The following is a 72089-nucleotide window of genomic DNA, read 5'->3' as shown; positions in this document are numbered from 1 at the left end:
AATCCACTTGCCATCTCCATGCCATGGTTATGTGATGGAACCATGCATGCGTAGACCACGCATCTAAACCTGGGCGAAGTACTACGCTACGCTCGCGTAGTTTGCAAAGTTTGCGCTACTTCTCACTAGGCGAATTGCACATAGCACAGTGTGCGGTCATTTTTTGCTTGCTCGCGGTCCACAACGTCAAGTTGGCGACCGTGAGCGAGCAAAATGACATCCCAGCGAGACTTTTTCCTCATTCGCGATAAGCAACATCAAGTTGACGATCGAGAGCGTGGAAAATAAACCTCCCAGCGAGATTCTCAACGTGGGGAGGTCAGGTTTCTCATTGCGAGTGGTAGCGTATGCTCGCGGCCGTTCATGATGAGAAACTACTAGTCCGCGTTGAGAAAGCTGCCGCTCGAGTAGAAAACTACTCAAGAGGCAGAAAACGACTGCTTGCACTGTGCAAGGTGCGGTTTGCACTGATTGCACAGTGCGGACATGCATCCGGCACTGTGCAATCAGTGCGAACAGCATTTTGCACAGTGCACTCTGCAGTTCGCATAGCTCGCATAGTGCGAAGAGCACTTCGCATAGCTACTACGCGTACTACACACAGGGTTACACGCATCCCGGTTCCACGCAGTCTCAACAACACAAGTCTTAACCACGAATATGCCTTTACCATGCATGCCTTTACAACCATTTATGCGTTGTTATGGCATGTATGCTAAACACATATATGTGGATAAGACTTGACACGTAAGTCTTATCCCCCCGACCCCTGCCCCCACTTAGAGTCTTAAAACTACCCCTTCCCTCCTGAAAACCAACCCTCTCCCCGATCCCTATAAACGTCTCTGCCTCCAGTCCTAAAAACTACCCCGCTCTCCCGTAAGCCCTATAAACTACCCAACCTCCCCCCGAAGCCCTAAGCCCTAAAAACTACCCCACGCTCCCCTCAGTCCTAAAAACTACCCTGAACCCCCTAGCCCTGAAAAAAACACAGTGCCCTCAAGCCCTAAAAGGTATTATGATCCCTTCCCCCGTCTTGAGCCCTAAAATGGGCCCTAAGCCCTTGCCCTGATATCCTAAACTACCCCCTTCCTCCTAAAAGACAACCCTCTACCCCAGTCCTGAAAACCACCCACCCAGCCCTGAAAACTACCCCAACTCCCCCAGCCCTGAAAACTACCCGAATCCCGCCAGCCCTGAAAACTACCCTGAACCCTCCAACCCTGAAAACTACCCCAAACCCACCCAGCCCTGACAACTACCCGACCCCCCCAAACCATATAAACTACTGCCCCAAAACCCAGCCCCACTTGCCTCCCCGCGTCGCATCCTCTCCCGATCGTTCCTCCTGTTCGGCTGCTTCCTGCTTCCGCCAGCCAGCAGCTAGACCACGCACTGCCTTAACCACGCATGTGGTGGTTAAGGCAAGCATGGTAGCCCTTTTGTCGTCACGTGGCTCAGGCAGCTGTGTTCTGACTGCTTCCCCCATGCCATCCATCCCTTCTGATTCCACACCTGCAACAAGGCCCAGTCATTGCTTGCTATCCTTAAAGTAATTAGACACAGAAAGCCGACTGCAGACCCCACATGAAGCATTACAAAGACCCATGTGACGGTCCACTTGCGAACGGCTTTTGTTGGCCACTGTGACGGTCCACTTGTGAACGGCTTCTGTGACGGTCCACTTGTGAACTGCTTTTGGTTGACCAGAAGGCTCCTTTTGGCTGACCTGGCCCACCCCACTCTAGAGCCAGGCCTGCTTCCGTAGGAACGGCTCTCATTGGTGGAGTACTTTCAGTGCTGGTCGGTCTGGGCAAAACTAGGACTGCAGGGAGTGTTCTCATTGGTGGAGTACTTTCACTGCTGGTCTTCTAGGGCATACTTAGGACTGCAGGGAGTGTTCTCATTGGTGGAGTACTTTCAGTGCTGGTCTTTTGAGACATCACTGGGATTGCAGGAAGAGTCCCTCCTTGGTACCGCTTTGTCTGCGTTTGCTACCTCCCATAACAACTGGAGCTTTTACTGATCTTCTTACACAGTCTGCTTTATAAGTCAGTGAGCACTATTTTCCTTAACCCCTTCGACGCTGATGACGAGCTGGGCTCGTCATGGCGTAGTCTCCTCGCACGCTGATGACGAGCCCAGCTCGTCACGTAAAGTGCGTTTTTTAAAAACCCAGCGTGCGAGCGGAATTCCGCTAGCGCGCATGCGGTTAATGCTCTTCCCCTATTCCACCCATGACATTGCAGCACGCCGCACGCTTTATTTTAAAGTAATGTATTTATTCAAATTACAGCGCGTCCGCTTTAACTATAGAGGTTGCGCTAATTTACCTATTTAATATACGGCGTGGTCCGCTTTCACTTTAGCGGCTGCACTTACTTAATTAATTAATATTTGGAGCTGTCCGCTTTCACTTTAGTGGCTGCCGTTATTTAATTATTTATTTACCAGCGGGCCGCTTTCACTGTGGCGGCCCCGCTACAGAGGCTTTTGAAAATAGATATTGTTTTCACTTTTGGTGAAAGCACCGTAGGCACTTTCACTTTGTTGGGCACACCTCTTTGTTTAGACGCTGCTCACTGTAGGGACGCTGCCACCAGTACAGTGCTCTTGTATTTGTGAGAGTTTGATCTTTTGGCATTAAAAATAACAATGACTTTTATACACGTGTAGCCTTTGAAGACACATAAATAAAAGGCACTGCCATTTACAATGCCAAAACCTTAAACGCTCGCAAATGCACGACCTACTGCATTGAAAATGCTTGTCTTTTATCTTTTGGAAACAATATGTAAGAAAGCTTGATTGTAATTTTCTTTCAAGATCAAATCAATATTATTTTGAACCATTGTCGCGTGGGCCCCTAAAAGGAGTAGGGCGGTGCCTACGTGGTAACCCTGCCCTGCGTGAAGGCCCCAACCTCCATTGGCCGCAGATAGTAGAAAAATAGTCCCTGCTTCTTCTCAAAGCCTGGGGGTTGGTGTTGGGGGTGGGGAGAAGCAGCGTTTCTCTCTGTCAGGGAGATCAATATGGTGCCAGGACACGAAATGGCAAAAAAAGATGTATCACCCGCCAAGTGCCTCTGTACAGATGGAACAGCGTTTGATGACAAGAACCCTGGGTTCTTTTTACTGCAGTGATGAACCGTACCAGGGACCACTTCATCTTCATTTCGCCTGCGCTCGGCCTGTCGCGCACACCGCGACATATTTATTACAGGTTTTTTTTGTTCCTCGCGCATCTTTTTTATAGCTTACCATTCACCGTAATGTAGCAGGGCCTTTGCTTTGACTTGTTGTGGGATTGGTGTGTTCGTTATTTTCTTGTTTTCTGAGAATCGTTGAACGGATGTCTTGTCTCTCTCCGGTTTTGATGTGTTCCCTGGCTTCCATTTGTCCATGGTACAATACAGTGGCCTGTAGTCATGGCTACTGGAATTATGGGGCGGGGAGGACCAAATTATGAGGCAAGAACAATTTAATTATGTGCCAAAAAAAGGCACAATATGAGGCACAATGCAGCACATTTTGTGATATTATTACTTCATTATTTTGTCATTTTTCATGTTAACACCACCTTGGTAAAGGTTTTATCTCATTTGGACCAGCATAACACTCAAATACGCCAATAAGCAACTGAAAGGTGATCAGTCAATCATTACGAAGGGCCTTCAACTGCAAGGTGACACGTATCTTGTGTTTAGTAGCTTTTGATCGGATTGAGCAAGAAACATTTTTTTGTTAAAATCAGCAAATTATGCAGCACATGATGGATTTTATGGCAAATGCATAGTTCCTGTTTTCCCTCTGTTGGTAATCCTGGTCTTCTCCAGCAACGTGAATATTGGTCAGTAGCCACTTGTCCAGTACAGAGACCACGGCGGCCTTGCTGCTTCCCTGCTCTAAATGTAAATATATGACATCTGATTGAGTGCCAACAGATCAATCAATCGGATTTGTATATGAGGGTCTAGAGACGTAGGAGAAAGATCTGTCAGTTCTCCTATTGGTTGAACATCTAGGTCTTGAGGTCTTTCCTGAACTGCTGGAGCGATGGAGATGCTCTGAGGTGCAGGAGGAGGTTGTTCCAGGTCTTAGATTCCAGGTGGCATATAGCACCCACCAACCTTGAAGAGATCTCTAGGAGCTTTTTTAGAACCAACCATGGCCGGCAAAAGACTCCGGGCATGTTCGAGAAGTTCTATGCAGTGCAGTGCTAAATCAGTAATTACAAAATGAAGCACTGGCCACAATTTTACATAGGAACCCACCCCCAGTGCTTCCAAATGCCAGTGTTGCTGAACCCTATGGCTCCCTAGTCCTGATTCCTCCTCATGCCTCTTTCTTCCACCAACCTGCACTTTTTGTATCTTTAGCCTACGCTTGCGGGTTATTTTACATCCTTGCTACCTGCTTCCTGTTGCCACTGCTTTCCCCTCATTCTCTTTCTCCTTCCTTCTTCCTTTTTGGCTTTCTCGTTCTTGCGCTGAGGCCACAGACCGGAAAACTCAGTGGTGGTGCCCACCACCTGCAGCACCGGCACAAAATAAGCACTGTAACATACACAGCTCTGGAATAAATAAACAATCACAAAATGATGTTCTAGAACCTATCAGTGGTCAAAACATATATTAGAGAATTGATGAAATGAGGAAAGGAGACACAACTAAGGTTATGAATGATGTATAAAAGGTAAACACATTAGAGAAACTATATATATTTACAGTGCAACATAGTTATACTTGCTTTAGAATCTCTTAGTCATTCATTCATCAATTTTAGTCCACTTGTTCAGCTCCTTTATTGTATTTATTCATGATTTGGCATTTTCCTAGTAATTCTCTCCAGGGAGCGTACCTGGACTATTGCAATATCCCTGATTCGATTTGAAGCCTTTGTTGATCTTAAAAGCACCTTTGACCAGTAACATTAAACATAGCCAGCTAAGCTATTTTACAGTAGCCAACATTTAAAATTGTTGAGCCAAAAAGGAGGCACCTGCAAAGGTAACTTCAAAAGCATGGTGAAAATCACTAGATTGCCGAAGGCACCATGAGACCAATCATCTCTTTTTTGAAACACTCCAGTAATTGGTATTGCATTTATATAGCGCTTACTACCTCTGACGAGGCGTCAAAGTGCTTTTTCGGCGAGTAGCACGCTACTCTTGAACCCAGTACTTCGGCTCTCAGCGTGAGTGATACGGCGATCATCCCAATAACTCCATTCATCAGAGTTTCAGATGCCACTAAAACTGGGACTCAGAAATTGGTGGATTACTGGTGGGAATTATTAACATTTTTTTGCTCATTTGTTGCCACAGTTTCATTTGGAGATTTTGGCCCCTCTCAGAAAGTAAAACTAAAGAGATCTGCGGTGTTCCCATTGATCACATCATACCAAAGGCGATGTAAATCTCAGTTACTGAAAAGGATGCGTGATTATGACCATTGACGACGAATAATCCAGGCCTCATCCTCTGACTCGTTGAGTGATATTTTACGCCAATTAAGAACTGTGGATCCTAGGAATTGAGCGAGGAACAATGACTAAAAGAAATTAACTGGATAGGACATTTTGGGAGTGAGCGGGGCAGGGAGGGGCTGGGCCCCAGGTGTCCCTAGGTACTGGCATGACTTGCAAAAAAAAAACAATGGATTTTTACCCATATTGGTGACTGGGGGTAAATGTTTGATTTGCTCAGCATTTTTTTCATCATCTGTTCTTTTTGCATTTGTTTGCCCTAAGTTGGCAGGGTATGCCCTGAGTCCCTTGCTCACTTTGCAACTGGATTCAAGCTAGCCTGGCTAATAAGGGGTGATACCCCAAAACCGTTCCCAGGATGTTTGTTTCTGGTCCAGGGAGGACCTGGTCTGGCGGTTTGGGCTGGACTGCTCCCATGAGAAGCCTGGTAAAGACTGATTTGCATATGGCTGGATCTGAACTGGAATGGTGTGGCGTACAAAAAAAACCAATGGATTTAACCCAGATCTGTGACTTGGGGTGAATGTATGATGTGTTCAGCATTTCATCCATCATCAGTTCTTTTTTTCCTCAGGTACTGCGTCTGACTCAGTTAGTTCTTTTGCTGAGGTCTCCATTGTGTATGCAGCGCATTGCTCAGCAGCTACCAATGGCTGATGTTTCCATAAATACTCCTGTGTCATACCAATGGTGGAAGACTAGGAGGGCAACATAGCAAAACTTCTCCTTGTGTAATATGCAACATTTTCTGAAACATTATATGTGCTCCCAATAATAAATTTCACCTGTTGTCTGACTGAAAATTTTGCATGAGGACACAACTCATTTACAAAAACAAAAGGAGACTGGTCGAGCATGAAATGCAACGAGGCTGTGGCACACATCATATTAACTGTTTCAGCAAGACATTTGCGATAAAAAGGGGGGGGGGTGGTAGCCGGGAATGTAATACAAATTATGTGAAGTACACAAAACCTAGAAACCAGGAATTATGCAAGATTTTGGTCACAAAAGAAACTCACTCAACAAATATTCATAACATGAGACAGTATGCATGGAGGGGACTGGCTGGATCATTACGGATACGTTGTGGAGTTTGTTTTCCCAAATCTGTCTTTACTGCTAACTTATTTCTGCAAACACATATCAAATGGAGTCTTGCCCTGTTGAGAAAAAAACATAGATGGCCAGAGCTTCCTGATGGATATGAACAGCTGATTCAGGGGGGGTGACTAGTTCAAATCCCTCACACAGTTGCACACTATAGGACAATTCATTGGTAACTCCTAAAGACGGTAACCCTGGGCAGTGAATTCTGTCCTGTTTCCTGATATTTCTGAGTTGTCTGCACTCCGTGCTCCACGGAGCTCGTGAAGTCCAGAAAAGTCCGCTCCACATAGTGGAGTGTAAGTGAGTGTAAGTATTTTGGAAGAGTTTATGACTGTTAAAAATATATACTAAGGTACTACAAAACTTAAAGTAGTATACTAGGTGTACTACTAGTGAGTGATACTATTTTTAATATATATCATGTTAGTGGCTGTGTGACTGTATGTATCTGTTGGACAGGCCACGTGACGGGCCGCTCTCCCCCGGCTCGACCAAGCCCGAGCCAGTCATACAAGCACCACACCCCACCATTGCACGTCCTACGTCCCCTCAGGGACACCTGCCCCCGAGCATGATAACCTCGTGGGTCCGATCCACGGCCGACCCACGCGCCCAGCCCGGGCCGCCATCTTGGACACTTCGCCACGAGGCCGCCTGGCCCCCGATCGACCTCAACCCTGGGCCTAGCCCGGCCTCAGACATTCCGGCACCACCCTCCCCCCAGGAGGTGAGCGAGCTACTTGGCCAGTCAATGGGAGAAAGAGGTGTCGATGGTTCTCCCCCGGCCAGTGCCGCTCGCCCATCGCCTCCCCGGGCGCTGGCTCCACCCCCCTGCTGGGTGTCTGGACTCCCTCATCCCGGACCTCCCGACCTCCAAGTGCGAGGGTCCGGACATCAAAGCACGCCAGCCCTATAACTGGGGCAGCTCCAGAACAGGAAGGCAGTTGTATCTTGGAGTCGAGAGACGAGAGAAGAACTCATCCTGGACGGACTACTGGCGCTGCCGTAGCTCTGTCCTGTGCACCATCGTCCTGCCTGTTGGCGCTGCCACAGCCGTCGTAACCTTCATTCTTCACCGTCGTCCGGATCTGCTGGCGAGGCCGCGGACCGTTGTAACTGTCATCTGCATCGGGACCTGCTTGGCTTCTCCACGGCCCGTCGACCATCCTTCATCCATCTCGGGACCTGCTTGGCTTCTCCACGGCCCGTCGACCATCCTTCATCCATCTCGGGACTTGCTTGGCTCCTCCACGGCCCGATCAGCAACCACGCCGAGCTCGAGGATTGAGAGCTATTGAACTCATTGGTAACTAAGACTGTCCCGCTACCCTTTTCCTCAACCAGAGATCAGAACCGAGGGGACCCCTGAGTCCAGACCTCCTTGTATTATATCAACGTAACCTAAGAAGTGCATATAAAGTCTCGTTAACCTTCAATCTTGTGTGGTGTCCGTCTGTGGGGGGGAAGTTACTTATCTGTACAGTCGTTGGAGACGGCTCTCCCTGGAGACCTCTCCCCGTAATCTCGGCCGACCCTCCCGGTCCGTCTAACATTGGTGGCCAGCGGCGCGATCCGAATCACCGCATAACGTACAGAGAGTAGCTCACCCCACAACGAACAACAATGTCGACTAAAGAGAGCGGATCAACTGAGAAGTTCCAAATGGAAAAGCTAGAGGAATACAGCCATCGTGAACTAAAGCAGTTCTGCATCGAACTAGGTATCGCTACCACCGGACTAAGTACCAAGGACGATTTTAAGCATGCCCTAGAATCTTGGGCAGAGACCGGGGATGTCGAAGCCCCGGAGCAAAGCACCGCGAAAAAGACCAACACGGCCCCTGAAGAGCAAAGAACGGGTCTCTCGCAAGACGAGATCCAAGAAAGAGAAAAAGCCCGACTACACGAACTTGAAATGGCCCGACTCAAGATGGACATAGAACTCAAATTGGCCGAGCAAAAAATAAACTTAGAGCACCTTCGCCTCCGAGAAGAAAGAGAGGAGAAACAGAGGCAAAGGGAGCTCGAGGAAAAAAGACTAACGTACGAGCACGAGCGGAACCTAGCCGAGATCAACCTGCGCAAACAGAATAAAGAATTAGGGGTGCCCGACAGACCGTCCACCCCCGGGACCACGGACAAAAAAGTGCACATCCCCAAGGATGTGGTCCGAGAATATTTTCGAGAAGACGACATCCAGCAATGGTTTAAAGCATATGAAATCGCGATGACTGCGCACCGGATCGATAAAGCCGACTGGGGAGCCGGCCTATGGGGCAAATTCCTCAATGAGGGCCGCGATACTCTGTTACAGCTCCCAGACCACCAGATGACCTCCTACGACCATATGAAAGCGGCCCTCCTCACTCGCTATGGCCTCACGCCCGAGATGTACCGTCAGAGGTTCCGAGACTGCACACGCATTCCAGGTACAACTTGGGTGGACTATGTAACGTACTTTAGCCGAGCCTTCGAAGGCTGGATCAGAGGGAACAACGTCACGACCTACGAGCAGTTGTTCAATCTGATGGTATGGGAGCATCTGTCCAACAACTGCTTCATTGAACTACGCCAACACCTCCTCGACAGCAAGTTAACCGATCCCCGGCAGCTCGCAGCCGAAGCTGACCGGTGGGAGATCACCCGAGTGGTCCGGAATGGGTCCTACGAGCAGAACAGGAACAACAATGGTCACCACCGATCCAGAGGAGGAGGAGGGGGCCAAGGACGAGGAAGAGACAACACTCCGGCCGCCCCCACTACCAGCACCACCCCCCCGGCCAACCGGGGCAGCACCCCGGCGCGACCGGGATACAGAGCCAATGTTACATGTCACCGATGCCAACGAGTCGGCCACTATGCAAATGACCCAAGCTGCCCGCAGTATCAGAGCCCAAGACCCCGCCAGGTGACCGCCGCGGCACTAGGGGAAGAACAGATCTCCGAGGAACAAGAAACAAACGAGCAAGAGTATCAAGGGTGGGAGCCAGCCGCCATGACTCTCGCGTGCTTAGGGGGAAGAGACATGATCCCGCGGGTCCCCCTACCCGCTAACACCCAGAAGTACGGCCAATGGGTGAGCATCAATGGACAACGGGCCGAAGCCCTTCGAGACACCGGGGCCAGTGTGACAGCCGTCCGCTGTCATCTGGTGACCCCAGAGCAATATCTACCGAACATTCTCTGCCCTGTACGATCAGCCGACAACTCGGAGAGTCTGTGTCGGATGGCCTGCGTCCCCTTTGAATGGGGAGGGGTCTCCGGCATGTTGAAAGTAACGGTCCGAGACGACGCCCCCGTGGACTGCCTCCTCGGAAATGACCTGGAAAGCTCCCCGTGGGCAGCCGTGGAGCGAAAAGAACACTTGGGGATGTTGGGCGTCCCAGACTGGGCGTGCGTCACCACCCGGTCTATGGCCGCCCGTGCCAACCATCACCCGGAAGAACCAGAATGGCCGGCGCCTCCGCCGCCGGTCGCCCCCGCCGAGACCCCCGACCAGTGCATCCCCCTCGAACCTGCTCAACCTTCCGACCTTGCTAATCTCGACCAGTGGGCTCAAGAAGGGGGGCCCACACAAGAACAATTTCGTCAGGAGCAGAAGACCTGTCCCTCCCTTGAGGGACTCCGACAACAAGCGCTCGCCCAAAGCGCAGGGGATACCTCCGGAGCTCATTGGGTCTACTGGGACAATGACCTACTGTACAGCGAGCAACGAATCGCCGAGCTGGGGGCCAACCGAGTACTAGTGGTGCCACTCCGCTTTAGAGACTTCCTGCTAAATCTGGCCCACGATGTTCCCCTGGCAGGGCACCTGGGACAAGATAAAACCTACAGCCGCCTAGTGACCCACTTCTTCTGGCCAAAAATGAGAAACGATGTGCACCAGCATTGCCGATCTTGCCCCACGTGCCAAGCCAGTGGGAAGAGCGGCCGCAAATTAAAGGCCCCCCTGCAACCCTTTCCCGTAGTCACAACCCCATTTGAGAGGGTCGGAATAGACATTGTGGGACCCCTAGACCCACGTACAAGACAAGGCCATCGCTTCATCCTAGTACTAGTGGACCACGCCACCCGCTACCCTGAGGCTATTCCTCTCCGGACCGTCACAGCCCCAGTGGTCGGCAGGGCCCTGATGGGGATCTTCTCCCGTGTGGGGTTCCCCCGAGAAGTCGTCAGTGACAGAGGCACGAACTTTATTTCCAAATACATGAAGTCCCTCTGGCAACAGTGTGGGGTCACCTACCGCTTCACGACCCCCTATCACCCCCAAGGAAACGGACTTGTTGAACGGTTCAATCGCACACTAAAAGGGATGATCGGGGGATTGGAAGAACCCCTCCGTCGCCAGTGGGACGTGCTGCTGCCGTGCCTCCTCTTCGCCTACCGGGAGGTCCCACAGAAGTCCCTAGGCTTCAGCCCATTCGAGCTGCTCTATGGGCACCCAGTACGGGGGCCACTCAGCCTGATCAAAGAAGGCTGGGAGTTGCCTCCGGCCAAGAGTCCTCCAGATGTCTTCCGGTACCTCCTCACCCTCCGCAACCAGTCCCAGCGGTTCAGAGACCTAGCGAAAACCAACCTAGAGGCCAGTCAAGAGGACATGAAGAGATGGTATGACCAGAACGCCTCATCTATTGAATTCGAGCCGGGGCAACAGGTCTGGGTAATGTCCCCCACAGAACCGTGCGCTCTCCAAGACAAATGGACGGGACCCTTCAAGGTAATCGAGCGCAAGGGACCCGCCACCTATCTGATCGATATGGAGTCCGCCCGGAATCCGCTCCGAGTCCTCCACACCAACAGACTGAAACCCCACTTTGCACGAACAGAACTCAGCCTCTTGATGGCCACAGACAACGGGGTTGAGGACGACTCCGAGCCTCTCCCTGACCTCTTGCGGACCCAGGAGCAAGACGGCTCCGTGGATGGGGTCCGACTCTCGGAGACCCTCACCCAGGAACAACGCCAAGAGTGCCAAGCCCTCCTATCACGATTTGCCAGCCTGTTCTCCCTCACCCCAGGTGTCACTTCCTGGTGTGTGCACGATGTGGACACCGGAGACAGCCCTCCTATCCGCCACCGGGCCTACCGCGTACCTGATCGGGTACGGGCCTGCATCCAGGCGGAAGTAACTAAGATGCTCACGCTCGGGGTCATCGAGCCCTCCGACAGTCCATGGGCCAGCCCGGTCGTACTGGTCCCCAAAGCAGCCGCCCCCGGAACCACACCCGAACTCCGGTTCTGTGTCGACTACCGGGGCCTGAATGAAGTCACCAGAACGGACGCACACCCCATCCCCCGGGCAGATGAACTGGTCGACCGAATGGGCGCTGCCCGTTACCTCAGCATCTTCGATCTAACGGCAGGCTATTGGCAGATCGGCCTCACACCCCGAGCACAAGAACGTTCTGCCTTCTCCACCCCCGATGGCCACTATCACTTCACGGTCATGCCCTTCGGCATGAAAAATGCCCCAGCGACTTTCCAACGGCTCGTCAATCAGGTCCTGGCGGGGCTCGAAGAGTTCAGCGCCGCCTACCTGGACGACATCGCTGTGTACAGCCACCACTGGACCGAGCACCTCCACCACCTCCAGGCAGTGTTGCAAGCCCTTCAGCGAGCTGGCCTCACGATCAAGGCCAGCAAATGTCAAATTGGACAAGGGTCAGTGACCTACCTCGGACACCAAGTGGGAAGCGGTCTAGTGGCCCCTCTTCAACTGAAAATTGCCGCCATCCAGAACTGGCAACCCCCTAACACTCAAACTGAGGTGCGAGCCTTCCTGGGCCTCACGGGCTACTACCGAAGGTTCGTGAAAGACTATGGTACCATCGTGGGGCCTCTCACCGAACTCACGTCGAAAAACCAGCCCAAGAAGGTGAACTGGACCCCAGAGTGTCAAGCGGCCTTCGAACAGCTAAAGGCCGCCATGTGTTCCGCTCCTGTACTCCAGGCCCCAGACTACAGCCGGGAGTTCGTCGTCCAGACGGACGCCTCCGACCAGGGCATTGGGGCGGTCCTGTCCCAGGTGAACACCGAAGGCCTTGATCAACCGGTGGCCTTCATCAGCCGGAGACTCCTACCACGGGAGCAACGCTGGAGCACCATAGAGAGGGAAGCCTTCGCTGTGGTATGGGCCCTCAAGAAGCTCCGACCCTACCTTTTTGGCACCCACTTCCGGGTGCAGACTGACCACCGACCCCTGCAGTGGTTGATGCATATGCGGGGGGAAAACCCAAAACTGCTACGCTGGTCCATCTCCTTGCAAGGTATGGACTTTACCGTTGAACACCGGCCTGGGTCTGACCACGCCAACGCGGATGGCCTGTCCCGGTTTTTCCGCCTCGACGAAGAGAGTCCCCAAGAGGATGGGTAACTCTCCCCGCCTTCAGCTGGGGGGGACGCATGTTGGACAGGCCACGTGACGGGCCGCTCTCCCCCGGCTCGACCAAGCCCGAGCCAGTCATACAAGCACCACACCCCACCATTGCACGTCCTACGTCCCCTCAGGGACACCTGCCCCCGAGCATGATAACCTCGTGGGTCCGATCCACGGCCGACCCACGCGCCCAGCCCGGGCCGCCATCTTGGACACTTCGCCACGAGGCCGCCTGGCCCCCGATCGACCTCAACCCTGGGCCTAGCCCGGCCTCAGACATTCCGGCACCACCCTCCCCCCAGGAGGTGAGCGAGCTACTTGGCCAGTCAATGGGAGAAAGAGGTGTCGATGGTTCTCCCCCGGCCAGTGCCGCTCGCCCATCGCCTCCCCGGGCGCTGGCTCCACCCCCCTGCTGGGTGTCTGGACTCCCTCATCCCGGACCTCCCGACCTCCAAGTGCGAGGGTCCGGACATCAAAGCACGCCAGCCCTATAACTGGGGCAGCTCCAGAACAGGAAGGCAGTTGTATCTTGGAGTCGAGAGACGAGAGAAGAACTCATCCTGGACGGACTACTGGCGCTGCCGTAGCTCTGTCCTGTGCACCATCGTCCTGCCTGTTGGCGCTGCCACAGCCGTCGTAACCTTCATTCTTCACCGTCGTCCGGATCTGCTGGCGAGGCCGCGGACCGTTGTAACTGTCATCTGCATCGGGACCTGCTTGGCTTCTCCACGGCCCGTCGACCATCCTTCATCCATCTCGGGACCTGCTTGGCTTCTCCACGGCCCGTCGACCATCCTTCATCCATCTCGGGACTTGCTTGGCTCCTCCACGGCCCGATCAGCAACCACGCCGAGCTCGAGGATTGAGAGCTATTGAACTCATTGGTAACTAAGACTGTCCCGCTACCCTTTTCCTCAACCAGAGATCAGAACCGAGGGGACCCCTGAGTCCAGACCTCCTTGTATTATATCAACGTAACCTAAGAAGTGCATATAAAGTCTCGTTAACCTTCAATCTTGTGTGGTGTCCGTCTGTGGGGGGGAAGTTACTTATCTGTACAGTCGTTGGAGACGGCTCTCCCTGGAGACCTCTCCCCGTAATCTCGGCCGACCCTCCCGGTCCGTCTAACAGTATCCTTGTGCATATCGGTATGTGAGTGGCTGTTTGGGTATATACGTGGTTGTGTAAGCAGATATGTGGGGGAGTGAGATGCTGTGTGAGTGGCTGTATTGGTTAGTGAGTGAGTGTGTCAGTGGATGTATCGGTGGGTGAATGACGGTGTTATTGGATCTATCAGTGTGTAAGTAGGTGTGTAGTGACTGTATGGGTGAGTGAGTGAGTGGGTTTTTAAATGGCTACATGAGTAATTGAATGTGTGTGTAAGTGGCTGTATGGGTGAGTGAGTAGCTGTTTGAGTAGGTGTTTTGTTATGTTACTTTGTGTGTGAGTGACTGTTGGACAGTGAGTGTCTGTGTGAATGCCTCTATGGGTGAGTACAGGAATGTGTGAGTGTTTGTATAGATGTGTGAATAGGTATGTAATTGATTGTGTGAGTGAGTGTATGAGGGCTTCTATGGGTGAGTGAATGGCTGTGTTGAGAGGCTGATTGGATGAGTGAGTGGGTGTGTGACTTTGTAGGTAAATAGGTGGGTGTGTGAGGACCTGTATGGGTGAGTGTTTGGTTATATAGCTGATTGTATGGGTGAGTAACTAGTTGTATGAGTGGCTGTATGGATGAGTGAATGGTTGTGTGAGTGGGTGTACAAGTGAGTGAGTAAGTGCGTGAGTGACTCTATGGAGGACTGAATGGGTGTGTGAGTACTGGTATAGGTATGCGAATGGGTATGTCAGTGGTTGTACATATGTGTGAGTGGGCATACAAGAGGTTGTATGGGAGTGTGAGTAGGCTTGTGACTGGTTCTGTGGATGATGTCATCAGTGATGTCTCTGGCCATGTCATGAGTGATGTAATATGTGAGGTCCTACGCAGTGCATTGCAGTGGCGTAAGTTATAGTTAGCTCAGGTTTTGTACGAGTGAAATCTGCCCCTAACTATAACGTTTCAGTAACCTTTTTTTTCTTTCAGTGAATTTCTAAGGATTTTTAAAAGTGAATTCCTAACTATAACGTCCCTGCAACCTTTATTTTTTTCAGTAAATTACTATGTTTTTTTTAATGAATAATCGCGTTTGCAGAGTGGTGGAGAAAGGGGGCTGGGCTTCCGACCAGCTCTCAGGAATCCCGCTATTTAGGACTTGCAGGAGGTACCAGGAGGGCTTCTTAGCAATCCTGCCGTGTGGGACGTACTGGAGGTAACAGGAGAGGAAGTTGGCCATCAAGGAGATCCTTGAGTGGCAACTACCCTTCCTGTTACCCCCAGTAACTCCCTCACAGTTTGCTGAGAGGTTGTCAGAGCCCACACCCTCTTTCTCCACCACTGTGCAAACAAGCCTTCTGGCCCACTACTAATAGGGGGATGAAGTTCCCTTGCCTCCAGAGGATCCTTGTGGGCCCACTACCCCTCCTGTTAACTCCAGTAAGTTCCACACAGTGGGTTTACTGGGAGGTGATCAGTGGCCACACCCCCTGTCTCCACCCAAGCTTCGTTAAAAAAAAAAAAAAATTGTCAGGATTCTGGGATCCAATGAGACTCCCGCCAAAATCTATTTTAAAAAAATGCTTTTTGAGGACCTGGGGTGTCCTTCTGGGACCACCCCAAGAGGCCTAGGGGATCAGGGTGTTTCTACCCTGCCCCCTTATATTTTTAGGTCTCGGCTAAACGCGCGGAAGCGCGTTGTCGCCGGGAACTTATTGTTAGCGAGTGTGCTTCCCAGAAGACACTCCTGGCCGCGCGCATCGCCTTGGAGGGCGATTTGAAACGCGCACGCGCACGCGATCGCGCTCGCTGTGGACAGCTGCTGTCGTGCATTCACACAGACACACACCAGCGCCCATGCACGCACTTGCTCATACAGTGCCATGCTTCAAGGAAGTAAAAATAATTAATAAAAATAAGTTAAACATGAATGCTAAAGCTGTGATGGGCACTAAAAATCGAAAAGCTTAAATCAGATGTGTGAAATAATAACGTACCGAAAAAACCCTGAAAAATAACATGTGCATGAAAGCCAAAAAATGAAAAGCAAGTGTTTACCTGTGGATGCAGTCCGTGCGAAGCATTAATACAAATGTTTACATGCTGGCTTATGCGTTTAATCTAACGGAGAAGAGAGGATAAAAGCACAGTGCTAGTGCAATGAGTGAAACAAAACTGTGCTATAGATGTCCTCCTAGACACAACACACAGTCTTACATCGTAGGTGCCAAGAAATATATGAGAGTACCTACATACTGCATCCGGCCGTGAAGGGCATTTACACTACGGAAGGGAGAATGCAGAGTAGTGAGTGCAGAGTAGTGAGTAGTAAGTGCAGAGTAGTGAGTGCAGAGTAGTGAGTAGTGAGTGCAGAGTAGGGAGTAGTGAGTGCAGAGTAGTGAGTGCAGAGTAGTGAGTGCAGAGTAGTGAGTAGTGAGTGCAGAGTAGTGAGTAGTGAGTGCAGAGTAGTGAGTGCAGAGTAGTGAGTGCAGAGTAGTGAGTAGTGAGTGCAGAGTAGTGAGTAGTGAGTGCAGAGTAGTGAGTAGTGAGTGCATAGTAGTGAGTGCAGAGTAGTGAGTGCAGAGTAGTGAGTGCAGAGTAGTGAGTAGTGAGTGCAGAGTAGTGAGTGCAGAGTAGTGAGTGCAGAGTAGTGAGTGCGAGTAGTGAGTGCAGAGTAGTGAGTGCAGATTAGTGAGTGCAGATTAGTGAGTGCAGATTAGTGAGTGCAGATTAGTGAGTGCAGAGTAGTCAGTAGTGAGTGCAGAGTAGTCAGTAGTGAGTGCAGAGTAGTGAGTAGTGAGTGCAGAGTAGTGAGTAGTGAGTGCAGAGTAGTGAGTGCAGAGTAGTGAGTAGTGAGTGCAGAGTAGTGAGTAGTGAGTGCAGAGTAGTGAGTGCAGAGTAGTGAGTAGTGAGTGCAGAGTAGTGAGTGCAGAGTAGTGAGTAGTGAGTGCAGAGTAGTGAGTAGTGAGTGCAGAGTAGTGAGTGCAGAGTAGTGAGTAGTGAGTGCAGAGTAGTGAGTGCAGAGTAGTGAGTGCAGAGTAGTGAGTGCAGAGTCGTGAGTGCAGAGTCGTGAGTGCAGAGTCGTGAGTGCAGAGTAGTGAGTGCAGAGAAGTGAGTGCAGAGTAGTGAGTGCAGAGTAGTGAGTAGTGAGTGCAGAGTAGTGAGTGCAGAGTAGTGAGTGCAGAGTAGTGAGTGCAGAGTAGTGAGTAGTGAGTGCAGAGTAGTGAGTGCAGAGTAGTGAGTGAAGAGTAGTGAGTAGTCAGTGCAGAGTAGTGAGTGCAGAGTAGTGAGTAGTGAGTGCAGAGTAGTGAGTGCAGAGTAGTGAGTAGTGAGTGCAGAGTAGTGAGTGCAGAGTAGTGAGTGCAGAGTAGTGAGTAGTGAGTGCAGAGTAGTGAGTAGTGAGTGCAGAGTAGTGAGTGCAGAGTAGTGAGTGCAGAGTAGTGAGTGCAGAGTAGTGAGTGCAGAGTAGTGAGTAGTGAGTGCAGAGTAGTGAGTGCAGAGTAGTGAGTGCAGAGTAGTGAGTGCAGAGTAGTGAGTGCAGAGTAGTGAGTAGTGAGTGCAGAGTAGTGAGTAGTGAGTGCAGAGTAGTGAGTGAAGAGTAGTGAGTGCAGAGTAGTGAGTAGGGAGTGCAGAGTAGTGAGTGCAGAGTAGTGAGTGCAGAGTAGTGAGTAGTGAGTGCAGAGTAGTGAGTGCAGAGTAGTGAGTAGTGAGTGCAGAGTAGTGAGTAGTGAGTGCAGAGTAGTGAGTGCAGATTAGTGAGTGCAGAGTAGTGAGTGCAGAGTAGTGAGTGCAGAGTAGTGAGTGCAGAGTAGTGAGTAGTGAGTGCAGAGTAGTGAGTAGTGAGTGCAGAGTAGTGAGTGTAGAGTAGTGAGTAGTGAGTGTAGAGTAGTTAGTAGTGAGTGCAGAGTAGTGAGTGCAGAGTAGTGAGTGCAGAGTAGTGAGTGCAGAGTAGTGAGTAGGGAGTGCAGAGTAGTGAGTAGTGAGTGCAGAGTAGTGAGTGCAGAGTAGTGAGTGCAGAGTAGTGAGTAGTGAGTGCAGAGTAGTGAGTGCAGAGTAGTGAGTGCAGAGTAGTGAGTAGTGAGTGCAGAGTAGTGAGTGCAGAGTAGTGAGTAGTGAGTGCAGAGTAGTGAGTAGTGAGTGCAGAGTAGTGAGTGTAGAGTAGTGAGTAGTGAGTGTAGAGTAGTGAGTAGTGAGAAGTGAGTGCAGAGTAGTGAGTGCAGAGTAGTGAGTGCAGAGTGCTGAGTAGTGAGTAGTTAGTGCAGAGTAGTGAGTGCAGAGTAGTGAGTGCAGAGTAGTAAGTGCAGAGTAGTGAGTAGTGAGTGCAGAGTAGTGAGTAGTGAGTGCAGAGTAGTGAGTGCAGAGTAGTGAGTAGTGAGTGCAGAGTAGTGAGTAGTGAGTGCAGAGTAGTGAGTAGTGAGTGCAGATTAGTGAGTGCAGATTAGTGAGTGCAGAGTAGTGAGTGCAGAGTAGTGAGTGCAGAGTAGTGAGTAGTGAGTAGTGAGTGCAGAGTAGTGAGTAGTGAGTGCAGAGTAGTGAGTAGTGAGTGCAGAGTAGTGAGTAGTGAGTGCAGAGTAGTGAGTAGTGAGTGCAGAGTAGTGAGTGCAGAGTAGTGAGTAGTGAGTGCAGAGTAGTGAGTGCAGAGTAGTGAGTAGTGAGTGCAGAGTAGTGAGTAGTGAGTGCAGAGTAGTGAGTGCAGAGTAGTGAGTGCAGAGTAGTGAGTGCAGAGTAGTGAGTGCAGAGTAGTGAGTAGTGAGTAGTGAGTGCAGAGTAGTGAGTAGTGAGTGCAGAGTAGTGAGTAGTGAGTGCAGAGTAGTGAGTGCAGAGTAGTGAGTGCAGAGTAGTGAGTGAAGAGTAGTGAGTGCAGAGTAGTGAGTGCAGAGTAGTGAGTAGTGAGTGCAGAGTAGTGAGTGCAGAGTAGTGAGTGCAGAGTAGTGAGTAGTGAGTGCAGAGTAGTGAGTGCAGAGTAGTGAATAGTGAGTGCAGAGTAGTGAGTAGTGAGTGCAGAGTAGTGAGTGCAGATTAGTGAGTGCAGATTAGTGAGTGCAGAGTAGTGAGTACAGAGTAGTGAGTGCAGAGTAGTGAGTAGTGAGTGCAGAGTAGTGAGTAGTGAGTGCAGAGTAGTGAGTGCAGAGTAGTGAGTAGTGAGTGCAGAGTAGTGAGTGCAGAGTAGTGAGTGCAGAGTAGTGAGTAGTGAGTGCAGAGTAGTGAGTAGTGAGTGCAGAGTAGTGAGTGCAGATTAGTGTGTGCAGATTAGTGAGTGCAGAGTAGTGAGTGCAGAGTAGTGAGTGCAGAGTAGTGAGTAGTGAGTGCAGAGTAGTGAGTGCAGAGTAGGGAGTGCAGAGTAGTGAGTGCAGAGTAGTGAGTGCAGAGTAGTGAGTAGTGAGTGCAGAGTAGTGAGCGCAGAGTAGTGAGTAGTGAGTGCAGAGTAGTGAGTAGTGAGTGCAGAGTAGTGAGTGCAGAGTAGTGAGTGCAAAGTAGTGAGTGCAGAGTAGTGAGTGCAGAGTAGTGAGTGCAGAGTGCAGAGTAGTGAGTAGTGAGTGCAGAGTAGTGAGTGCAGAGTAGTGAGTAGTGAGTAGTGAGTGCAGAGTAGTGAGTAGTGAGTGCAGAGTAGTGAGTGCAGAGTAGTGAGTGCAGAGTAGTGCGTGCAGAGTAGTGAGTAGTGAGTGCAGCGTAGTGAGTAGTGAGTGCAGAGTAGTGAGTGCAGAGTAGTGAGTGCAGAGTAGTGAGTGCAGAGTAGTGAGTGCAGAGTAGTGAGTAGTGAGTGCAGAGTAGTGAGTAGTGAGTGCAGAGTAGTGAGTGCAGAGTAGTGAGTAGTGAGTGCAGAGTAGTGAGTAGTGAGTGCAGAGTAGTGAGTGCAGAGTAGTGAGTAGTGAGTGCATAGTGAGTAGTGAGTGCAGAGTAGTGAGTGCAGAGTAGTGAGTGCAGAGTAGTGAGTGCAGAGTAGTGAGTAGTGAGTGCAGAGTAGTGAGTGCAGAGTAGTGAGTAGTGAGTGCAGAGTAGTGAGTAGTGAGTGCAGAGTAGTGAGTGCAGAGTAGTGAGTAGTGAGTGCAGAGTAGTGAGTAGTGAGTGCATAGTGAGTATTGAGTGCAGAGTAGTGAGTGCAGAGTAGTGAGTGCAGAGTAGTGAGTGCAGAGTAGTGAGTGTAGAGTAGTGAGTGTAGAGTAGTGAGTAGTGAGTGCAGAGTAGTGAGTGCAGAGTAGTGAGTGCAGAGTAGTGAGTGCAGAGTAGTGAGTAGTGAGTGCAGAGTAGTGAGTAGTGAGTGCAGAGTGGTGAGTGCAGAGTAGTGAGTAGTGAGTGCAGAGTAGTGAGTAATGAGTGCAGAGTAGTGAGTGCAGAGTAGTGGGTGCAGAGTAGTGAGTGCAGAGTAGTGAGTGCAGAGTAGTGAGTAGTGCGTGCAGAGTAGTGAGTGCAGAGTGAGTGTGCAAAGTGCAGAATAGTGAGTGCAGAGTGCAGAGTAGTGAGTGCAGAGTGCAGAGTAGTGAGTGCAGAGTGCAGAGTAGTGAGTGCAGAGTGCAGAGTAGTGAGTGCAGAGTGAGTGTGCAGAATGCAGAATAGTGAGTGCAGAGTAGTGAGTGCAGAGTAGTGAGTGCAGAGTAGTTAGTGCAGAGTGAGTGTGCAGAGCAGTGAGTGCAGGTGCAGAGTGGTGTGTGCTGTTGAGTGCAGAGTGCTGTGTATTGGCAATGTAAATGACAATGCCATTTATTTATGATTTAAAGAAAAAAAAAGAAATGTCATGATTAATGCCAATAGCTCTACCTTTAATGATGCCGAGACCATTGCATTGCAAATGCTTGTTTTAAAACTTTTTGCTTGTGACTTGGTTCAACCAAGTCACTAGATGGCTGCCAACACTGCCTGGTTTGAAGTGTTGACAGCCAATCAGATCTCAGGCACGAGATTGGGAGGGGTAGCGGATCCACTGCCGCCTCAGTTGCATATCTGAGAAATATTTAAATTTCTCAGCAACAACCAATTTACACCATTTAACAAAAAAGCGTGCTTTTTGTACCAAGAGCTAACTTTTTGCCAAATGTGGTGTAATTCTGTCCAGCAGATTGGGCTGTAGCCGCATCTAAAATTTCCTATGGAAATTAACATGGGGGAAAAGCATTTTGGGACTGCCCCTTTTCCTCAGTCCCGGCTTGATGGATCACCCCAAAATTTTCAAGACAGCAGCTAAAGTTAGCATCAAACTAGCTTTGAAAATTTCGTGAAGATTCGTTAAACGATGCTAAAGATATAGGAATCTGAAAAACAGCTATTTAATAGAAATCAGGTCCGAACTACAACTACCTACCTGCGACCGCCAGTAGGTAATATAGATAGATAGATAGATAGATAGATAGATAGATAGATAGATAGATAGATAGATAGATAGATAGATAGATAGATAGATAGATAGATAGATAGATAAAGCTTACTACCCTTGTTGAGGCATTGAAGCACTTTATGTCGAGCAGTACGCTGCTTCACAACCCTAGATTAATGGTTAGTCCAGTGTTATTGATTACTGTTAGCTGTGGTTATTTGTTTTGTGTGCTCGAGCAGACTATTCCATGCATTTGTTCCCTGACCTATGAATGGAGATGGCTCTTTCTACAGGCGGTGGCCGGCACGGATCGGAGTTAGGGAGCAGGTGGGGTGTGAGGACGTGGGGGAAGCGGGTATAAAAAAATTAAAACGTACCTTCTCACCGTGTCTCTCCTCCATAGTCCTCCCTCGCTCGGCCTCAAGAGGAAGCACACCCAGGATCCCAGTCAGCCAATCACAATGCTGCCTTAGCAGTGTTGTGATTGGTCTGAGTGCCGTATTTTGGTGCTCAGACGCTGACTGGGGGCCTGGACATCTTCTCCATGTAGGCTGTAATGCAGCCTGCATGGAGGACATGCAAAGTGCGCAGGAGTGTTTTGGGTGGCCCGAGAGGTCAGTCAAGCAGTCGTTGCTCACTTAGAAGGGTGCTACAGCTCCTCCCCTGCCCCCACCCCCTAACGCTAAGCTGCAGAAGAACAATAAAATAAAATAATAATAATGCAAGTTATTATCATTTCATTTTCCCTTTGTTTCCCTGCAAAAAAGCAGTGGGGTGACGCTCCTCAGCCTTAGCGAAGGAGCCGCCACTGCTTTCTATCCTTTGCACCGCAATCAACACTTCAAATAGTTGTTTATTGGATTCTTTTCTCCTGGATTCCTTCTTGAACCTTTGCCTGCTTTCCTTTCCTTTATTCCTCTGAACTTTAGTTGTTTTTCCTCCCAGAAGTGCTTTTTCTGAAGCTCTGTTCAAGATGACGGCTCCAGCTTTCATCCGGCCAGTTTTTCTCCAGGTCACCTCTCCGTGTCTTCTGGGATCGAGTCAATTCATCCTTCCAGAGTCTTCATGGATTGTTTTTGGAGGTTTTTGCCCTTTGGGCTTTTTCCTCTCTCGGTCACCTTCTAGAAAGCCCTATCTGTTAGGCGCTTTTCTGTGTCAGTGGCATTGTGGCTGGTGGAAGAAGACGTCCTTATCTCTGGAAGATTAAGTATGTGAAGACTAGGCTGTTCATGGGGGGAGCAGCGTAGGAAACCAAACCAGGTGTCAAGCCTGTGGCAATAATATCCTTTCAAACGTGCACTTTCAAGCGCCGCAGTGTTCTATACGTCTAACAATGAAACGATGCCTGGGCATTCACGCCACACAGAGTTCTGAAAAATTCTGTGGAGTTTTTTCCTCACTCGCCAACGTTAAGTTGGCGAGCGTGAGCAAGGAAAATCTTACTCCAGACCACCTCTCGGCCAGATTTCTCAATGCGTGCGGTCGCAGATGGTCACTACCACTTGTGTTGAGAAACCTTCCATTTGTGTTGAGGAAGCCGCTGCCGGGTCACACTTCTAGTCGAGCCGCAGAATGAAGCTGCGCCCTCTTGCGCAGCACGTAGTTCAGCACATGCTGATTTTACAGCGTGGGACAAACACCCGGTGCTAAAATTCAGTGCAAACGACACAACTTAATTCCCTCCTCCACTGGTGAAACTCCACATAGAACAGCAGAGTTTTTTGGTCACTTCGCGGACACGGAACTCTGCGAACTCTGCCCAGGCTTGAACGAAACTCGACATCTCGCAAGAGCTATTCAGTGCGATGCAATGCAATTATATTTGTTATGACAGTTACTACATTCAGCACTCGAATGCACCCATCACAGAGATCTGGGAGAAGCCTGAACGTTTCTGGTTTGAATCCGCCCGAACCATTCCGCCTTCCATCCTTCTGAGGTCGGTGGGACAAGTACCATTACATTGTATAATTACCAACAGTTTCCAGCGCCTAGAGAGGAGATAAACTGTAAAGGGAGCTCTGTCATTTGATGATGTACTAGTAGAAGTGTAACCTCACAATCAGTACTCAGTGCTTTCTTCTGTGTGTGTCTTACTTTGGATCTATTTGAGACTCTGCACCTATCTGCACTATTGTTTTTGTCTGATTGTCGATTTGTATAATCGGTTTTGTGATTATTATGCCCCCCCATGTACCTTCCCTGTATTGCTACCCATCTTGTACCTACAAATACTCTTTGCTCATAAGTCTGTTAATCACCCCCTTGTTTCTTTACCCCCTGTTTTTGTAAAGCGCTCTGATATCTGCAAAGATCTTGTCCGCGCTATATAAAACTTTCAAAATAAAATAAATAAATACATAAAACACTGATCTCCCAGCACTCATCATGCCTCATCATGGGAGTTTTCTGAGAGTAACCCCTAGATCTAAAGAGGGGCCTTGACCTCATCCTCTAAACACCCACCACCCACTCCCACTCCCCAAGCTCTTAATTTGTAAAATCGCAGGAAAGTCACAGAGAGAATCGCAGCCAAGCAATTAGCATTCTCTCTGAACTAAAGTGTATAAAATGCCATTGTATAATTAGCAATCGTGCTGTTCCTGCGGTGAGGGGGGGTGGGGGGAAGGGGGCTGTGATGCCCAATTAGACCGTCCTGGTTTCAGTCTTCCTTAAAATAAATGTCCTACTTAATTCATGGGGTTTGTTCTTGGCTCAGACGCCCGGTTCTGCTCATCTCACACTTAATTATAGCAAAAGTGTCCCTAAAAATCATGTTTTTTATTAAACAAGAGACAAGAACATCTGCTTCTGCTTTGCACTTGCTTTGATTGCCAAGTTAGAGACTTCGGGAAGATTTTGCCATTTGGGTGAGGAAAAAGAAGGCGAGCACTGCCAAGTCCACCCTTTCCATGAGACACCTTGACGGCAGACGTGGTAGATGTCACAGGCTCGCTTCAGGCGTTTACTTTTAAAACAAAAAGCCAATAGGTCTCACCTATGCAAGATCTATTGGCTTTGGTAATATTTTTCGCCAGGTTGCACGGCAGAACAGCCGCTGTGCAAATATGGACAAAAAACATTGGCCAAGCCAATAGATGCAAATGCCAACATTTGTAAAGCGCACAGCTACCTCCAACGGAGGCATCCCGGTGCTGGGGACCCTCGGGAAGATTAAGCAAGCTATTGCCCAGAGTCACATGGTGCTGGGCTAACCTGCCGCCGGAGCTGGGGTTTGAACCTTGAACCCTGTGGTCCAGAGTCAGGCACCCTGGCCACTGCGCCACACCTCATATGGGTGTGACTTATTTGCTTTGTCATTACTTGCTTTTAATGCTATGGCTAGGGCAGTGCAGCCTGTGGGCTGCTGTCTCCTGCTACCTGCAATGTATAGAAGAATGCCAAAAGAACAATTGCTGGACAGAATGCAGAACAATGTCATACATTCACCCCAGTGCATAGATCTGGGCCTAAATCCATTGTTTTACTGCTCAAAATGCCATTTCAGTTTGGACCCAGCCATATGTAAATCAGTCTTGACCCTGTACCCAATGGGAACAGTCCAGCCCGAACTGCTAGGCCAGGTCCTCCCTGGACTGGAAACAAGCATCCTAGGACCGGTTTCAGGCTTTCAGCACTCATCAGCCAGGATAGCTCGACTTCAGTGGCATGGAGAGCACGGGACCCACGTCTGGGCATACCCTTCCTACTCGTGGTGACAAATGCAAAAAGAACAATTGATGGAGAGAATGCAGAACAATGTCATACATTCCTACCAGTACCGAGATCTAGGCCTAAATCCATCGTTTTTTTGCTCACCATGCCATTTCAGTTTGGATCCAGCCATATGCAAATCAGTCTTGACCCTATGCCCAATGGGAACAGTCCAGCCTGAACTGCCAGGCCAGGTCCTCCCTGGACTGGAAACAAGCATCCTAGGACCAGTTTCAGTCTTTCAGCCCTCATCAGCCAGGATAGCTTGAGTCCAGTGGCATGGAGAGCATGTGATCCACGTCTGGGCATAACCATCCCACTCGGGGTGACAAATGCAAAAAGAACAATTGATGGACAGAATGCAGACCAATGTCATACATTCACCCCAGTACAGAGATCTGGGCCTAAATCCATTGTTTTTCGCTCACCATGCCATTCCAGTCTGGACCCAGCCGTAAGCAAATCAGTGTTGACCCTGCGCCCAATGGGAACAGTTCAGCCCGAACAGCCATGCCAGGTTCTCTCTGGACTGGAAACAAGCATCCTGGGACTGGTTTCAGGCTTTCAGCCCTCATCAGCTAGTATAGCTTGACCCCAAGGGAATGGAGAGCATGGGACCCACATCTGGGCAGATAGAAGATGCATCGAATGGGAGAGGATGTGGCTTTGTTGCCAGAAATGCTGGCTTGGTAACCCGGGCAACCAGGCTCTAGTCTCGGGCTTTTGCTCAATGTCTTGTGAATCTGGGTAAATGACTTCATGTGCATAAAAAATTAATGTGACCTTTAATGTAACTGGGGTTCCTGTAAAGTGCTGCAATACCTGCCAATCGAGTTTTCACTGTACAAGACTGCAACACATTTTAAAAAGTGAGCAGTGTTAAATTGAACAAACAGCGCGTGCATGACAGCTTCACCGGTGCTCATGTATAGAGCTACAAAACCTGTGGGCAAGTTCACGCCATGCAAGTCTGCAAAAAACAAAAAAACAGACGGGACATTGGGGGAGCGGGGAGCGGGGATGGCCAAGCATCAGTTGATAAAAATAGTACCTCAGCCAATTAAGAAGGCTACGAGGAAGAATGATGTAAAGCCAAAAAATGGCAAAGTAACAGGCGGTCTCCAAGCCTTTCTGTATACAACAGGGTCTCTCAAGCAAGAGGCATGCGCTAGCCCATGTTCTCGCAGGCTCGACCCTAAAAGAACTTCAAAGGCCTACATTTTGTTTTCTGGGAGCTGCTGGATGCTTGGGTTGCAAAGTTCCAGGGCTGCCTGCTATTGATTCCACCTCTATCCTTATTTTTCTCACCACCTTACACTTCCTACCTCTTTATCTCACTTTTGTAGGTTATTTTTCAACCCTATTTCCTCCATTTACCACTGCTTTCTTATCTTTCTCTTCCTCCTACTTTATTTTTTTTCTGTCTTTTTTGGGCCTCACTTAAAGATAGTTCTAGTCTCATGTAATTGAAAAAAATTGGAAATAGAAAAACGCATAAACATATATGCACAGAGAGGGACTTTGAGTCAGCCGCTTCTGTTCACATTTTTTTACCACCCCTTCCCACTAAGGGGCATATTCTCAAGGAGCTATCGCCAAGTTAACTGCACTTTATCGCAGCCACAGTTGTGATAAACTTATCACCCCATTCACAAGCTGGTGCCAACAGCCTATAGCATCAGTTTACCTGCGATAGCAGCCCCAAAAAACATCACCATAGATGACCCCTGCAACTATCGCTAATGAGATGCAGAGTAGGCGTTCCTGAGCAAAAAGCTGCAACAACACCACTCCGCAACATTCTGAAATGACTAGCCAGATCGGCGATACAACCACAAAACATGCAATAAGGCGCATTAGCAGCAGGAAACTAACACCTGCTCTGACCTGGTATAAAGTCAGACCACAGCCTGCACCAAAAAAAGGGAGCCAAGCCCACATCCACACCTGGAGGGCAACAGATGCCATGGAGCCACTCATTATGCAGCTCGGAGCCCCTATAGGACCACAACACCCACCGCCACCACCCCCAGACCCCTCCCTCCCCGGGCATCCCTTCCCCCAGCCAAAGACATGCCACATCAACTACATGGAATCTTGTACCAAATAATCCGCCTGATGTCGCACAATCACATCTGGTGACATGCATGTGTCATCACAAAAATAAGCATCACACATTCACTTCTGAATCAACAAATGAAAATGTATTCAAATGAACACAGAACAGAAATGAAGACACAGGGCGGCTCCCCTCGGAATAATCCGTAGGTCACAGCCGCAAGACAAAAATCAACATGAGAAGGTGTGTCTTGCACACATCAAAGGACAGAGAGAGCGTGAAAAAGAGGGAGAGATATACAGAAAGAGAGAAAGAGAGGGAGAGAGAGATAGAAGGACAGAGAGGGGAGAGAGAGATAGACGGACAGAGAGGGGAGAGAGAGAGAGACGGACAGAGAGGGGGAGAGAGAGATAGACGGACAAATAGGGGGCGAGAGACACAGATAACAGAAGAGACTGACAGGGAGAGAGAGTGCAGACACTGCACACCCAAGCAACACTGCTCACCTGCTGCCACCGGTGTGTCTCCAACCACATGCCGGTATTTAGTGAAGTTCACCAGGTCCCACATCTGAGACAGACCGTCATCTGGAACAGAGTCCAGATACATGAATGGCACAGTACATACAATGGCACACAACATCATCGCCTGTCCGCCCCTGCGCACTCAGACAGCTGCACCCCAGCCCCTCCCACTGCCCAGCGGTGCATGCCCGCCCCAGCGCACTTAGGCAGCTGCACCCCAGCCCCTCCCACCGTCCAGCGGTGCATGCCCACCCCAGCGCACCTAGGAAGCTGCACCCCAGCCCCTCCCTCTGCCCAGCGGTGCATGCTCGCCCCTGCACACCCAGGCAGCTGTACCCCAACCCTTCCCACCGCCCAGCGGTGCATGCCCGCCCCTGCACACGCTTGTCTCACTGCTCACCTTTGGCCACCAGCATGTAGAAAAGAGGGGCTACCACGTGCCGCTGCAAGCTACAAGCCAGCGGACATGGCACCCTACACATCATGCAGCCCTTCTCCGCAGGCCACCAGGTCTCACTTTTGATTCTGGGTCTTTATTTCGCCTTGGCAGAGGACATACCAGTGCAACCTGCATCATCGCAGGCTGCACACCTGATCAGCCTTATAGGTGCCACTAACTCTGTGATCCAGGAGGCAACGCCACGTGGCGGTAGGCCCCCGCTGTCCGTTGGCTCAGGCCTACACTGCGGTCCAGCAGGGCACACAAAACCTGAGCTGTCCGGACCGCCGGGACGGGACATCATCGCAGGCTGCACACCCGCTCAGCACTTAAGGTGCCCCTACCTCAGTGCACCAAAAGTCACCGTCCCGTGGCGGTGTGCATGTGCCGGTCGCAGTGTATCCGGTGCCACAAAGTCTGTGCCCCGCAAGTCATGGACCCTCTATGATTGGGTTTTGGGTTTTGTGGTGCGGATGCCATCATGTCACCTCCAGGCCGGCGGAATGTGATATCCCAGGCCCCTGGACCCCCATGCCTACATGCACACCACACGGATACACCCAGAGAGAGGTTGGAAATAGCGCTGAGCACGTGCACCCAGCCCTTTTGTTTGGCAGGGTCACATGTCCTGTGAAGCGTGTGCTGGATGGGTGTGGCGTGAGTGTAAACCAGCCATGAGGGAGTGGCTGTGGCATGCTGACAACTAGACCTGTGGTCAGCAGATCACTACAGGGAAGTCCTGGCACATGTAGCGTTGTCCCCACCTGTGCGTGTAAGTGTAGTGGGCTGCCCTGGCGTATGCCAGTCCAGCGTAAGGGTGTGAACAGTGACCCCGGAGCTGGGTGTTGTTCCGCACGGGGCTGGACAAGGAAGTAACAAATGCGTGCGCCTGCACCACCCGGACAACATTCCGCAATATGTCACCCTGTGACCCAAGTCCAACGACATGAGCCACATGGACGTAAGAGGGATTCACTGACCCTAAATTCATCCGTAATACCACACTTGTAAGACCATAGACACAACACATCTGTGTGATTCGGAATGTTTAATGCACATTCAGTGGAGTGTTGCATCTGGAGCAGTACAGGGCCAGGCAAACCCCACTTTACAAAATTGGCCCATGGACGACCAGCCAGAGTCTCCAGGGAATGACAAGTCTGATATCTGTGTCATTGACAAACACACAGTATTGAAGGACCGGGTTTTTAGAACCCAGCGGTGTTAGGGAGAACGCCTGAAACCTTCGAGTTCCCCTGTCTTGGCAAACAGAGACACAGGATACTTCTTGATGACGTCAAGGACCAAAGTTTATTGGTTGCAAACAGGGACAGAGATCTACGAAGTACACGTGGGTAGTTCGTCGGAGACTGCACACTTTCGATAAACGGAGCTCGGTCTTTTATGCCGAAAATCATGCCTCAGGCAGCATTACAATTTACATTTGGTGCATATAAACTGACCAATGACAATGTAGCATTTCAAAAGAAGCAAATGACGACAGTCAAAAGACAATACCATTTTCCGTTGTCCAGCCCACCAGAAGTGATCACGCACATGCTCGGTTTCCTGTTCGATTAGGCCGGACAAACCCATCGTAAACCCTTCAACCCAGATCGATGATCATGTCGTAAAGGAAAGGCAGAAACAGATGGAAAGGAGATAGAGAGGTGGGAACGGTGTACCATAAACTCGGGCACATCCTGCCCTATGATCTTTATCAGACCAGCTGCTGAACAAGGAACTGGCTCAGCGGGATCCGCCCCAGGCAAGGAGTCAGTTCGGCCAGGTCAACCAGAAGTCAGCTAAGACGTACGTGTCCCAAGGATTTTCTCGGCCGCAGTCATCGTGCCTATGTTAGGGCAACCACACAAAATGGCTGCCGCATACAAAATGGAACCCAGAGGTTCAGACTAACTCCTTGAATATAGAGTGTTCTCCTATATCAATTCATACGAAAAACACTCAGACACGTTACACTCGCCATTTGCGGTCTGCTGAGACCAAAATCGTCCATTTCCGACGATCTTTATAAATCGGGTTCGGAACTATCGAACCTAATTCGGGACCACGGAACCACAGACCCTCCTTTTGCCCTATCATAGACAATGAACCCAAACCCAATTTAATCCGAATCCGGATCTATATTCATCAGGTCATCGATATGCTGCTGTAGCATCATCCTATTACTAAGCATCTCTCTCTGGACAGGTCTCCGTACACACAAAGTAGCACAAAGGCCACAAATAGCAGGAGCACACTGTACACAGAGACAGAACATGAACAGGATTGCTAAGACCATCCCAATAACCATCAAAATCTTCCAACCCCAAGTGGATATCAATCCCCATAAACATCCCATCAAAGACCAATCTCCTTTGTCCAAATGGACAGAATCGAAGATTTTATGCAATTTGGAAATGGCCTGGAAGACTGATGGAGCGTTGTCTGGAATGAAAACACAGCAGCTTGATTGAATCAGCTTACAAACTCCACCTCGATCTGTTAGGATAACGTCTTGGGCAACTCTATTCTGAAGTGTCATAAGTCTATCCGACTGGAGCTCAGCAGTCAAGTTACCAAGGGCACCGGCAGTTTCAACTATGGTGGACTCAACCACTCTCGTTAGCTGACGAATATTCCTACTGTTAGCCATAGGTCCCCAAAACGGCAGAAACCCCTTAAAGAAATATCCCAATTCTTGTCCTGCAGTGTCTTCTTGGCTAAAGACACCTCTATCAACTCTCGTCTTGTGGTAATCTGCCGCAGCTGTAAAAGTGGAAGGTAACAGAAAGGAAACAAAACATGTGCCCGAGAAGTCGGGGGGCAACCATGTGTACGCTTTGTCATAGCAAACAAAGTAGGTACCCTTAGCAGGCAAGAACGCTGGGGAAGACTGAGACGCAAACACGTAAGTCTCAGCGCAAATACTCTTCCCTAACTGAGCCTTCGGATTCTTACCGTTGCCCTGCAGACAATAGTAGCCCTTATGGGGCACTATCCAGATCGGTGGATGACTTTTCGCTCGCTGGTTAACACTCAGACTAACTCCATATCCAGTGACGTTCCAACCACTGTATGGTGGCCTCTCATCTTTCGGAATAGTCTCAACTGCATTAGTTCCTTTAATCATGTCGACTATGCCTTTAGCTAAAGCACTATTCTTCGGATTGTCTTTCGGTGAACGTAGGGGGTAGACACTATGGGCATAGATAAACATGGTTCTGTAAGCTTGAATCGAACCATTTAAACTGAAGGGCAGAACTAAATAAGGAATACCTTTATCGGTTGTATGAGGCATCAAACCACAAATCCAGCAGTTCGTTGTATTGATCACTAACTGGTGCTGGTGCAAAAGTTGAATGAAGGAATTATTAGAAAATTCCAAACGTCTGACTACCTCATGTTCGGGTAAAGGATGAAAAGAATGAGAAGAAATAGTAGGTGAAGGTGTAGGTTGCACAGTGGAATTAAACGTCATTTTAAAAACAAATGCTACATAACCAGCTATGAATATTACGAAACTTAATAGCAAAAACAAACATGGTATTAAAAAGCATTTCTTCAACATTATTTTGCATATTTTTTTCCTAAAGGTCAATGTCTGTACAGGTCTCTCCAACTCAAAGAAATCCATCCTAAACTAAATGTGCTGCCCGCGGGGGTTGGTTGATTCTGCTTGAGAGTGCCTCTGCTGAACCCAGGAAGGCTGCCTTGGACCAACAGAACCCTCAACCTAGTGTCTTAGGCTTGCACTCCCAAGACTGGTAGCAACTGCGACCCTAGCAGCGAGAACCGGATGGCAGTTCAAGAAAAACAAAAATGAGTAGATCCTTGGTGGAGAGTTAACCTGCAAACAGTAAAAAAAAATCAACTTTATTAATATTTTATTTGTCCATAATTCTCGATCTCAGATTGTAGCGATCTTTTCCGGATCGTTCTTGATCAGTGAACAAGAGGTGAGGCTCTGTAGTGTCCAATCGCTCTGCAGGAGGTACTGATGCCTGTAAAATTTGATCGCTCTCTTTCTCTGAGCTAGTTCCAGTCAGCCGAGCATCGCTGAACGGTATCGTGGCACTACTTCTGCCTCAGAGTCCGCAAGACCCTCTTGGACCCACTTGTCATAAGGCAAAGGCAAAGGTGCCTTTTTGGTGTGCGAGCCGTGGATCCAGTTTCGTTTTCCTCACACTCGGACCGCAGATCTCGTAGACAAAAGCACCTGGTAGGGACCAGTCCAGCGGGGCTGCTCGTTCTTCGTCCGCTGAAAATTCCGAACAAAGACCCAAGAGCCAGGTTCGATAGAGTGCCCTGGATCCTCTGTAGCTTGTGGAAGACTGTCATGTACCTGTTGGCGTAAAACACTCATTTTAGTTGTCAATTCACGCAAATAATCAAGCAAAACAGGATACTCGAGGTCACTGAACCTCGTCGGTCTTGGTACGCCCCAAATATTCGCCGGGCGACCAAACACAACCTCATACGGACTCAAACCCATTCGTGAATGCACAGTCATTCGGGTGGACAAAAGTGCTAATGGCAGGGCATCTGGCCATTGCAAACCAGTGCTTTCTTGAATTTTGGCCAATTTCAACTTAAGGGTGCCATTATAGCACTCGACTAAATTGGGGGTGGTTTGCAGCGTGGAACTTCTGCCTAATCCCAAGGCCCTCACACACTCTCTTCATAACTTTACCCACAAATTCACTTCCGTTATCACTCCAAATAATTCTCGGCATTCCAAACCTCGGGAAAAATTCCTTTACCAAAACCTTCGCTGTGGACAAAGCAGTATTGTCCTTAAGGGGGTAAGCTTCTACCCATCTAGAAAAGGAGCAAACAACCACTAACACATATTTCAAGTTGTTGCATCTCTCCATATGGATAAAATCTAGCTGCAGAGCCTCGAACGGATACGTAGGAGGAGCAAAATGGGCAGCTGGTGTTGGGGTTCCCTTACCGGGATTATGCATCAAACACACCATACAGTTCTTAACTAAATTCTCTGCGCATCTGGGGATTCCTACATTCTGCCAAACCGGAGCCAACAACTTGCAAATCAGTTTCACACTAATGTGTGCCATTCCATGAGCCATTATAACAACTGGAAGCACATACGCGTTAGGCAACAACCATCTCTGATGTTCAGACAAATCAGTCCAACACCCATTCGAGTCCAATCTACCCTTACTCTCTCTCCTTCATCCAACTCTTTCTCTGTGGCCTCACTCTGAATAGCTTTCACGCTCTCAATGGTGTCTTCACACATACTCTTCTCTGGAACCCATCTCGCCGGACCCGCAACATACATTCGACTCATCGTGTTTCTAGCAGTTTCTTTCCCAACTTCATCCGCAAACGCATTACCACGACCAACGTCATCCGTAACCTTTTTATGGGCACTGCATTTCACGATCGCTACTTGCAAAGGTAACGTAAGAGATTCAAGGAGTTCATTCACCAGTTGTCCATGTTGGATCTTCAGCCCATGCGATGTCAAAAACCCACGTTCACGCCACAATCGTCCAAAACTATGAGCCACGCCAAACGCATACTGACTATCCGTATACACATTCACTCGTTTCCCTTTCGCCAACACACATGCTCTCGTAAGTGCAATCAATTCAGCTGCTTGTGCAGAGTTATGTGGGATACGTGCAGCTTCAACAACCGTATGCAAAGTCGTCACAGAATATGCTGCAGTCGTATCACCATTTGGTAATTTAAAACACGAACCATCAACCCACAAAGCATCATCACAGTCAGGAAGAGGAGTATCTCTCAAGTCTATTCTCCCTTTCGTCTCTTCTTCGGTTCTTAGAAAACAATTGTGTTGCTCTTCACTATCATCATCTGTCTCAAGCGAAATCGGCAACAACGTAGCCGGGTTCAAGGTATTACACCTCTTGATGTGCACATGGCTCGCTAACAACGTAAGCTCATACCCTGACAACCGAGCACTAGTTAAGTGCTGTGTCTTTGTGCGATTTAACAAGGTATCCACTGCATGTGGAACCATGACCACTAATGTGTTGTCCATAACCAAACCCGCAGATTGTCGAATCAAAACAGCCGCTGCCGCTGTAGCTCTCAAGCAACTCGGCAACGCTCTGGCTACAGGATCTAAAGTCGACGAAAAGTACGCACATGGGCATTGCTTCTCGCCAAACTGCTGAGTCAAAACTGATAATGCACACCCCTCTCTCTCATGGACATACAATGTGAAAGGCTTACTGTAGTCGGGAGTACCCAACACAGGGACCGAACACAACGCATTTCGTAATTCAGAGAAACTCTTTTGACATTCGTCAGTCCAAGGAATAGGATTTGGAGTATCCTTAACCGTAAGAGCTATCAAAGGCATGGCTAGCAGAGAAAAATTAGGGATCCACTGTCTACAGTACGACGTAATACCCAAAAACGTACGTACTTCTCTCTGTGTCGTAGGGACACTCATTTTTGCAATAGTCTGAATTCTTTCTGGGGTCAGTTTCCTTCCCTCCTTCGATAAGAGGTGACCTAAGTAGGTAACTTCTTGTCGACACAATTGCAGTTTCAAGAGAGAAACTTTATGATGGCAATCAGATAAATGGGACAACAAGGACACAGTGGCATCCTTACAGATGTCTTCTGTATCAGCAGCGACCAATAAATCGTCGACATACTGAATAAGGGCTGCACCGTCAGGAAAGGCTAACAAGTCAAGTTGTGTCTTCAGAACTTGACTATAAATCGATGGACTCTCACAATAGCCTTGAGGAGCATGCTTAAAACGGAAACTTCGTCCTCCTAAAGAGAATCCAAAGATATCTCTACTCTCCACGGCGATCGGAATGCTGAAGAAAGCATTCTTCAAGTCGATCACCGAAAACCAGGTGGCAAAGCTGGAATCAATGTCAATAATGCAGTAATGTCAGGAACAACAGGAAATTGTGGAACAACAATCTTGTTCACTTCATGGAGGTCGATAACAAACCTATAAACAGGAGGCTGTGAAGGATCAGTTCTCTTTAAGATAGGCAAAACAGGACTATTACACACATTACCTCGCGTCTCTTCAATAACGCCCTTGTCAATCAGATCATAAATGATCGCTAAAAGTGCACGCTCACCATCACTTGAAATACGATATTGTGGAATGCGCGGTAACTTAGCATTCGCCTTCAGTGCCACAACATATGGGGGAATGTCTAACAGGCCCACATCATTTGGGCCTGTAGCCCACAATGAGTCTGGTAACGAAGACAATTCCAATGGAAGACAATCTTTCGTTATATATATTGGAGAGATCACATTCTTACCCAAAGTAAGATGTACTCCTGACGGAGAACATTACAAAGTCGCATACAATCTCTTCAACGAGTCCAGGCCTAGCAAGTTCTCATTACAACCTGTAGTCAAAAGAAGGGGTGCTTCAAACCTACGAGGACCAACAGAAAGAGGCAATGGAACGGAAATCGGATTCGTAACGGGGGCGCCAGAAAAACCTATAGAAACATTATTAAAGCCAGACAAATGTGCGCCAGGGAGTTTAGAACGCATAATAGAACTCTTTGTAGCACCAGTGTCTAGCAGAAAAGGCTCTGACACACCGGATGCAATCAGTTCAACGTAGGGTCCACTCTGATCCACTGGAACTGAAAAAACTCCCTCTCTTTGTCTATGGCTTTCCTAACAATCATTACCTTGCTCTTCGTCGCCTTCAACATAGTAATCATCCACATAGTATTGTGTAGTCCTACCAGACAAATTCTGCTGTTGGTCAAAACTATTCATTGATTTCTGCGGAGGCAAAGGACACCCAGTCTGTCCGCGACCTCTACCTCTAGGCGCTTGCTGAGCACCTCTACCTCTCATACCAGGAGCACTATTTGCACGTTGCAACAAGACCGGACAACTATTCTTATAATGACCCTCTTCTCTACAATACGCACACTGATTAGGCCCATACGGAATACGCTGTTGAGGAGTCTCGTCTCTCTGCGAGTTCCTCGAATATTGTTGAGGCTGTTGATAATCACGCTGATTATTAACACGGAGTGGATAAGCTTGTTGTAGAAGAACTTTAGTCTTCAATTCCCTAGTCTTCTTATCCGCTTTCTCTAACTCATCCTTATGCCTATTCTCATAGTACTGAGCCGCAGCAAGAATCTGCGCCGAAGTAGAGACAGGCCAAGCACTCTCTGGATTCCTTCAACTTAGTACATAACTCAGGAAGAAGATTGTGCACAAATTTATCAACGAATAATCTCTGGCCACCCTCGGTAGCCATATCCTGACCACTATGATCAACAAAAGTTTCTTCGAAACGCGAGAAGAAGTCCGACACAGACTCATCTTTCTTCTGCTTACACACAGACAACTTGTCCCAATTCACACGTACTTCAGGCATCAAAGCCTTCATAAAAGTAATAATTCTACCGGGAAGTTCAGTAATGATATTTTCTGGCTTAGCACCTCCAACTTGTCTATTATTTGCAGCAACAAGATTCACCCACGAATCACCCAATTCATTATCATAATCCGTATGTCGAATGACATTCCAGATGGGCTGTGGAACAACATTCCCAAACAACATGTCTATGTCCGCCAAATTCATGACGCACGAACTCACAGTCTGCGTAAGCTCTATATAATATCCCGCCGGATTCTTCCGCGGATCAGGTAAAGTCTGCTTAAGCGCTAAGACTTCTGCACGCTTCCATGGAACATGTACCCATACTCTCTGAAAGTGCGCAACAACAGGTGGCTGAGCAATTGCATCAGCAGGTCTCCATACCGGAGGAACCTCTCGCATTGGATGCTGACACGCATGTCTCCTAACTGACGAATCTGGCTCAAACAGCCGTTCAGTAGGGACATTACTTCGAAGTGACAATAACGTCGACACCGCTCTCTCGATGTCGTGTAGACTCACAATCGTTCCTTTTGCAAACTCGGAACGCAATCGGAACAATTTTTCAGGAGCTTTACCCACTTCGTCCGTCCATTGTTCATGGAGGAACGCACACATAAGCTCGAAAACATAACGTTGCTTCGGTGCTTCCCATTGCCAGAAAACATCCATAATACCCTCAAAATCATACTGGAACTTGTACGTCACCCATCTACGTGCCATATGATCCAAAACCACTCGCTCATCTGTATCAGGCAACTGACTACGCAGCTGTCTACGCTCACTTACAGGAGACATACCTAATTGTCCCTACCAAGGAGTCAGATAACCAGAAAAAGCAGCAGTCATCCGCTGTCTAGGAGAAGGAGTAGTCGGAAGGACAAGAGGAGACAAAACAGTAGTAGAAGAATCCATAGTCGGAACAGGCATAGAAGCAGTAGTAGCAGGAAGAGACAAGGTCAGCGGCCCCTGAGGAGGCTGCGCCAAAGGGACAGTAGCCAACGAAGGAGCTGACTGTGGAGGAATTACAGGAGGCAAAACAACCGGCAGTTGCACAGCCACGACTGGTGGCGGTGGTGCCGTAGCATTCTGCACATAAGGTGGCGGTGAATTTAACAAATGTGACATTAAGGGATCTTTTGCAAGATCCTCCTCATCTTTCTGCTCTTTAGACGGCAGTACTGGGTAGCATCTGTCTACCTCTAACTTCCTCACTCTAAGCATCTGTTCACTTTCTTGCTCTTCTTCATTATCTCTGTATGCAATGGCAGCTTGCACCATGGACATACTCTTCTTATTCTTCTTTGCTAACTTTATTTCTTTCTGTTTGGCTTCTTTGCGCCATATGCGGAAAGAGTCAAACATCGCCGGCCGGGCTTTCTTCTTGAACAACTTCACTTCGAGGTTATCCAAGATTTCTGTCTCAAAACTACCATAACGGGGCCACTGTAGGACACCGTCATTCTTCGTGTATTTAACCCAAATCTCATTATAGCTAATAGGACCCACGCCATGCTTCACATACAGTTCGTATGTAGGAGTTCCGATCGTAGGTACCGGACACGAATCCTCTAACCGGGAATCCCTCAAAGTACCACAACTAAACAATTTTCTAAGACTGCTAAAACCAGGCATCTTGCACACTAGTCTAGCTTCAAGCAACAAGGGGAATCTGAAAACGATAGTCTCGTGAATACACGAATCCCTTGGCTTTGGGGCCTGCAGGTACCAAATCAAAGCTATCCACTAAAGGATATAAACAAACTAAAGACTAGGAGACGCTCCGTTTATACTTAACTGAGATGTCGATGGCGTCACCAGAAGACCCGTCAATCGTCTCGCTCTACAAACGTCTAAGGCTCCAAAACAGGGCGACAGTCAGGGCAGCAGTCCTTCGTAGCCGCCGAAAAGCGGGAAACCTCGCAGCAAAGACTTTCGGACCACAACGACATACAGGGGTCGATGAAGTGGCTGGCCTTCCTCTAGAATTTTCTCACAAAGCTTCTCACGAACCTCTGGCTTGGACCGATACCGCTGAAGTCGCCCCACGTTGGGCGCCAACTGAAGGACCGGGTTTTTAGAACCCAGCGGCATCAGGGAGAACGCCTGAAACCTTTGAGTTCCCCTGTCTTGGCAAACAGAGACACGGGATACTTCTTGATGACGTCAAGGACCAAAGTTCATTGGTTGCAACCAGGGACAAATATCTACGAAGTACACACGGTTAGTTCGTCAGAGACTGCACACTTTCGATAAACGGAGCTCGGTCTTTTATGCCGAAAATCATGCCTCAGGCAGCATTACAATTTACATTTGGTGCATATAAACTTACCAATGACAATGTAGCATTTCAAAAGAAGCAAATAACGACAGTCAAAAGACAATCCCATTTTCCGTTGTCCAGCCCACCAGAAGCGATCACGCACATGCTCGGTTTCCTGTTCGATTAGGCCGGACAAACCCATCGTAAACCCTTCAACCCAGATCGATGATCATGTCGTAAAGGAAAGGCAGAAACAGATGGAAAGGAGATAGAGAGGTTGGAACGGTGTACCATAAACTCGGGCACGTCCTGCCCTTTGATCTTTATCAGACCAGCTGCTGAACAAGGAACTGGCTCAGCGGGATCCGCCCCAGGCAAGGAGTCAGTTCGGCCAGGTCAACCAAAAGTCAGCTAAGACGTTCGTGTCCCAAGGATTTTCTCGGCCGCAGTCATCGGGCCTATGTTAGGGCAACCACACAAAATGGCTGCCGCATACAAAATGGAACCCGGAGGTTCAGACTAACTCCTTGAATATAGAGTGTTCTCCTATATCAATTCATACGAAAAACACTCAGACACGTTACACTCGCCATTTGCGGTCTGCTGAGACCAAAATCGTCCATTTCCGACGATCTTTATAAATCGGGTTCGGAACTAACGAACCTAATTCGGGACCACGGAACCACAGAATATGGCAGTCCATGTCGAGGCCCAAGGTGAGTGTCGCAGAGTGCATCGGGAGACAGTGGAAGGTGATGATGCAGAGAGCTGAACCAAGCAGAAACCGGCCAAATGGCGGAGATGAATGCTACTGCGTCCTTCTTACCACGAAGGCAGTTTAATCTGCATCTTCGCCCTCTGCTGTTCTATGTGCCTCACGTGTGGGTGGAGCCGGCTTTTCTACAGCAGTGTATGGCAGTGACACTGCTGGGGTAGAAGGTGCAATGTCTGCAATACTGTGTGGCACTGACACTTCAGGGGGCGGAGATGTGGATGTAGTGGTAGTAGAAGCATGCATAAGCACAAGGCCGTGTGACAGCAATGCCATGAAGATGGTTTTGAGGTCATTGAGGAACTCAGCTTCCACTCGCTGGTGTGTAGCCGTGGCATCCGCTCTTTCCGCATTGGCCCGCTCCATGGTCTCCATTAACCTCTGTATGTTTCCCAACTCCCGGGTGACATCGCTAGAGCCACTCTGACTGGACAGTTGTTGTAGTCTGTGAGTCAGGGCTCCAGCGATGTCAGCCATTGTCCGTTGGTTGGAGAGCATGGAGCGGACTGTGGGTGTCCGTTAGGGACCATGAGTAGTCCCTGATGGGACTTAGACACCCATGAATGGCATCTAGTTTTTCTGCCATGCGGTCGAAGCCCACCCGCACCTGTTCGGCCAGCTGCTCCTGTCATCCCAACACACGGCGTTGGAAAGCAATGTGTTCTTCATGGAGGTCCTGGGAGGCAGCCGTGGTGGTGGGCGCTGCCTGCTGTGTGGTCTGTGCAGGGGTTGGGGTGTCCTTGTTGCAGCTGGGCTGCCCTGCTCCTGGAGGTGGGCTGCGGAGGCTTTCAATGAAGTCTTGGAAGGCATCGGAGTCGAAGCTGTGGTGGTCCTCTTCGTCATCAGAGGAGAGAGGGTTGGGCTGCTCTGCAGGAGGTGTTGATCGTCCCTCTGCAATGTGAAGGGGAGATGCAGTTTAACAATGTGTTCACATGTATGTTGTTGCATTGTCCATATTTACATACAGACTGCATGACTGTGTACATCCTGGCTGTTTGGGAGGAGCTGCCTATTTGATGGAGGACAGTGGACATTTCGACAACAGACGTGTGTGTCAACTGACATTTCCCTGCAATGCCAATTGTGATTGGCCAGTGTTTACACCCAGTCATCACCAGTTGTGCCCTGTGTTCTGTTGTGGATGTGTTGTGGTTTGTGCCACATTGTTGTCAGTGTTGACGTGCTCTGCATGTTATGTGTGTGTGCTGCATTTTGGGAGAGTCGCCCCTGCAGCTCTGATTTTGCTTCCCATTATCCCTTTCATGTAGTGTGCCTTTGCCTTCTGAGCTTATACTGTGCTGAGATGTTGCATTTTTGGGTACATTGGTCTCTTGGTGAGAGTTGGGGTCTGGGGCATGGTTTGTCCTCAGATGTGCTCAGCACAATTGTGCATGTGTGCCATTGTGCCCTACTCCCTCGTCCCCCCAGTCCCTGGTCATTACTCACCATGCTGCTGTTGTGTCCCATCATGTTGAGTAGTGTCCGGTCCCCCGACTCCAGCCACCGTCTCCCCACTGATGACTGTGGACACCATTTCCTCCATCTCGTACAGCTCCTCCTATGGCACAGGATGGTTATCAGACGTTCTTGAGAATATGCCTCAATGCTTCATGGGTCAGCCCACTTCAGTGATAGGCTTTCTACTGCATTGTGTAGTGCTATTTCCTCTGACCACGTTTGCCTAAAAAGAAGTCCACTTCAGTGCCAGTGCTAATGGGCCAATACATTTCTTACTTTGCCAATATACTGATCTTTCCATTGCTTATCCTTTCCCATTTGTACTCATCGTAGTTTGTTTAGATAATGTCTTAAGGTTACAACGCTTCAAAGGCAATGGTACCTTTTCTTTGCACTAGTAACAATTATATTTACTATGATGTGCTTTAAAAATAATTTACCTACGAACAAGTGAAACTTTTTAAATGGCTGGAAACTGTCAGAAGACTAAACGGTAGCCACCCAGCAGCAGATGCCCTCTTCCTGTGCAAGAATTGGTCAATTTGTGAAAAAATAAGTGCTGGGGCTCTCCTCAGGAGGCAGCTTGCACCAGCCCATTGCTCCTATTAGCGCCACCTGTAACAGAACTAACTACTAACCATGACACCCTGCACGTAGGGAGAGAATGTGGTATAGCAGCCAGAGCTGCCGACTTTGTAGCTGGGGAACCAGGTTTGAGTCTTGGCGTAGGCTCAACATCCTGTGATTCACTGCAAATCACTTAATCTCCCTGTGCCTACAAAAAATGAATGTGTCCTTAACTGGTGCTCATGAAAAGTACTCCAATACCTTTGGGTCGAATTTGTGCTATAAGTGTCGGTGTTGACGAATAAGTGCTGGTGCCAAGCACCGGTAACCACCGGCTCAAAGTAAGCACTGTTAATAATGCAAGGAGCTTTGTTAGCTGCCGTGGTTGGTAGAATGGATTGATTAGGGCTGATAGGTGGTCATCAAAAACACTCATGAAGCCGGTCCCAGACATTTTAGCATCTTTCCCAAGGTTACAGTCTTCGGGAATTCCCTTGTTTAATCAACACAACTTACCTCAAAATGGCAAAAAGAAGACAGGTTCACTAGGTGAGTAGAGGTTTATGATCTTGCAAAGCAGGCAGAAATGTAATCTCTGGATACCTCAAACCAAAACACGAATGCCATGGTGAACTGAACGCTATGGGAAAGGGCGGTATCAAGGCCTTTTAAAAGGCCCATGATAAGAAAGTAGCCAATCCCAATGGAAAGGATGACTACGGGTGGGGAAGGTACATCCAACAACCAATCTGGGAACATCTCACAGAGCGGAGAATGAAGATGGGGTCTTCACTGGCAAAAAAAGGGACGCATTCCGTTGGAATTGGAGAGACAGAATCAAAAACAGGGGAGAGGATGTGGTCCATCGGCTAGACTGCTGACTTTGGTGCTGGAAACTAGGGTTTGAGTCTCGGGGTCGCATCCACATCCTGTGATTCTGGGCAAATCCCTTAATCTCCCGTGCCTGAATGTGTAATGTAATAACGGTGCTCATGAAAAGCGCTCCAATACCTTCGGGTCGAGTTTGTGCTATATAAATATGCAAAAAAATATGTATATATATATATATTCACTCCTTTCCAGCATCCTCTAACCACCTACACAACAGGAAACTAGAAGCACCCTTTAGAAAAACATAATAGAGTCGATCTAGATTAAAAATCCTAACAGGTGGTGTGCCATGGCTGGCCTTAACTGGTCTTTTGGAAAGAAAGAAGGACCTTTTGTGATGGATTATGTGGAGAAAGTTTAGAAGGACTGGGAAGAGGGAAAAGGCTTCAAAGACAAGTTATGGCAAAATATATGGACCTTTGTAAATGTTTGGATAGCCACCTAAAATAAAATATCTGGTGAAGTAAAATGTGCTTTCACTTCCTGTTGTAAGTCCATCTGCTCTCCCCTGCTAGGAAGCACTCATCCTGTTCAATTAAATCGGCATTCAATGGTTAATTTATTTTTTAAATGTAAGCGTTTTATTCCAAGTGGCCACCAGGTTTAAGCTGTGGAATGTGCCCATTTTATTTTTATGGCATAGGATTGAAATAGGTAAAAACAGCTTGCTCCTAGGTTAAGTCTTATGTTGAAATAGAAGTCCCTGTGTATTTTAAAAATTAGTGCTGGAACCCACCACCGCAACCACTTGGACAACTTAAGCAGTTGTTGCTTCGAAGGCTTAGTATTGGGGGGACGGGTGATTGTGGGACGAGTGAACCTTTCCATCTCAAGACTGGGCCTGGTGATGTTATTTGTACTCTAACCCAAATGTCATTAACATTCAGTGCTTTACTTTTTCTGCACCCTCGAAAGTAGGAAGATCGAATGGCAGAGCTTGGAATTAAAGGCCAGATGCAACTGCGTTTTAGCCTATAGATTGAAGAGACTTGACAGCAAATTTAATTCAATTTAAAGCACCAGCCTGGATGGCGTCACCGGGTAAGGGTGCGACCATTAGGACAGTAGTGGTCATTATCAACATATAGAAAAGCATAAATCTGAGTGACAAAATTCACTGGGCACGTTCAGTTACTTGCTTGGAACAGTTCAACTGCTCGCTGGATAGCAGGTGCATCAAGATTTCACGGTAAGGCATCAAGACTTGAGATGCTTCAGGTCTGTCAGGCTGTTCCACGAGGTTAATAGCTGCCCAATGGCAGTTGTGGCTGCACCTGCTATGGGGGGTAACCGGAGGTCCCAGACACATTTGTTCCGAGACCAAGAGTGGCATAGCCCCACTCCAGGTTAAACCACCAGATAGACGTGATACTTACAATCTACAATCTTCTTACGTGTTAAGGTAGAGTTAACATAAGCGCTCGCCTTGTAATTCACCCTTTGCATGGGAATATTCATGCCTGGTCTTGAGGTCAAAAGACACACAGATGATACATGGAATTGGGAACAAATCAAACATTCACCCCCAATCAAGAGATCTGTGTTAAATCCATCACCGTTCTTCTGCTCACCTCGCCACCCCAGTTTAGACCCAGCAATATGCAAATCAGTCTTGACCCTGTGCCTCATGGGAACAGTCCAGCCCGAACTACCAAACCAGGTCCTCCCTGGACCAAAACAAAGCATCCCGGGGCTGGTTCAGTGGGTATCACCCCTCATTAGCCAGGCTAGTTTGAATCCAGCGGCACAGTGAGGCTGGGTATTGAGGTCAAACAGCCCTATTGCGTAGGTCTCAGGAGTCTGGACATGAATGATGCCCATCTCCCTTTGTCGCAATGATGGCACGTGGCTCTACTGCAAACATAGATTATCTTTCTATCCGTACTCTGCACCATCAGTCTGCTGAACTGGCTGTCCAATCACACACACACCTAGCACAGACCATTATATAATGTGCTGTATAAACCGATTTGGGGGATGGGCTCCCCATATTTCTATACACACTTAGAGGTTTACCTTAACATTGATTGCCAGTGATCAGGTGTGTGTCTCAATGCATTTTGTCGCCCCCATTCATGGTGCATGTTTACTGCCTCTTCCCTCTTTCATCCAAGCGCACCGCTTCTTTGTCGGCGACAAAACATATCCATGATACGGTTTTCACGTACCAGTGACTCTTGCAGTAAGTGGCGCCATTTTCAACCTCCTAGGTGGCATATGCATCACTTCCAGCAATTGTTGCCTTTCAGTCCACCTGACTACAACATACGCAGCACACTCTTTACTTCTTCTAACTGTGGACTCCCTGGTCAGTTGGTTTAAAAAGTGTACCTGCCTTAGTCCATGTTGACACAGTGAACCTAGATTGTATTACGCATATTTATCAAGCAGATATACACCCTTTGGATCTTGTTCACTCTAAACAATGCTGGAACAGCAGAACTTATTCCTTTTTGCACATATTTATTCCCTCTCAATGGTGAATCAGTTTCCCCTTCTGACTTTTGCAGGCCTTTCACCCTCCTCCTCCAGCCATTTAAAACAGGAAGTACAGCAGTGAGGTTGTGATGATTGGCTGTGACCTGGTGCATGGACCACGGCCAAGCATACACAGTATCCAGAGCAAAACAGGAAGCGGCACCTGTTGTGTTATTCAGGACCAAAGCCAGCCTGTGAAGCTCCATTTCCACAGACTGAAACTACTTTACAAACTTTCATATTTAGAGGTAACCTGGAAAGCTTGTAGATGAAAAGCAAATCACAGAATTAATGAGAATAGGTTGTGACAAAGCGGTTTAACTGGAAACAATAAAAAAAAGTAATTGTTTTTTCATATGCTATTGATGGAAAAATGACCAAAGCAGACGATTTAATAATGAAGTTGTACCCATCTGTTGATGAATACCCTGATCCTGTGTGAGAGGACTAAATGATGAGGTATAATTTAAATGATCACCCAATACTTTATGGGAAATTATAGCTGTATTTTTCAGCTCCTCAGCCGTTTCCAAATCTTCTTTTCAGCTCCTCAGCAGTTTCAAATCTCCTTCGACCATGCAAGCATGGAGCGCTGAATCTTTTCAGACACTCACCCCTAGTCACAGATCTGGGTTGAATCCATCATCGTTCTTTAGCTCATTTCGTCACCCATGTTGAGACCCAGCCATATGCTTATCAGTCTTGACCCTGTTCCTCATGGGAGCAGTCCAGCTCGAAATGCCAAGCCAGGTCTTCCCTAAACTGGAAACAAGCATCCTGGGACCCTTTTCAAGGTAACACCCCTCATCAGCCAGGCTAGCTTGAATCCAGTGGCAAAGTGAGCAAGGGGCCCACGTCTGGGCATACCCTGCCAACTTAGGGCGAACAAAGAAAACACAAGGAGATGATGGACGGAGTGCTGAAACTTTTAAGACACTCCCCCTCCCCACCCCCCCACCCCTGATTTAAAAATAGCTCACACAACAAACTAAGTCACTATTAATCAGTTTGTGAAGGGTGGTCAGGAGGCCTGAACCACAAACTACAACAAATAGATAAGGTTCATAGCGTTTTCTTTACACCCAAGTGGCTGTGCATCTGAGTAACGGTCAACTCCGCCGGGGCAGTTATTGCCCTTGGGGACTACTGGCCTCTCAAAGTGACTGTCCCCTCAGTCACTGTCAGCACTTTACAATGACTGTCACAGAGACTTTTTAAGGCATGGGCAAAGTGGGCTCTGGCTAGGGCCCCAGCCTCTCAGGGGGGGGTGATAGAGCCAGTTCTGTTCAGCAGAGAGTCTTGTCTTGAATAGATTGCTTTAAATACTGTTTTTCTTTAATTTAATTGTAACGTGGTTGATGTATGAGAGTCTATTGCAGACATTTTTCAGAGAAATGTGTTTATGTTTCATGCGACATCCATTACAAAAGTTTCTTTTAGATCCAAACAGGATTTTTCATTTGAGAAATGGGACGATGTCACAGATTATTTGCAGTAATGTTATTCAGCTTCCGCTGTGCTACAATATTGAAAACACATCAGAATCCCTGAATATTAGATGGAAACACATTTAGAATTTGGACGAGTGTGTGAGTGTGCACTGCCAGTGACCTGGCCAAAGACAGCATGAAAGAGATGAACTGCATAATAAATGTAAAGCTTTTCCAAAAAAGGCCCCCAAAATATGTTTGCCCCAGTGCCCCCAAAATCCTTAAGATGTTTCTTGAATGTCAGGCTCAAGTATCTGTGGACGCACCAGAATAGCTCCTGGCATGTAGCAAACACAAGGAGATGATGGACGGAGCTCTGAAACTTTTCAGACACTGACCCCCTCTCACAGATCTGGGTTGAATCCATCATCGTTCTTTAGCTCACTTCACCACCTCAGTTCAGACCCAGCCATATGCAAATCAGTCTTGACCCTGTTCCTCATGTAGTCAAGCTAGCCTGGCTGATGAGGGGTTATGCCCCGAAACCTGTTCTAAGATGCTTGTTTCCAGTACAGGTAGGACTTGACCTGGCTGATTTGCAAATGGCTGGGTCTGAACTGGAATAGCACGGGGAGCAAAAAAATTATGGATTTAGGCCCAGATCTCTGTACCGTGGTGAATGTTTGACATTGTTCTGCATTCTGTCCATCAATTATTGTTTTTGTACATATGACTGTCGGCCTCAGAATGACTGCGATGGACTTGAAATGAATCGATGGGCCTTTCAAGTCAAATTTTAACACCTCGAGGTAGCTATTACATCCTCAAATTGTCTAATCTGGCCTCAGAATAATTTTTGACAATGCAAGCTTGGAAGAACATAAGACCTACGAGAATCATGTGGGTATCTTCTTCCTTCAAGTTGACAGGTTCCCGTAAGTAGCATAGGAAGAGCAGCAGATGCCCCACTCTGCCACCCTGTTAGACGGACCGGGAGGGTCGGCCGAGGATAAGGGGAGAGCCGTCTCCAGCGATCGTACAGACAAGTAACTCCCCCCCCCCACAGACGGACACCACACAAGGGTAAAGTTCAACGAGACTTTATAGGCAATTCTTTAAGTACGATGGAATGGTACAAGGAGGTCTGGACTCAGGGGTCCCCTCGATTCTGGTCTCTGGTTTGGGAAAAGGGTAGCGGGACAGTCTTGTTACCAAAAAGGTGGAAATAGCTCTCAATCCTCGAGCTCAGCGTTCTAGATGATCGGGCCGCGGCGGAGCCAGCAGGTCCCGAGATGGACGAAGGAAACGACGGTCCGCGGCGGAGCCAGCAGGTCCCGATGAGATGATGGTTACAAACGGTCCGCGGCCACGCCAGCAGGTCCCGACGACGATGAAGGATCGGAAGGTTACGAAGGTTGCGGCAGCGCCAGCAGGGAAGACGAAGGTGCACAAGGCAGAGCTACGGCAGCGCCAGTAGTCCGTCAAGGATGAGTTCTTCTTTGCGTCTCTCGACTCCAAGATACAACTGCCCTCCTGCTCTGGAGCTGCCCCAGTTATAGGGCTGATGTTCTTTGATGTCCGGACCCTCGCACCTGGAGGTCGGGAGGTCCGGGATGAGGGAGTCCCGACACCCAGCAGGGGGGTGGAGCCAGCGCCCGGGGAGGCGATGGCCGAGCGGCACTTGGCGGGGGAGAGCCATCGACACCTCTTTCTCCCATTGATTTGCCAAGTAGCCCGCTCACCTCCTGGGTGGATGGTGGTGCCGGGATGTCTGAGGCCTGGCTAGGCCCAGGGTTGAGGTCGATCGGGGGCCAGGCGGCCTCGTGGTGGAGTGTCCAAGATGGCGCCCCGGATGGGCGCGCGGGCCAGCAGTGGATCGGGCCCACGAGGTCGATATGTTCGAAGGCAGGGGTCCCTGAGGGGACGGAGGACGTGCAATGGTGGTGTGTGGTACTTGCGTGACCGGGCTCGGGCCTGGTCGGGCCGGGGGAGAGCGGCCCTTCATGTGGCCTGTCCAACATGCGTCCCCCCCAGCTGAAGGCGGGGAGAGTTACCCATCCTCTTGGGGACTCTCCTCGTCGAGGCGGAAAAACCGGGACAGGCCATCCGCGTTGGCGTGATCTGGCCCAGGCCGGTGTTCAACAGTGAAGTCCATCCCTTGTAGGGAGATGGACCAACGTAGTAACTTCGGGTTTTCCCCCCGCATCTGCATCAGCCACTGCAGGGGTCGGTGGTCGGTCTGCACCCGAAAGTGTGTGCCAAAGAGGTAGGGCCGGAGCTTCTTGAGGGCCCATACCACAGCGAAGGCCTCCCTCTCTATGGTGCTCCAGCGTTGTTCTCGTGGTAGGAGTCGTCTGCTGATGAAGGCCACTGGCTGATCAAGGCCTTCGGTGTTCACTTGAGACAGGACTGCCCCAATGCCATGGTCGGAGGCATCCGTCTGGACGACGAACTCCCTGCTGTAGTCGGGGGCCTGGAGCACAGGGGCGGAACACATGGCGGCTTTCAATTGTTCGAATGCTGTTTGACAATCTGCGGTCCAGTTGACTTTCTTGGGTTGATTTTTGGACGTGAGTTCTGTGAGGGGCCCCACTATAGTACCATAGTCTTTCACAAACCTTCGGTAATAGCCCGTGAGGCCCAGGAAGGCTCGTACCTCGGTCTGGGTGATGGGGGGCTGCCAGGACTGGATGGCGGCAATTTTGAGCTGCAGAGGGGCCACCAGGCCGCTTCCCACCTGGTGTCCGAGGTAGGTTACAGACCCTTGACCAATTTGACATTTGCTGGCCTTGATCGTGAGGCCAGCTCGCTGAAGGGCTTGTAGCACTGCTCGGAGGTGGTGGAGGTGCTCGGGCCAATGGTGGCTGTATACAGCGATGTCGTCTAGGTAGGCGGCGCTGAACCCTTCGAGCCCCGCCAGGACCTGATTGACGAGCCGCTGAAATGTTGCGGGAGCATTCTTCATGCCGAAGGGCATGACCTTGAAATGGTAATGGCCATCGGGGGTGGAAAAGGCAGAACGTTCTTGGGCCCGGGGTGTGAGGCCGATTTGCCAGTAGCCCGCCATCAGGTCGAAAATACTGAGGTAGCGGGCAGCTCCCATGCGGTCAATTAGTTCATCTGCCCGGGGGATGGGATGTGCGTCTGTTCGGGTGACCGCATTCAAGCCCCGGTAGTCAACGCAGAACCGGAGTTCCGGTGTGGTGCCTGGGGCGGCCGCTTTGGGGACCAGTACTACAGGGCTGGCCCAGGGGCTGTCTGAGGGCTCGATGACCCCGAGCGTGAGCATTTTTGCTACCTCTTCCTGGACGCAGGCCCGTACCCGATCTGGCACGCGGTAGGCCCGGTGGCGGATAGGGGGGCTGTCCCCCGTGTCCACATCGTGCACACACCAGGAAGTGACACCTGGGGTGAGGGAGAACAGGCTGGCGAACTGTGACAGGAGGACTCGACACTCCTGGCGTTGCTCTCGGGTGAGGGCCTCTGAGAGTCGGACCCCATCCACGGAGCCGTCTTTCTCCCGAGTCCGTAGGAGGTCAGGGAGGGGCTCGGAGTCCTCTTCAGCCCCATTGTCTGTGGCCATCAGGAGGCTGAGTTCTGAACGCACAAAGTGGGGCTTCAGTCTGTTAGCGTGGAGGACCCGGAGGGGGTTCCGGGAAGATTCCATGTCGATGAGATAGGTGGCAGGACCCTTGCGCTCGACTACTTTGAAGGGCCCCGTCCACTTGTCTTGCAGGGCGCAGGGTTCGGTGGGGGACATCACCCATACCTGTTGCCCAGGTTCAAATTCGATGGAGGAGGCATTCCGGTCATACCACTTTTTCATGTCCTCTTGACTGGCCTCTAGGTTGGCTTTTGCCAGCTCTCTGAACCGCCGGGTCTGGTTGCGGAGGGTTAGGAGGTACCGGAAGACATCTGGTGGGTTCTTGAGAGGGGGCATCTCCCAGCCTTCCTTGACTAGGCTGAGCGGCCCCCGTACTGGGTGTCCATACAGCAGTTCAAACGGGCTGAAGCCCAGGGACTTCTGGGGGACCTCTCGATATGCGAAGAGGAGGCACGGCAGCAGCACATCCCACTGGCGACGGAGGGGCTCTTCCAACCCCCCGATCATCCCTTTGAGCGTGCGGTTGAACCGCTCAACGAGTCCGTTTCCTTGAGGGTGATAGGGGGTCGTGAATCGGTAGGTAACCCCGCACTGTTGCCAGAGGGACTTCATATATTTAGAAATAAAGTTCGTGCCTCTGTCGCTGACGACTTCTCGGGGGAAGCCCACACGGGAGAAGATCCCCATTAGGGCCCGGCCGACTACCGGGGCTGTCACAGTTCGCAGGGGAACAGCCTCGGGGTAGCGGGTGGCGTGGTCCACTAGCACCAGGATGAATCGATGGCCTTGTTTTGTACGCGGGTCCAGGGGCCCCACGATGTCGATCCCGACCCTCTCGAACGGGGTGGTGACCACGGGAAAAGGTTGCAGGGGGGCTTTTAGTTTGCGGCCGCTCTTTCCACTGGCTTGGCACGTGGGGCAAGATCGGCAATGCTGGTGTACATCGTTCCTCATTTTGGGCCAGAAGAAGTGGGTCACCAGACGACTGTAGGTTTTATCTTGACCCAGGTGTCCCGCCAGGGGGACATCGTGGGCCAGGTTTAGCAGAAAGTCTCTAAAACGGAGGGGCACCACTAGTACTCGGCTGGCCCCCAGCTCCGCGATTCTTTGCTCACTGTACAGCAGATCATTGTCCCAGTAGATCCAGTGTGTTCCGGAGGTATCCCCTGCGCTTTGGGCGAGCGCTTGCTGGCGGAGTCCCTCGAGGGAGGGACAGGTCTTCTGTTCTTGGCGAAATTGTTCTTGCGTGGGCCCCCCCTCTTGAGGCCACTGGTCGAGGTTAGCGAGGTCTGGAGGTTGAGCTGGTTCTGGGGGGACGTCACGGTCGGTGGTTTCGGCCGGGGCGACCGGAGGCGGCGGCGCCGGCCATTCGGGTTCCTCTGGGCGGGGGTTGGCACGGGCGGCCATGGACCGGGTGGTGACACACGCCCAGTCCGGGACGCCTAACATCCCCAGGTGTTCTCTTCGTTCTACGGCTGCCCACGGAGAGCTTTCAAGGTCATTCCCCAGGAGGCAGTCTACGGGGGCATCGTCTCGGACCGTTACCTTCAACATGCCGGCGACCCCTCCCCATTCGAAGGGGACGCAGGCCATCCGGCACAGACTTTCCGAGTTATCGGCGGAACGTACAGGGCAGAGAATGTTTGGTAGATACTGTTCTGGGGTCACCAGGTGACAGCGGACGGCTGTTACACTGGCCCCGGTGTCACGAAGGGCTTCGGCCCGGCGTCCATTGATGCTCACCCATTGGCTGTACTTCTGGGTGTTAGCGGGTAGGGGGACCCGCGGGACCATGTCTTTCCCCCCTAAGCAGGCTAGAGCCATGGCGGCTGGCTCCCATTCTTGATGTTCCTGTTCATATTCCTCTTGTTCCTCTGAGATCTGTTCCTCCCCCAGAGCAGCAGCGGCTACTTGGCGGGGTCTTGGGCTCTGGTACTGGGGGCAGTTTGGGTCGTTTGCATAGTGGCCGACTCGTTGGCATCGATGGCACGTAACATTGGCTCGGTATCCCGGTCGCGCCGGGGTGCTGCCCCGGTTGGCCGGGGGGGTGGTGCTGGTAGCGGGGGCGACCGGGGCGTTGTCTCTTCCTCGTCCTTGGCCCCCTCCTCCTCCTCGGGGACGGTGCTGACCATTGTTGTTCCGGTTCTGTTCGAAGGACCCATTCCGGCCCACTCTGGTGATTTCCCACCGGTCAGCTTCGGCTGCGAGCTGCCAGGGATCCGTTAACTTGCTGTTGAGGAGGTGCTGGCGGAGTTCAATGAAGCAATTGTTCGACAGGTGCTCCCATACCATAAGATTGAACAGTTGTTCGTAGGTTGTGACCTTGCTTCCTTTGATCCAGCCCTCGAAGGCTCGGCTAAAGTAGTTTACATAGTCCACCCAAGTTGTACCCGGGATGCGGGTGCAGTCTCGGAACCTCTGACGGTACATCTCGGGTGTGAGGCCATAGCGAGTGAGGAGTGCAGCTTTCATATGGTCATAGGAGGTCATCTGGTGGTCCGGGAGCTGTAGCAGGGCGTCGCGGCCCTCATTGAGGAATCTCCCCCATAGACCGGCTGACCAATCGCTTCTATCGATCCGGTGTGCAGTCATAGCGATTTCATAGGCCTTAAACCATTGCTGGATGTCGTCCTCTCGGAAGTATTCTCGAACGACATCCTTGGGGATGTGTACCTTTTTCTCTGTTGCCCCTGGGGTGTGGGGTTGCTCGGACACCCCTACTTCTTTATTCTGCTTGCGTAAGTCGATCTCAGCTAGTTTTCGCTCGTGTTCATATGCCAGTTTCTTTTCCTCGAGCTCCCTTTGTCTCTGTTTCTCCTCTCTTTCTTCTCGGAGACGCAGGTGCTCTAAGTTGATTTTTTGTTCGGCCAACTTAAGTTCAATGTCCATTTTGAGCCGGGCCATTTCCAGCTCGTGTAGTTTTTTTTTTTTTCTCGTTCCTGGATCTCGTCTTGCGAGAGACCCGTTCTTCGCTCTTCAGGGGCCGTGGTGGTTTTTGCTGCGATGCTTTGATCGGGGGTTCCGGCAGCCCCGGTTTCTGCCCAAGATTCTAAGGCATGCTTAAAATCGTCTTTGGTACTTAGTCCGGTGGTAGCGATACCTAGTTCGATGCAGAATTGTTTTAGTTCACGATGGCTGTACTCGTCCAATTTCTCCATCTGGAATTTCTCGGTTGCTCCGCTTTCTTTAGTTGTCATCGTGCTTTCGTCGTGGGGTGAGCTACTCTCTGTACGATTATGCGGTGATTCGGATCCCGCCGCTGGCCACCAATGTTAGACGGACCGGGAGGGTCGGCCGAGGATAAGGGGAGAGGTCTCCGGGGAGAGCCGTCTCCAGCGATCGTACAGACAAGTAACTTCCCCCCCCCACAGACGGACACCACACAAGGGTAAAGTTCAACGAGACTTTATAGGCAATTCTTTAAGTACGATGGAATGGTACAAGGAGGTCTGGACTCAGGGGTCCCCTCGATTCTGGTCTCTGGTTTGGGAAAAGGGTAGCGGGACAGTCTTGTTACCAAAAAGGTGGAAATAGCTCTCAATCCTCGAGCTCGGCGTTCTAGATGATCGGGCCGCGGCGGAGCCAGCAGGTCCCGAGATGGACGAAGGAAACGACTGTCCGCGGCGGAGCCAGCAGGTCCCGATGAGATGATGGTTACAAACGGTCCGCGGCCACGCCAGCAGGTCCCGACGACGATGAAGGATCGGAAGGTTACGAAGGTTGCGGCAGCGCCAGCAGGGAAGACGAAGGTGCACAAGGCAGAGCTACGGCAGCGCCAGTAGTCCGTCAAGGATGAGTTCTTCTTTGCGTCTCTCGACTCCAAGATACAACTGCCCTCCTGCTCTGGAGCTGCCCCAGTTATAGGGCTGATGTTCTTTGATGTCCGGACCCTCGCACCTGGAGGTCGGGAGGTCCGGGATGAGGGAGTCCCGACACCCAGCAGGGGGGTGGAGCCAGCGCCCGGGGAGGCGATGGCCGAGCGGCACTTGGCGGGGGAGAGCCATCGACACCTCTTTCTCCCATTGATTTGCCAAGTAGCCCGCTCACCTCCTGGGTGGATGGTGGTGCCGGGATGTCTGAGGCCTGGCTAGGCCCAGGGTTGAGGTCGATCGGGGGCCAGGCGGCCTCGTGGTGGAGTGTCCAAGATGGCGCCCCGGATGGGCGCGCGGGCCAGCAGTGGATCGGGCCCACGAGGTCGATATGTTCGAAGGCAGGGGTCCCTGAGGGGACGGAGGACGTGCAATGGTGGTGTGTGGTACTTGCGTGACCGGGCTCGGGCCTGGTCGGGCCGGGGGAGAGCGGCCCTTCATGTGGCCTGTCCAACACACCCCATCTAGGTAGTTCACTGCTCAGCCGCCTCTGCAACAACAACTCACAACCCAATGCAGAAGCAACCCAGGCTGAGTTTTACGTATAAAGACAGGCATGACATAAAAAAACCAAGACACACTGCCTGCCCTTCATAGTGACTATAAGTGCCCCAAAGTGTCTCCGAAATCCAGAGTTACTGTTGAGTGAACTTCAGCATTTGTATAGCGCTTTCATACTTCTCAGGAGACCCCAAAGCGCTTACTGGTGGAACAGTACGAGCCTCACCTGTTTCTTGTGGTTTGTGTGTAGAGTGTTGTTTTTTAGGTCCATGTAGGAAGGTTTTCGGTGTTGTGCATGAGCCTCGGAGAAGTGCTCCTACTTTTCACCATGGTCTGGTCACTGTACTTAAAAATCCAGTGATGCAGAGACCTGTGCGACTTATAGAGTCACATTTGAATATCCAAATCTATTTAACATATACATTTTAGCATTTTCTACCAACTGGATATGCTAATATGAGAACAGGACCATGTCCGTCCAAAGTTGAGCGAATAATCAACCCAGGAAATAAGGCCGAACCACCCTTAACTGTGATATGGGGGTGCCCAGGAGTGGATGTGGCACAACAGACCAGACAGTGCTGGGTGTATGGAATCCACCAAGACACAGAGACGGTGGAACACAAGATTAACTATGGACATGACCTTCTGTGGGTCCAAGGAGTCACCTAGATGTGGAGATGGCACAACCCAAAAATCACCAAAGGCGCCGCAGTTTAAGGTTCCTAGGTATCTACCCAGGTTTGCGTCTCATAGTTGGCTGTTGGCACCTGCCCGACTGCCCTAATCTCGGATTGATTCTCAGTGACTGTTAGTCTCATGGAGTGATAGTAACATCGGGCCCCATAGGTAGGCTTGTACATTCCAGGGCCCTCTCGCTAGACAGAATAGCGCACATCTGTGCATCCTAGGACCAGCGTGGAAACGTGGTACCTTATCATTGTATAATCATTAGAGCGGCCAAGTTTCTTAGGTCCAAGTGTGATATGCTGTTCCAGTCCAGGGTTTGGGCTTCTCTTTGAATTCTGGGACTTTTAGTCCTGTTTTATAACGGAATAAGCAAGACTACATGTCTCAGAATTCAAAGAAAAACATGCACCAGGGCAGGACATCATGGATGCAACTGGGCAGGACTGGGTAATCCTAACATCTGCTTATGACAAGCCTTGTGCACCAGGCACAAGGTTCTGCTGACGAAAAGTGACCACACGCCAGTGACATGCCCTTACTGGTATTTATGGTAGGGTTGGGGCATGGCTGCCATCTTGTTTTACATTCATTCAGTGCAGTAGAGATTGTTGGGCTTTGGCGGGTCTCACTATGTGTGTGTGTGTGGGGGGTGCTGTCCAAGCTGGCTGCTCTGCCTAGCACTCCCACCTTCAATCTGTTTTACCCTCGCCTGAGACCAACCCCTCAGGTCCCACGTTAGCTTGTCATGAGTAATTGACTAGCTCTTCCCAGGTTCTCTGCTTTTTGACATCAACAGATTTAATGCTGCGGTTCCCCAGGGCACCGGGTTTTCCCGAAGTTTCGCGAATTTAGCCGCCGGGCCGCAACTTCGCGGAGGACTGAATAATTTGCAGCAATGGATTTCGCACCTGCAGGAAGGTCGATAAACCCTCGGGTTCCGTGGGATTTAATAATGGGACAGGCAGAGGCAAGAAATCTGACGCCGAGTTGGGGACGGAAGCGGGAGGCAGTTATGAAGTCTGCGGGAGCTCACCGCGGACGGCCTGACCTTTCCCCGCACTCATGCGTCGGAAACTGAATTCAATACGTGTCTGAGTCCCTCTGACAAGGTCGAAGGCGAGCAGGCTAGGCCGCCTCTTCCTTTTCTTTACGCTGCCTGCCTCACTACACGACTTCCCCGAGGCGCCCTCAAGGGGAGGCGAAGAACCGATGCTTCAGGCCATTTAACGAGGGTCTCTTCCGAGGCTACTACAACAAGGGTACCACCACCGCGAGAACGGACGACAAAACACACAAGCACACATCAAACCTCCTGCGTCATTTTAAAACGGCCATCTAATATTAGACGTCACATAGCAGCCAAGTTTCTCAGGTCCTTGTGTGAGCTGCTGCTTCAGTCCAGTTAAAAGACATTATATATATATATATATATATATATATATATATATATATATATATATATATATATATATATATATATATATATATATATATATATATATATATATATATATATATATATATAGATATAGATATAGATATAGATATAGATATATATATATATATATATCTTTTGAGACTTGTAGTCCAGTTTTGTAATCGAATAAACAAAACTACAAGTCCCAGAATTCAGTGGGGAAAAAAGCTGGAATGGTGCAGAGCATAGGCCTCGGAAACTTGACAGGACTGACTTTAGGTCTCCTTCTGTAGCGCCTTGTTTTGTTTATTATATAAAGTGCTAGCACCCGGCCAATTTACGTGCTTTACAAATAAGAGAGAATTGTTACTGACGTCAGACAATGGTGCAAGAAACAGGGGCATTAACACCTGCAGCAGGTATTCCTTGCAGACTCTGATGCTCTTTGTTCTTGCTGTGGAAAAACAAGATGCCTCTGACACCATAAATTAGACAAACGTTCTCTACCCATACGATTTTTTAATTACCGTTGGGATAGTCACATTTATATATTTTCTTTTTTCTGATTTATTTTTGCAAAACAACCATACCCATGATTAGGCAAGTTAGACCCAAATCTTCTCAATATATCAAATTAAACATAGAAAAAACGTTTTGTTTCCAAAGACCAATGTGTCCAGAGATTATGTACAGTGAAAAAAACTGAAACATATAGTGCTTTATACATTCAAAAGAGTGCGTCAAACAAATACAAATTCTTCCAAGGTACATGTACAGAAATGAACTTTACGTCCAAAGACAGTCCTATTAATTTATAGACAGGGGCAAGGACAGGTTGCTATATTCTACTGTCCTCAAGCTTTCGGTGCTTTTTCTCGCCATGGGAGAGGTCAGGGAAATTTCTCAGAACACGAGAGAAAGACCCTAAGTTAGGGGCTGGTTGCAGGGGCGGCTCTAGGATCATGGCGGCCCTGGGCAGGGAACGTAGGTGGGGGGCCCCGGAAGAGGGGGTCCAGTTGGGGCGGAGCCCCCCGGAGCACAGGAACGGGGTCAGGGTGTTTGGAAGTGGAACAGAGCCGGAGGCCGCCAAATTCCTGCCACTGGGGCCGCCACGCAAATATGTATCCATCCTCAGAGGATTATTATATTAAGGATATATATTGGCGTGGCGGCCCCTGGGGTTTGGCGGCCCTGTGCAGGTGCACAGCTTGCACATGCCTAAGACCGGTCCTGCTGGTTTAGGCCAGTTTGGGACCTGATTTCTACTCGGTTCAGCCAGGAACCTCTCTCAAAGGGGGCCAACGCGTTTCGAACTTCTATGTGGCACTTCTTTTTGTGAAGGTCTTCATCAGGGAAAGTAGATGTTCAGAACAGGACTTGTGTACCGTGATGCTTTGTGTATGGACACGTAGAATCCAATTTGTGGAGTCCTTGTGCTTCTTGACTGTGGCATGGGCTCGTTTCTTCGTTCTTCTTGGAGCCCCGCTTCTTAACCTGGGAAGGGCGTCATGCTCCCTCCGGTCTCTTCGGGTGATCGTCGGTGTGGCGCTGAATCCTCAAAGCGTCCCGTACTTGCACTTCTCTCCTTCTTCTTGCTGACACCACTTTAAGGCGTTAGTTTTCTCTCGAGAGAGACTGTAAGTACTTTCCAACAGCACCATTTGAAAATGACAGGCTGGGTCGAAACCCCCAGCAGAGTGCTCGGAGTATATGGGATGCGAAGGATGACACATATATGAAATACATAGTTAAATCAGAATACTTGAACATAAAGTGATACAGGAGAGCAGTAAACTTTGCAACCTTTACAGATGTATGAGTTTTCCATGGATCTTTCAAAGGGTCCCCCAAAAAATACCTCCGCATCGGAAAACACCCATTACAACGATGAGAGAACATCCCGGGTGCATTACAAGGCACATTTTACATCGCGACAACCTAAACAATGCATGCTGTTACATCCCATCGGTTTTCCACAATGCATTTCAACGCAAGTGGGTGAACATTTACACCGCGCATGATAATGTTACCATTTAAATATATGAATATTTCGTATGTTGACGTAATAATGTTAGTATGCTGATGTAATAATGTTACCGGTTACAACGCATTTCAACGATAGTGGGTGAACATTTACACCGCGCATGATAATGTTACCATTTAAACATACGAATATGACGTATGTAGACGTAACAACGTTAGTATGCTGATGTAATAATGTTACAGGTTACAACGCATTTCAACGCAAGTGTGTGAACATTTACACCGTGCATGATAATGTTACCATTTAAACATCGTAAGAAGCATATGAATAATGTTACAATTTAAACATCACGCAAACTGAACATTTATTAATTGGTGACGGTATTTATGAGTAAAATATTGTATATAATTTTCAGCACGGCCGGGTGTGCTGAGAATGAAAATTACTGTGCCGCAAATATTGACAGGCGAGAAGAGGGCGGTAATAGGGGAAATTTCGACAAACTTCACTGAATGAAAAACGTCCCTCCTCGCTCCCTGGGGTGAAACAAGATTTTCAGACCAGAGAATGTATCTGAGGAGGTTTAATGAATGTGCGTCCCTGGGGTCCAGCCGACGCCAGTTTGAGGGGGATGTATTCTTTTCAAGATGAAGTTGTTCTTCTATTGAACTAGACAACTTGAGGAGTGGGTTGGGGAATGTGTCTTTTCAATGAAGCTGCACCGGAGACATCACCTTCCAGGAGAAGGATTCGGAGGCCCGGCTTCATTTGTGCTGGGGTTTGCAGGTGCTGGGGCCAGGCACTTTTTTCATGCCTGCAGACGCATGGACAGGATCCTTCTATTTGAACTGTCATTGGCAGGAAGGTTTTGTTATCATCCTCCTTTGAGGAGAAGGAAGAAGGGTTGGTGGATGGGCCCAGATATATTGTGGGGACCTCTTGCCACTGCAGCATCTGCTCTAAATGTGTAGAGAGGTGGCCGCAATCAATCAGTGTGTAAAATGTAGGCTCCGCTTAGTGTGTGGAATGAAGGCTGAACTCGGGTGCAGAATGGAAGCTGAACACAGTGTGCAGACCCGAGACTGCGTTCCCTATGTAAAATTGAGGTCCTACTTGAAGTGCAAAATTGAAGCCATACTAGTTACCTTAGGGTTCTCCAAAGTCAGTGCCAGATGTTTAGCACTTCCCATTTAGATAAATGTAGTTATCTTAAAAATCTGGCTTCGGGCCGGCCCTCCAAGACCGTCTTTGGAGAACCCTGGTGTACAGAATCGAGACTGCAGTCAGTGGAAGAATGGGGCGCGCTCCACTTGTCTAGTACTGAGGCCGCACTTGGTAGACAGAAAGCAAACCATACCCCTTGCCAAAAAATGAGGCATAACCTGGTACATAGAATAGAAGCCTCAAGTGATGGAGCAAAATTAAGCTGCCATACTTGTGTAGAAGTGAGGTTACACTTGGTTTACCAAATGTGAGCTGCTCACAGTATGGAGAGTGGATGTCACACTTAGAGTGCAGTTGGGCAAAGTATTGAGGCCACTCTCTGTGTGTAAAATGAAGGAGGCACACTAGGCACAGAAGATAAGCTGCAAACTGTGTATAATGAGGGCTGCACCCAGTGTGTAGAGTGGAGGCTCCACTTGGGGTGTAGAAAGGAGGCCATTGGAAGCGCCACTTGTATAAAACCAAGAACGTCACAACAGTGTATAGAATAGAGGGTGCACCCCGTACCATACCAAGGGAGGATGCACCCGGTGCATGCAAGCGAGGGTGCACCCTGTACGTACAAGGGAGGGTGCACCCTGTGCGTACAAGGGAGGGTGCGCCCTGTGCGTTCAAGGGATAGTGCGCACTAGGCGTACAAGGGAGGGTGCGCCCTGTGCGAACAATGGAGGGTGCACCCAGTGTGAACAATGGAGGAAGCACCCGGTGCGAACAATGGAGGGTGCACCCGGTGCGAACAATGGAGGGTGCACCCGGTGCGAACAATGGAGGGTGCACCCGGTGCGAACAAGGGAGGGTGCACCCGGTGCGAACAATGGAGGGTGCACCCAGTGCGAACAAGGGAGGGCGCGTCCGGTGCAAACAAGGGAGGATCCACCTGGTGCGTACAAGGGAGGACACGCCCAGAACGTACAAGGGAGGGTGCACCCGGTGCGTACAAGGGAGGGTGCACCCGGTGCATACAAGGGAGGGTGCACCCGGTGCATACAAGGGAGGGTGCACCCGGTACGTACAAGGGAGGGTGCACTAGGTGCGTACAATGGAGGGTGCACCCGGTGCAAACAAGGGAGGGTGCGCCAGGTCCGTACAAGGGAGGGTGCGCCCGGTACGTACATGGGAGGGTGCACCCGGTGCATACAAGGGAGGGTGGGACCGGTGCGAACAGGGGAGGGTACGCCCGGTGCACACAAGGGAGGGTGCGCCCGGTGCATACAAGGGAGGGTGCGCCTGGTGCGTTCAAGGGAGGGTGCACCCGGTGCGAACAATGGAGGAAGCACCCGGTGCGAACAATGGAGGAATCCCCCGGTGCGAACAATGGAGGGTGCACCCGGTGCGAACAATGGAGGGTGCACCCGGTGCGAACAATGGAGGGTGCACCCGGTGCGAACAAGGGAGGGCGCGCCCGGTCCAAACAAGGGAGGGTGCGCCTGGTGCGTACAAGGGAGGGCGCGCCCGGTGCAAACAAGGGAGGGTGCACCTGGTGCGTACAAGGGAGGACGCGCCCGGTACGTACAAGGGAGGGTGCACCCGGTGCGTACAAGGGAGGGTGCACCCGGTGCATACAAGGGAGGGTGCACCCGGTACGTACAAGGGAGGGTGCACTAGGTGCGTACAATGGAGGGTGCACCCGGTGCGAACAAGGGAGGGATGCGCCAGGTGTGTACAAGGGAGGGTGCGCCCGGAACGTACATGGGAGGGTGCGCCCGGTACGTACATGGGAGGGTGCACCCGGTGCATACAAGGGAGGGTGCGACCGGTGCGAACAGGGGAGGATACGCCCGGTGCATACAAGGGAGGGTGCACCCGGTGCGTACAAGGGAGGGTGCACCCGGTGCGAATAAGGGAGGGGTCGCCAGGTGCATACAAGGGAGTGTCTGCCCGGTACGTACAAGGGAGGGTGCACCCGGTACGTACAAGGGAGGGTGCACCCGGTGCATACAAGGGAGGGTGCGCCCGGTACGTACAAGGGAGGGTGCACCCGGTACGTAAACTGGAGGGTGCACCCGGTGCGAATAAGGGAGGGGTCGCCAGGTGCATACAAGGGAGTGTCTGCCCGGTACGTACAAGGGAGGGTGCACCCGGTGCGTACAAGGGAGGGTGCACCTGGTGCATACAAGGGAGGGTGCGCCCTGTGCAAACAAGGGAGGGTGCACCCGGTACGTACAAGGGAGGGTGCACCCGGTGCGTAAACTGGAGGGTGCACCCGGTGCGAATAAGGGAGGGGTCGCCAGGTGCATACAAGGGAGTGTCTGCCCGGTACGTACAAGGGAGGGTGCACCCGGTGCGTACAAGGGAGGGTGCACCTGGTGCATACAAAGGAGGGTGCGCCATGTGCAAATAAGGGAGGGTGCACCCGGTACGTACAAGGGACGGTGCGCCCGGTACGTACAAGGGAGGGTGCACCCGGTGCGAATAAGGGAGGGGTCGCCAGGTGCATACAAGGGAGTGTCTGCCTGGTATGTACAAGGGAGGGTGCACCTGGTGCGTACAAGGGAGGGTGCACCCTGTGCAAACAAGGGAGGGTGCGCCCGGTGCGTACAAGGGAGTGTGCGCCCGGTGAGTACAAGGGAGGGTTCACCTGGTGCGAACAATGGAGGAAGCACCCGGTGCGTACAAGGGAGGATGCACCCGGTGTGAACAATGAAGGGTGCACCTGGTGCACATAACGGAGGATGCACCCGGTGCGTACAAGGGAGGGTGCACCCGGTGCATACAAGGGAGGGTGCACCCGGTGCGTACAAGGGAGGGTGCACCCGGTGCATACAAGGGAGGGTGCGCCCGGTGTGTGCAAGGGAGGGTGCACCCGGTGCGAATAAGGGAGGGGGAGCCAGGTGCATACAAGGGAGTGTCCGCCCGATACGTACAAGGGAGGGTGCACCTGGTGCGTACAAGGGAGGGTGCACCTGGTGCGAACAATGGAGGAAGCACCTGGTTGTTGGACAGGCCTCGTGCACGGGCCGCTCCCTCCCCGCATAGGAAGACCCGAACACTGGCTCTCCCAGTGTCACCCGAAGAACCACCCCGACAACCCGCCGAAGCAACCTGCAACCCGTCCCCCAACGGGACGCCTGCTCCCGAACACACCGACATCGGCCGGCCCGGGCCACCGCCAGCGGCATTGCCCCGGCCCGGCCGCCATCTTGGACACTGCACCACGAGGCCGCGTGGCCTCAACTCGACCCCAACCCTGGGCCTGGCCAGGCCCCGACATCGAGGCACCACCATCCACCCAGGAGGTGAACGGACCACTTGGCAGGTCAATGGGAGAGAGGAGTGTCGATGGCTCTCCCCCGCCAGGTGCCGATCGCCCCCCGCCTCCCCGGGCGCTGGCTCCACCCCCCTGCTGGGTGTCTGGACTCCCTCATCCCGGACCTCCTGACCTCCAAGAGCGAGGGTCCGGACATCAAAGGAGGTCAGACCTATAACTGGGGCAGCTCCAGAGCAGGAAGGCAGTTGTATCCTGGAGTCGAGAGACACCTTGAAGAACTCATCCTTGACGGACTGCTAGCGCTGCCGCAGCCCTGCCTTGTGAACCATCGTCCTGCCTGCTGGCGCTGCCGCGGCCTTCTGCAACCTTCATCCTCGTCGGGACCTGCTGGCGCTGCCGCGGCCCTCTGCAACCTCCATCCTCGTCGGGACCTGCTGACACTGCCGCGGCCCTCTGAAACCTACATCTTCGTCGGGACCTGCTGGCGCTGCCGCGGCCCATCCTTGTGTGAACCATCGCCCTTGCCAGCTGGCGCTGCCGCGGCCCTTCTCAAGTGAGACTTATCATCCGAGCCTGCTGGCGCTGCCGCGGCCCGACCTTCCAGAACTCCAAGCTCGAGGATTGTGAGCTATTCATCGTACCACTAGTACCAGACCGGTACCAAGACTGTCCCGCTACCTTTTTTCCCCTCAGAGACTAGAATTAAGAGGACCCTCGTGTCCCGACCTCCCTGTATCTCAGATAACCTTGCTTCAAGAAACCTTATATAAAGAGTGTTGACCTCATCCTTGTGTGGTGTCCATCTGTGGGGGGGAAGTTACTTGTCTGTACGATCGCTGGAGACGGCCCTCTCCGGAGGCCTCTCCCCTTGTCCTTGGCCGACCCTCCAGGTCTCCGTCTAACACTGGTGCACATAACGGAGGTTGCACACAGTGCATACAAGGGAGGGTGCACCCAGTGCGTGCAAGGGAGGGTGCACCCGGTGCGTATAACGGAAGGTGTATTCAGTATACAGAACTGAGTCTGCACACAGTGTACAGAATGGTGGCAGCACGCAGTGTACGGAACGTATACCGCACACAGTATATGGAATGGAGACCACACTCAGTGTATGGATTGAATGCTGCAACAGTGTACGGAAGGGAGACCGCACACAGTGTATGGATCGGAGACCAGACTCAGTGTACGGATCAGAGGCCAGACTCAGTGTACAGATCGGAGGCCGGACTCAGTGTACGGAACTGAGGCTGCGGATCGGAGGCTGCACTCAGTGTGTACAGTGAAGGCTGCACCCATTGAATAGAGTGAAGAATGGAGGCTGCAGTTGTGTACAGAATGGAAGCCACACTCTATGTATAAAAAGAAGTCCATGACAGTGTACAGCACTGAGGCTGCACTCAACGGGTTGGGTGAAGCCTGCACCCATTGAATAGAGTGGAGGCCTTGTGGCGTACAGAATGGAAGCCATACTCTATGAACACATAGACCTGTTCACAAACGTACATTAAGATGGTAGTAAATCTCGTGTGAATTTACTCTTACACTTTGAAGTAACTTTAACACTTTGAAGTAACTTTGATGCCTCTTGTGAATAGGCCCCAGTGTGTAGGAGGCAGCGCCTAGCAGGTAGCACGAAATAGTGCTTAATTTGTGCCGGTGCTTTCCGGTGCTCGGCACCGGCACTTGATTGCCAGCCCTGGGCTTATGACTGCTGCCACATGGTAGTGGTGTCTGCCAATTTAGGTACGAGCGCAACAACTTTGGTGTATTATTTCCATTTCCATTTCCAATTGTTAGTATTGGTCTCCAAAGCCATTGTTATAGCTTTGGGGCCCTGTAATAGTGCGAATTGTCACACCATTAGGAGTGTGATGATTAGTAGTGTGTTCAATCAATCAATCAAGGCATTTATAAAGCGCACTACTCACCCGGTGGGTCTCGAGGCGCTTGGGGGGAGGCGGGGGGGCGGGGGGGGGGGAGGGTGCCGCTCCTGCTCGAACAGCCAGGTCTTGAGCTTCTTCCTGAAGGAGAGGTGGTCTTGGGTCAGTCGAAGGTCGGGAGGGAGGGTGTTCCAGGTCTTGGCGGCCAGGTAGGAGAAGGACCTTCCTCCTGTTGTCGCTCTTCGGATGCGGGGGACGGCGGCGAGGGCGTAATTGGTCGATCGGAGGTGGCGTTTGGGAGCGTAGAAGTTGAGGCGGTTGTTGAGGTAGCTCGGGCCTTGATCGTGTAGGGCTTTGTGTGCGTGGGTGAGGAGACGGAAGGTGATTCTCTTGTTGACGGGGAGCCAGTGCAGGTCTCTCAGATGTCCGGAGATGTGGCTGCGTCTGGGGACGTCGAGGATGAGTCTGGCTCAGGCGTTCTGGATTCGCTGGAGTCTCTTCTGGAGCTTGGCGGTGGTTCCGGCGTAGAGGGCGTTGCCGTAGTCCAGTCGGCTGGTGACGAGGGCCTGGGTGACCGTCTTCCTGGTCTCGGTGGGGATCCACCGGAAGATCTTCAGTAGCATGCGCAGGATGTTGAAACAGGACGAGGAGACGGCGTTGACTTGTCTGGTCATGGAGAGGGAGGAGTCCAGGATGAAACCCAGGTTGCGTGCGTAGTCTGTCGGTTTGGGTGCGGTGCCCAGGGCGGGGGGCCACCAGGAGTCGTCCCAGGCGGAGGGCGAGGAGCCCAGGATGAGGACTTCCGTCTTGTCTGAGTTCAGTTTCAGGCGGCTGGTCGTCATCCACTCGGCTACGTCTTTCATTCCTTCGTGGAGGTTGGTTCTGGCGGCGGCGGGGTCGTTGGTCAGGGAGAGGATCAGCTGGGTGTCGTCGGCGTAGGAGATGATGTTGAGGTCGTGTTGGCGTGCGATGGCCGCAAGGGGGCTCATGTAGACGTTGAAGAGGGTGGGGCTGAGCGAGGAGCCCTGAGGAACGCCGCAGATGACTTCCGTGGCTGCAGACCTGAATGGTGGTAGGCGGACTCTCTGTGTCCTTCCAGCGAGGAAGGAGATGATCCACTCCAGTGCCTTCTCCTGGATTCCGATGTTGCTGAGGCGCTGCACTAGGGTGCGGTGGCAAACAGTGTCGAACGCCGCGGAGAGGTCTAGGAGGATGAGGGCCGCTGTTTCTCCGTTGTCCAGCAGGGCTCGGATGTCATCGGTGGCAGCGATGAGGGCGGTCTCGGTGCTGTGGTTGGCTCGGAAGCCAGACTGTGAGGGGTCAAGGGATCCATTCGTCTCAAGGAAGGCGGCCAGCTGCTTGTTGACGGTCTTCTCGATGACTTTGGCTGGAAACGGGAGGAGCGAGATGGGGCGGTAATTCTTGAGTTCGGTGGGGTCCGCTGTTGGTTTCTTTAGTAGAGCGCTGAGTTCGGCGTGCTTCCAGCTCTCAGGGAAGGTGGCGGTGTCGAAGGAGGTGTTGATGATGTCCCGCAGGTGGGGTGCGATGACAGCGTCGGCCTTGTTGAAGACGTGGTGGGGGCAGGGGTCGGTCGGAGATCCGGAGTGGATAGAGTTCATCGTGCGGATGGTGTCTTCTGTGTTGATATGGGTCCAGGCGCTGAAGGTGGTGGTGGGGGGCGTTGGTGCGGTCGTGGGGAGCGTTGTTTGTGGGCTGAAGCTGTTGTGTATGTCAGCGATCTTGTTGTGTAAGTAAGAGGCGAGGGAGTTGCAGAGGTCTTGCGACGGGGTGATGTCGTTGTTTCCGGCGTTGGGGTTGGAGAGCTCTTTCACGATGTTGAAGAGTTCCTTGCAGTTGTGTGCGTTGTTGTCCAGCCGGTCCTTGAATGCTGTTTTCTTGGTGGCGTGGATCAGTTGTTGGTGTTTCCGGGTGGCGAGCTTGAGGGTGGTCATGTTGTCCGGTGTTGGCTCCCTTCTCCAGGCTTTCTCGAGGGCTCGGCAGTTCTTCTTGGAGCTCTTGAGTTCGTCAGTGAACCATGGGGCCTTCTTGCTGCCGGGTCTGCTAGGCGGGGTCCTCAGTGGGGCGAGGTCGTCTGCGCAGTTGCTGATCCACTTCGTGAGGTTGTCGGCGGCCTGGCTGGGGTTCGCTGAGCTGGCGGGAGGGTGCTGGCTCAGGGAAGCGGCGAGCTGGTCTGCTGTGATCTTGTTCCAGTTTCTACGAGCAACCTGTTGCTGGTGGTGGTGGATCGTGGATCTTCTGAAGGTGAAGTGGACGCAGCTGTGGTCCGTCCAGTGGAGTCCGGTAGCGTGGCTGAAGACGATGTCCTTGCTGGATGAGAAGACAGCGTCGAGTGTGTGTCCGGCGAGGTGGGTGGGGGTGGTCACCAGCTGCTTGAGTCCGAGGATGGCGAGGTTGTCAAGCAGGGTGGTGGTGTTGCAGTCGTTGTTGTTCTCCAGGTGGAAGTTGATGTCCCCCAGGAGGATGTAGTCAGCGGAGGGGAGGGCGTGCGGGCTGATGAAGTCGGCGATGTCTTCGCTGAATTGTGTGCGTGGTCCCGGGGGTCGGTAGATGAGGGTGCCTCTGAGGGTGGTTTTGGGGTCCGTGTGGATCTGGAAGTGCAGGTGTTCGGCGGTTGTCAGGGTGTCGTCGGTGTTGGTCTTGATGCGGATGGTGTCCCTGTAGATGATGGCGATGCCTCCTCCAGTCTGGTTGTCGCGGTCTCTTCGGGTGATCTTGTAGCCCTCTGGGATGGCGATGGCGATGTCGGGCGCTGAGGAGTCGTTCATCCAGGTTTCCGTGAGGAAGGCGACGTCAGGAGCTGTGGTGTCGAGGAGGTTCCAGAGTTCGATGGCGTGTCTGTGGACGGAGCGGGTATTGAGCAGAATGCACTTCAGGTGGTTGCTGCTGGTGTTCGGCTTGGCGGGTGCTGGTGCGGGGCAGGTCCGGGTGCAGGTGAACTTGCAGGCGTGGCAGCTGAAGGGTCCGTGAGTTCGTCTCGGGGTGGCTCGGTAGCATCCCGGGATTCGGCCGGTGTTGAGTGCGTTGAGGGTGGCGGCGTCGTAGGTCCGGCGGGTGGGCTGGTGTCTGCGGTGCCCAGGGGTCCTGGCACTGGGCGCGGTTCAGGCGTGGACGGGCGCAGACGGGCTTACCTTTGGCGCACCTTCGGCGCTCAGTCGGTGCTCCCGCTGCGCGCGTCCGCTGCGCGGTCGCTCTGGGGGCGTCATAAGAAGGGAGCCGGGAGGGAGGGTCCGCTGGGAGGCGGGGAGCGCGGGGACCAATCGGCAGGCGGGGGGTGGGTTCGCGTCCTGAAACGGCGGGAAAATCCTGGGGGCTCGGCTGGCGGCCCTGCGGCGACTGGGGCGGCCCTGCGGCGGCTGGGGCGTGGGGTCGGCTTCAGGCGTCAGGCAGCAGGTAAGGAGGAGCAGGCGGGGGGCGTGGGGGCGACCAGGCCGTGGTGGGCGCAGTGGTCGCTCCTGGTCTGAGGTGTGGGTCCCTTAAGAAGGGAGCCGGGAGGGAGGGTCCGCTGGGAGGCGGGGAGCGCGGGGACCAATCGGCAGGCGGGGGGGCGGGTTCGCGTCCTGAAAGGCGGGAAAATCCTGGGGGCTCGGCTGGGGGCTCGGCTGGCGGCCCTGCGGCGGCTGGGGCGTGGGATCGGCTTCAGGCGTCAGGCAGCAGGTAAGGAGGAGCAGGCGGGGGGGCGTGGGGGCGACCAGGCCGTGGTGGGCGCAGTGGTCGCTCCTGGTCTGAGGTGTGGGTCCCTTAAGAAGGGAGCCGGGAGGGAGGGTCCGCTGGGAGGCGGGGAGCGCGGGGACCAATCGGCAGGCGGGGGGGCGGGTTCGCGTCCTGAAACGGCGGGAAAATCCTGGGGGCTCGGCTGGGGGCTCGGCTGGCGGCCCTGCGGCGGCTGGGGCGCTGGGGCAGCCCTGCGGCGGCTGGGGCGTGGGATCGGCTTCAGGCGTCAGGCAGCAGGTAAGGAGGAGCAGGCGGGGGGGCGTGGGGGCGACCAGGCCGTGGTGGGCGCAGTGTTTTCATTGGCAGTGCTGCCAGGGGCAACGGATGGTGCAAGCTCTAGTGTCCTCCTGTCAAGAGCCCCGGCACTATGTTTTTAACAAATTAAGCACTGCGGGGGTTAGGCTAGAATGGGAGTTGCAGATGGGTACAGAATGCATGCCGCCCTCGGAGTAAAATACAAAGTCCACCTTCAGGGGTACAAGGAAGGGGCGAAGTCCACCCTCAGGGGTACAAGGAAAAACCCGCGCGCTGGTTGTTCCAGGACACCTGCGCAACTAAACAAAACGTCCCCGGCGGCGGTACAGCAGAGCTAGCCGTGATTAGATCAGGCCTTGTCGCCCTCGCGCGCAGCCTAGAGGACGCGGCGCGAGGCCGGCGCGAGCTCAGCATTCCGTCCCGCGCGCCCGCCCGCCCGCGCGCGCATCCACCGCCGGGCCTTGATAATGTATTGATTCCGCATCGATTTTCAGCCTAACGCAATTACCTGGGAGAGAGGATCGCATGAAAGCATCTGTGGGCAGACGCCTTCTGCCTGGCAGACTCACAATGCTGGGCTAGAAACCTCTTAATGAAGACTGTAATCCCACAACCCCGGTTCGAGGCCTCCTCCCCAGAAAAGCGCGGGGCTGGAGGCGGGTGGGCTGCTTCCGAGGAGAAAGAGACAAGCCCCCTCCTTCCCCCACATCCCAGCAACCTCTGTGCGGAGCCTAATGGCCCGGGTCAGTGGAATGATGCGGCAAAGGACGGCGCCAACAAGCAAATGTGGATTATGTGGCAAAATAAGCCAAATTATGAGGTACATTCTGGAAATAATTGTGTAAGTGAATTTGGCCTCCTAATACATTCCAGTGCAAAAGGGACCCTAGTGTTATAAAAAAATGACATTGTTTTTTCAACAAAAGCAGCTAGACTCATACAGAAGCTCAGCAACACCAGTTTATTACCCAGTGTTCCAGCTGTGTTTTTAAACCTACCTCCAGTTTTCATGTTACCCCATGTTCTCATTACAGTCCCTCTGCAAGCCCCTATTTCCGTATAAACACCACTCCAGAACAGTATTGTACATTTCATGCTTCTTACGCACACGCCCCATAGGAGGCAGTGTAATTTAGGATTCAGAACATCACCCTGTAAAGAGATGCACCTGTTTGAGATTTCTCTAAACCTCCAAATGCCTCCTTGAGATAACTTCTGCTTTTAGATCCGTGGTCTGCAACCTGAACGTGACATTGATTTATTATGAAACAAACTTTTTTATGCTAAAGACGGAATTGTACTTCCCATCCTGTTTGAATTGTATTTAAGGGTTTTATTTCCATATAAACCATGCCCCCCTCCCCCCCCCTCGCCAGTGGGTAGCGTTGATGTTGCGCGGAGGGCATTCCCACACCTCTAAATGTCTGGATAAAGCAGTGCACAGCTAAATTGTGACACTGCCGCCTTGTAGTGTAGTGTCTGGTGCACTGCTTGCAGCCGGCATGCAGTATATTTGCAAACCTTGAATCAGTTTGGGCCACAAAGTTTTTGTTAAATCTTTGATTATGCGGCAAGTGGGGTAGATTCATATGGACACAGATTTTTTTTTAAAAGGGGCTTGGATTATACGCACCCGCACTTTTCTACCTCATGCTGCTAGCCAGTAATTATCTGTGTTTTACATGAAATTGTCTTTTAATAATGAAGTAATTTTTTTTAAAATGATTGCTAAATGACTCATTTATAAGCAAGTTATTCGTATTTCAAAACGACAGATATAAGATATTTAATAACCTTTTTTAACTATGTGATGTCTATGTATTATTTATAGTGTAATGTATAGTGATGTACTGTGTGTTGCTTTTATGACAATCTGTCGAATAAAGCTTTTGAAATTTGATTTGACACAGAAAAAGTTTTTTAAAAATGTGTTTTTGCATACTTTTAGCGTTTTTTTCGCATAGCACACACTCACTCATGGAGCCTCTCTCGTCGAGGTGAGTGCCAGGGTGTAAAAAGTGTGGGCCTTGAAGGTGCCACATCCTCAAGAAGAGGAGCTGAGGACCATTTCTAACAGAAGTGGCCACATAACGAGGGACGAGGCCTGACACAGCTGAACCTAGGGTGGCCTGCCTCCTCGCTCCTGGTCACTGCGGACACGGTCTCCATTCCTGTCCTTTTCACCTGCAAATCATTGCTTTCAGGTGCGCTAGTCTTAATAGAAGCAAAATCAGACTACAATACCCAGAATGCATCAGGCAATTGCCCAGATCTGTAAACGTTGCCTGTGATGACCTGGGGGGCGGCCGCCCCCTTAGGTGGACTACGATCCTGTGCTGTGTGCATTCCTAAAAGATGTTTCCGTTCCGAGATATTACCTCAGTTAAGAATTATATTTTATTGGAATTGTCGATCAAATGTTTTTCAACCGCTTCTCTCAAGTATGGCACTGGAAGGATCTGGCATCCCTATTTACAAGCGGCATTTAATAATAGCTTTAGATAATTGTTGGATTCCAAAACCGGAAAATAATTATGCAATTGATGTTTAAAAAAAGAGATTTTGATATGAGCGGGAGCAGAGTATTAACAACAGTGGGTCATAATCACACATTGCATGAAACACAATTTCCTGGCACTGGGATGCTTTTTTTTACTGTGCTGGGTTTGCGCTCTCTAGCAGTGCGTGGATAGAATATTTTGGTGCCTGTGTTTCTGTGCGGCCAGTACACATCTTCTGCAAAGGTGAGTTCCCTAATACAGTGTTGAGGGCAGAGACTTGCTGTAATCAGGTCTTGGCCAATTTTAATTCTTATAAGATAGCTCAAAGGGTCAATGTCCGTCCCAAGGTACCGGCCGCAGCGGTACCATGTTGAAGGTACCAGCAGGAGGACTGTGGGATGGTGGCAATACAGGGGACCAACACATAACGGGGACCATTTCAGGCAAACATACTCACCCCGTGACATTTGATCGCATACCTTGATGCTCCCAAAGCGATGGCACCTTTCTTCAGGTTGATATGCCATTGAGCGGTGACCTGTGTCTAACCCACCGGTGCACCAGCATCAGAAGAGCTGCTTCAAACCTCTGTCTCAAGTGACATTAAGGTCTTGCAAAGGGAATTCTATATAAAAGATCCTGCGATTTGCCATTACCTAGAACTTAGCCCTCCCCTCTCCCCGGGTTCTCCGAAGATACCGATTCCTATCTAAGATATGCCCCAGAATATCAGCTACTTGCCAGCAAAGGAGCATCGCTCCTATAAACAGTAGCTTTCGCGATGTTGGCCTTTTAAACTTCCTAAGTGGCGGAATCACGATCTCTGCTCACATCACATGGGGCATCATGTACTTATAGCCG

Source organism: Lissotriton vulgaris, chromosome 12 (assembly GCF_964263255.1).
Source record: "Lissotriton vulgaris chromosome 12, aLisVul1.2, whole genome shotgun sequence".
NCBI classification, from domain to species: domain Eukaryota; kingdom Metazoa; phylum Chordata; class Amphibia; order Caudata; family Salamandridae; genus Lissotriton; species Lissotriton vulgaris.
The sequence above is the reverse complement of the archived record's forward strand: the minus strand, read 5'-3'. Positions refer to the sequence as shown.